Raw genomic sequence first — 72089 nt, 5'->3', positions numbered from 1 at the left:
AACTATAAAGTCTGGTAACTCTCCTTCCATTTCTAATGTACTTCTTGTAGAAGGATTAACACATAACCTCTTATCTATCAGTCAATTGAGTGACAATGGTTATGATATAATCTTTAATCAAGAGTCTTGCAAGGCTGTAAATCAGAAGGATGGCTCAATCCTATTTACAGGCAAGAGGAAGAACAACATTTATAAGACAGATCTGCAAGATCTTATGAGTCAGAAGGTGACTTGTCTTATGTCTGTTTCTGAAGAGCAGTGGGTCTGGCACAGAAGATTAGGTCATGCTAGTTTGAGAAAGATTTCTCAGATTAACAAACTGGATCTTGTCAGAGGACTCCCTAATTTGAAATTCAAATCAGATGCTCTTTGTGAAGCATGTCAGAAGGGCAAGTTCTCCAAACCTGCATTCAAGTCCAAGAATGTTGTTTCTACCTCAAGGCCATTAGAACTCTTGCACATTGATCTGTTTGGCCCTGTCAAAACAGCATCTGTCAGAGGGAAGAAATATGGATTAGTCATCGTAGATGATTATAGCCGCTGGACGTGGGTAAAATTCTTGAAACACAAGGATGAGACTCATTCAGTGTTCTTTGATTTCTGCATTCAGATTCAATCTAAAAAAGAGTGTAAAATCATAAAGGTCAGAAGTGATCATGGTGGTGAATTTGAGAACAAATCCTTTGAAGAATTCTTCAAAGAAAATGGTATTGCCCATGATTTCTCTTGTCCTAGAACTCCACAGCAAAATGGGGTTGTAGAACGAAAGAATAGGACTCTGCAAGAAATGGCCAGAACCATGATCAATGAAACCAATATGGCTAAGCATTTCTGGGCAGAAGCAATAAACACTGCATGCTATATTCAGAATAGAATCTCTATCAGACCTATTCTAAATAAGACTCCTTATGAATTGTGGAAGAATAGAAAGCCCAACATTTCATATTTCCATCCTTTTGGATGTGTATGCTTTATTCTGAACACTAAAGATCATCTTGGTAAGTTTGATTCCAAAGCACAAAAATGTTTCCTTCTTGGATATTCTGAACGCTCAAAAGGCTACAGAGTATACAATACTGAAACATTGATTGTAGAAGAATCAATCAATATCAGGTTTGATGATAAGCTTGGTTCTGAAAAACCAAAGCAGTTTGATAATTTTGCAGATTGTGATATTGATATATCAGAAGTTGTTGAGCCAAGAAGCAACGCATCAGAAGCAGAGCTTCTCAGAAGCAAAGAATCGGAAGATCAAGTATCAGCTTCTCTGGAGAATCTAAGCATTTCTGAAGAACCATCTGTCAGAAGATCATCCAGACTCATCTCTGGTCATTCAGAAGATGTCATTCTTGGAAAGAAGGATGATCCAATCAGAACAAGAGCATTCCTTAAGAACAATGCAGACTGTCAATTAGGTCTTGTATCTTTGATCGAGCCAACTTCTGTTGATCATGCTCTAGAAGATCCAGACTGGATAATTGCTATGCAAGAAGATCTGAATCAGTTTACAAGGAATGATGTTTGGGATCTTGTTCCTAGACCAGATGGATTCAATATAATTGGTACAAAATGGGTCTTCAGAAACAAGCTCAGTGAGAAAGGTGAAGTGATAAGGAACAAAGCCAGACTGGTGGCTCAGGGTTATAGTCAGCAAGAAGGGATTGACTATACAGAAACCTTTGCACCAGTGGCCAGGTTAGAATCTATTCGTTTATTAATTTCATTTGCCACTCAACATAACATCACTCTCTATCAGATGGATGTTAAGAGTGCCTTCTTAAATGGTTATATAGATGAAGAAGTTTATGTCCATCAACCTCCTGGTTTTGAAGACTCTATGTCTCCTAATCATGTTTTTAAACTAAGGAAATCGTTGTATGGATTGAAACAGGCTCCCAGAGCTTGGTATGAACGCTTAAGTTCTTTCCTTCTGGATAATGGTTTCACTAGAGGAAAAGTGGACACTACTCTCTTTTGTAAAACCTTTAAAAGGGATATTTTAATTTGTCAAATATATGTAGATGATATTATTTTTGGAACATCTAATGCTACACTTGGAAAGGAGTTTGCTAAGTCTATGCAGGCTGAGTTTGAAATGAGCATGATGGGAGAACTCAAGTATTTCCTTGGAATACAAATAAATCAAACATCAGAAGGAACATATGTTCACCAAACCAAGTATGTGAAGGAACTTCTGAAGAAGTTTAATCTTCTAGACTGCAAAGAAGCCAAAACTCCTATGCATCCAACATGCATCCTAGGTAAGGATGAGGTAAGTAAGAAGGTAGATCAGAAGTTATACAGAGGTATGATTGGATCTCTTCTATATTTGACTGCTTCTAGACCTGACATTCTGTTCAGTGTTTGTTTGTGTGCTAGATTCCAATCAGATCCTAGAGAATCTCATTTAACTGCTGTTAAGAGAATTCTAAGGTATCTGAAAGGTACTACTAATGTTGGCTTAGTTTACAGAAAATCTAAAGAATACAACTTAGTAGGATTCTGCGATGCTGACTATGCTGGAGACAGAATTGAAAGAAAGAGTACTTCAGGAAGTTGCCAATTTCTTGGAAGTCATTTGATCTCCTGGTATAGCAAGAAGCAAGCAACTATTGCTCTATCAACAACAGAAGCAGAATATGTCGCTGCTGCTGGTTGCAGTACACAGATGCTCTGGATGAAGAGTCAGTTAGAAGATTATCAGATATATGAGAGTAACATTCCTATATTCTGTGATAATACTTCTGCTATATGTTTATCTAAGAATCCCATTCTTCATTCAAAAGCTAAACATATTGAGATCAAACATCATTTCATAAGGGACTATGTTCAGAAGGGTGTTATATCTTTAAGCTTTGTTGATACAGACCATCAATGGGCTGATATCTTTACAAAACCCCTGGCTGAAGATAGGTTTAAGTTCATTCTGAAGAACATCAGTATGGATTTATGCCCAGAATGAGAAGATGAGAAGTTCTTACGTATGAGTATCTTCTGAAATGAATGATTTTTTTTAAATCAGAAGTTCTGATTGAAATCTTTTAGAAATTATGATTCGGTTATTACTAACGTTTCATTGTCTAAGTTGATTCAGAACCTCTTTTAAAGCAAAACAGCTGTAACGTTTTATCTCGGGATGGTAAACCTGTCATTACTATTCATGGATAAGCGCGCGTGCAGTTGAAGGGACGCCGACCATAGGTAACTGTGCTAGTCACCTCATTTGTCTTTATTATCTCTCCTCATGTCACGTAACATTAAATGCTATCCATCATTTGTTTCATTTTCTTTTCTTTTAAATACTCTTCAAACGCTTCTCCTTCCCTCTCATATTTTCTCTATTCACTCTATCTTTTTGCATTCATATCAAACCCTAGCTGTTCATTATCTGCAAATCCATCATGAACTCTTCATCAAGCCCAGGAAACCATGGAAAAGATCAAAACAAAAAGAGAAAAGCTGTTGAAACATCTTCGTCCAAACCCAAAAAGATAAAGATCACCTATGACCCTCTCAAGGTGAATCCATTCGAAGCAAAGTTGTCTGGAAACTATTCTAGACGTGTGTTTCAACCCCCTGGTGAAAGCCCTCCATCATCTCCATCTTCTTCCTCATCTTTTTACCTTCAAGACTCAACTTCCTCTTCATCTAACCTTTCCTCTCCCTCAACCCATTCCAAAGAAATCTCCTCATCTTCACCTGCTGAAAATGTTGTCTCTGATAAAGATTGTGGAAGATCTGCATCAGAACCAAGTCTCCCTGACCCCTCGCCTGGAAGCCCAAGAAGCAGTCAATGATGCGTTTCACTCCTTCATGGCATGCTGGCACAGACTTTGTCTTAGCTAGGGTCTTAGGCTTTGGTCTTAGTAGTTTTCTTTCCTTGTTGCATCTGCTTGTTAAACATCTTCTCATGTAATATCTTTTGATTATCAATAAAAAGTTTCCTTGTTTTACATTCCTTGTTTTGAAATATTCTTTTTGATGATATGACAAAAAGGGGGAGAAGATAAATGATAAATGATTTGATTAATCTATCAGTTGCTGGGTAAAGCTCCCACACATTTTCTAACAAGAACTGCAAGTTCTATATGGTTTAAGTGTTTTGCAGGTATAAAAAAAAGTGAAGAGAATCTTCAAAGCAAACACAAGAAGCAAAACCATAAGAAGTGTTATTCTGTAAAAAGAATAAGCTCATGGAAACTGAAGCAAGCTGAGTGCTGTCAAGCTTCAGAAATCAGAAGCAAGAAAGAAGAATGAATCAGAAGCACTGATAATAGAATTTGATCCATATTTGTCTATCTGCTCTGACAAAATTCTATTTGCTCTGATACATTATTTTAGCCTATATGGCTCTGATACATATCATGTGTTCGAATATACATTTTATGTTCTGACTCGTTCATGCTGACTTTTGTCGTTTAGTTTTTGTTCTGTAACATTTCAGGATGTAGAGATGCTCTGATGATGCTCTGGTACATTCAACAATGTTCTGATACAAATCTAGCATGAAGTGAGGTTGGTAGAAATTCAAGCTCTGAAGCTATCCGAGGGAAGCAGAAATCAGAAGCTGTGAATGTTCTAAAGATCCAGAAAACTCAAGTTCTGAAGTTGTCCTAAATGGAAGCAGAAATCAGAAGCTGTGAATGTTCTGAAGATCAAAGAAATTCAAGTTCTGAAGCTGTCCTAGATGGAAGCAGAAATCAGAAGCTGTGAATGTTCAGAAGATCAAAGAAATTCAAGTTCTGAAGCTGTCCTAGATGGAAGCAGGAATCAGAAGCTGTGAGTGTTCTAGGGATCTAAAGAAATTCTAGTTCTGAAGCTGTCCTATGGAAGCAGAAGTCAGAAGCTATGAATTCTCTAAAGACAAGAAGCTTATGTGATCGTCTCTACCGAAATAATCAGGGAAGTCTTTTATTAAAGTTCTTCGAGTATTTATTTCAGGGGGAGATTATTTATCTCAGGGGGAGATTGTTAATCTCAGGGGGAGACATATTCATATGCTTATGCTATAGCTGTGTAATTTGTCTTTTGCCGTCTGTTCTTTCTGATCGCAAATTCATATCATTTATATATGTTTTTGTCATCATCAAAAAGGGGGAGATTGTTAGAACAAGATTTGTTCTGATCAATTATCTTAGTTTTGATGATAACAATAATATGAATTTTGCTTAAGATAATATGGTACTCTAATCCAATGCAATTTCCTTTTCAGGAAATATATAAAGAGTACGCATAATTCAGCGCTCAGAAGCTTTGTCTCAAAGGGTTCAGCATGCAACATCAGAACATGGTCTGGCAAGACATCAGAAGATGGTCGAAGCAGAATCAGAACATGGGTCTATGGAAGCATCAGAAGAACATGAGATCAGAAGCACTGAAGTTCTGATGGTATCACGCTCAGAAGCACTTCAAGGTCAGAAGATCAGAAGATGCTCTGCACCAAGCTGTTTGACTCTGATGATATTCAAACGTTGTATTCACAAACATCAGATCAGAAGGAAGTACAAGTGGCAAGCTACGCTGACTGACAAAAGGAACGTTAAAAGCTATTATAGGCTACGTCAGTAGACACAGCGTGAACAAGGCTCGAGGTAGTTGACAAAAGCGTATAACATTAAATGCGATGCTGTACGGAACACGCAAAGCATTAAATGCACTCAACGGTCATCTTCTCCAACGCCTATAAATATGAAGTTCTGATGAGAAGCAAGGTTAACGATTCTGCACCAAAACAACTCATATTAAACTTGCTGAAACGCTGTTCAAATTCAAAGCTCAGAATCTTCATCTTCATCAAAGCTCACTACATTGCTGTTGTAATATATTAGTGAGATTAAGCTTAAACGTTAAGAGAAATATCACAGTTTGTGATTATAGCTTTTAAGAAGCAATTGTAATACTCTTAGAATTGATTACATTAAGTTGTAAGGAACTAGAGTGATCGTGTGGATCAGAATACTCTAGGAAGTCTTAGAGGTTATCTAAGCAGGTTGTAACTAGAGTGATCGTGTGGATCAGTATACTCTAGAAAAGTCTTAGAGGGTATCTAAGCAGTTGTTCCTGGAGTGATCAGTGTGTGATCAGAAGACTCTGGAAGACTTAGTTGCTGACTAAGTGGAGAACCATTGTAATCCGTGCGATTAGTGGATTAAATCCTCAGTTGAGGTAAATCATCTCTGCGGGGGTGGACTGGAGTAGTTTAGTTAACAACGAACCAGGATAAAAATAACTGTGCAATTTATTTTTATCTGTCAAGTTTTTAAAGCTACACTTATTCAAACCCCCCCTTTCTAAGTGTTTTTCTATCCTTCATGGTTATTTAAGGTTGTTGTATGAGAGAGTGTTGCGCGAGACTGCATTGTCAAACAGATTCAGTTTCGTGTCTTCCGCCCATTGCAGCGGAATGACAATTGCTTCGGAACCAGAATCAGTTAGACAGCGCTTAGTCGATAGATTCTTGTCCTCCGGCAATACAAAAAGTCTGATTCTTTGGGCGTATAATACCCGACCAGTAGGGTTAGTTTCTCATTCTTGATTCATCTAATCTTTGTTTCTTTTGCGTAGTAAAATTTTCATATAACCTATTATTTTAATTTATAGAGCACACTGGTTGTTGCTTGCTATCAACCCTATAAGAGATGTGGTATATTTTCTGAATTCGGTAGATGGTGAGTGGACCAATTATCTGGCTATGAAGTCAATGGTTGATACGTAAGTGGGATCGTTCTAAATATTCGTGTATATTTATATATTTAATTATTTGTGAGATTGATCTAAATAATTGATTTTATATTTTTGTTAGATCAATACAAGTGTTCCATAGTGAAAGGTGACAAATTTTTGTTTCCGGTAGATTTCGTTGTGATTGACATGGAAGAAAACAAGGAGTCACCTATCATTCTTGGAAGACCATTCATGAAAACAGCCCGAATGATGATCGATATTGATGATGGTATAATGAAGCTAAGAGTCCAAGATGAAGAGGTATGTTTTAACCTTTTCGATGCTATGAAACAACCCAAGGACAAGAATGATTGCTTTCGCATAGATGTTACTGAAAAGATTGTAGTAGAAGTGGCAAGCCAAATTCATCTTTCTAACCCTTTAGAGAGATCTCTGGTTGAGTCTTTTAATGTACTTACTTAAGAAGAAGAAAAAGAAATTGAGTTGTTTTTAAAGGAATTAGAGAAAGGTGGCAACACAACCACAAAGGAAGACAAGGTAGAAGATTTGGGGCTGAAAAAAGAGGTGAAAGAGTCAAAGATGGAATTAAAGCTTCTCCCAACTCATCTAAAATATGTCTTTTTAGATGAAGAGGGAAATAAATAGGTCGTTATTAGCTCTAAATTGAATACAACAGAAGAGGCAAGACTCATCCAAATTCTCCAAAAGAATAAAGCTGCAATTGGATGGGTATTGGCGGATCTAAAAGGTATAAGTCCTGCATACTGCATGCACAAGGTCATGTTGGAGGAGGAATTCAAACCGGTAGCTCAACCGCAAAGAAGACTAAATCCAACAATGAAAGAGGTAGTAAGAAAAGAGGTGATCAAACTCCTGGAAGCCGGTATGATTTACCCAATTTCTGATAGTGCATGGGTAAGTCCAGTACAAGTTGTGCCGAAGAAGGGAGGTATGATGGTAATCCAAAATGACAAGAATGAACTTATACCAACAAGAACTGTAACCGGGTGGAGGATGTGCATCGATTATCGTAGACTCAACAAAGCTACGAGAAAAGATCACTTCCCTCTACCATTCATGGATCAAATGCTTGAGAGGTTATCGGGGCAAAATTACTATTGCTTCTTGGATGGGTATTCCGGGTACAATCAGATTGTGGTAAACCCAGAAGATCATGAGAAGACAGCTTTTACATGTCCATTTGGAATTTTCGCATATAGAAGGATGCCATTTGGATTATGTAATGCTCCAGCTACTTTCCACCGATGTATGCAAGCCATATTCTCAGACCTCATTGAAAAAAGCATTTAAGTATTCATGGACGACTTCTCAGTGTTTGGAAAAAGTTTTGATACATGCTTGAATAATCTGGATGTGGCACTTGGAAGGTGTATTGAGACTAATTTGATTTTAAATTGGGAAAAGTGCCATTTCATGGTAACTGAAGGAATTGTACTCGGACACAAAGTATCTTCAAGAGGACTTGAAGTGGACCAAGCCAAGGTGGAGGTAATTTCAAAGCTTCCACCTCCAATAAATGTCAAAGGGGTAAGAAGTTTTTTTAGGTCATGCGGGATTCTATAGAAGGTTCGTAAAAGATTTTTCAAAGATTGCCAAGCCCTTGCGTAATTTACTCAACCAAGGTACATGTTTTAATTTTGATGAATCTTGTGTACAAGCTTTTAATGACCTAAAAGAACGGCTAGCCACCGCACCTATGATCGTAGCACCATATTGGAAAAACCATTTTGAACTTATGTGTGATGCTAGCGATTATGCCATAGGTGTGGTACTAGGCCAACGAAAAGGAAAAATATTTCATGTCATACACTATGCAAGCAAGGTGCTAAATGATGCTCAAGTCAATTATGCTACCATAGAAAAAGAATTGTTGGCCATAGTGTATGCACTTGAAAAATTTAGATCCTACCTCATTGGGTCAAAAGTGATGATTTACACAGACCATGCGACCATTAAATATCTGCTTACTAAACCGGATTCGAAGCAAAGACTCATTCGTTGGGTTCTTCTTTTGCAAGAATTTGACATAGAAATCCGGGATAAAAAGGGTTCAGAAAATGTGGTAGCAGATCATTTATCCCGTTTGGTCAATGTAAATATCACCAGCCAAGAAGCTGAAATAAATGACGAGTTTCCAGATGAACAACTTTTTCAAATCCAAATAAGACCTTGGTTCGCCGATCTTGCTAATCATAAAGCAACCGGTATGATACCGGAGGACTTTGACTGGAACAAAAAGAAAAAATTGTTAGCCGATGCAAAATACTATGTGTGGGATGACCCATATTTGTTCAAGATAGGTAAGGATGGAATTTTAAGAAGATGTGTTACTGAAGAAGAAGCCCAACAAATCTTGTGGCACTGTCATAATTCGCCTAGTGGTGGGCATTTTAATGGATGGAGGACGGTGTAACGCCCGTATAATTTTAATATTAATTTAATTTTAGGATTGAATTAATAATTAGAATTATTAAAGAAATTGTGGAAATAATGAATAAATAAGGTTTTTGGCTTTTGGGGCCATATGTGGAAATAGTAAAAGAAGGGGGGGGGGGGGGGCGATTCTGTAAACCTTTTACTAATTTTATTATTATTCCATAAACATTGGGAATTGGGAACAAAGAAAGAGCGTGAAAGAAAGAAGTCTGAGGAACGAGGAACGTGAAGGAGAACGGTAGAGGGAGAGACCAAGATTCAAGAATTGTCTAAGGTAAGGGGGGACTTGTCTGATTATCATCTATTATCGAGTTAGGGGTTGATAATGCTGAATAGATGTAGAATTCGGATCGATTGAGTCATATGATAGGTTTAGGGATTGAGTCAATTGTATGATGTATGATCTCTATGTGTGAATCTATGATGTCTGCGTTGTTATAGTCTTAATTGATGTGTAATTGGTGCATTATAAGACGTAATTTGTGTTGTTTGTGCATTCTTTTTCTCTATGTTCGTACTGGTATGTATTGGGGGTGTTTGGAATGCATAGAATGTTGTTTTCTACAGGTTGGGGTTTCTGAAATCGCCGGTTCGCGCCGCGTACATAGGGTTGGCGCCGCGAACATGTGGGCAGAATGCCAAGAAGTGGTGATACGCTCAGGTCGCGCCGCGTACTTGTGTTCGCGCCGCGAAGGCGTAACTTTTTCTCGTTTCGCGTCGCGTGTGGGTGTTTGCGCCGCGAACAGCTTGGCAGAGTGCCAAGGAATTTTGGGACGCTCAGTTCGCGCCGCGAGATGGTGATGGCGCCGCGTGCTGTTGGTGTTTTTGAGATATTTTCTAAAAAGTTCAAAGATGCATAACTTTTTAACCGTTTGTCCGTTTAATGTGCCGTTTTGAGCTAAACGAACCTTATAGGATAATCTATATGATGATGATTGATTAGTTTTAGAATGATGATAATACATGTATGCTATTTCTTATTGATGATGATGATTGGTGCAGATACATGTATGTTTTCTATATGATGATGATAGGATTGTGATTGAATGGTGTTAATATATATGAACATACTTGATGATGATGATGATATTGATGATAATGATGATGATGGTATAAGTATGTTATATATGTTGCATTCATTCACATTCATTGATGATACTGTATCCATAAGGGTGTGTTGGATCAGTGAAGGGCATGATTCCCATTGTGTGGAATCTGTGCTGGCAGGGCCGTATCTTGATGATGTTGGATCGGTCATGGGTTATTCCCATTGAATGATGTTGGTACCACATGCATAGTGTCAGTCCATTCATATGCATAATTTATGACATGATTGGAGGTATTCCAGTGTTGTAAATGTTGATGATGTGTTGGTTGTTATTTGATTTGTTTGATTGTCTGTTTATGAAACAATTGGGTGAATGATGCAACTGTGACGTGTTATTGCTTTATAACCTTATAACATTTGTTAATTATGACGAGACTCACCCTTACATGTTGTCATTTTCAGATTGAGGATAGCGGCTGTTCGACTCGGTGAGGATTAGCTCATGAGTCAGGGTTTTAGTTAGCGTCAGGTGTCATGCTCTGATAGTTGTAACACTGGGAACGCTTGTTTGTAGTTTTGATTGTAACTCTATATTTATTTGTTTTGGTTGAAGTCTGATACATTAGTGATAATGTTGACTTGATGAAGTTTTTCCGCTGCGTAGAACATGGTTTTGATTAATGGGTTATGATTTCAAGTGTTTTCAGTAATGTATGACTTATACTGACGTGTGTTTTCATTATTTATGAATTGTGATGCCTCTCTACATGTTACTCTGATTTAATAATTGTTTAATTGCCGCGGGTTATTAGAGGGGTGTTACAATAGTGGTATCAGAGCATAGTCGGTCGTTGTGACCAGAGTCTTAGTGTCAGTGTCAGTCTTTCTGTGTATACGACTAATACAAGTTATTTGTCGATACTTTTGTTCTGACTGGATTGTTGTATTTAAGCAGAACAAGTGGCTGGAAGAGGAGGAAGAAACGATGATGCTCCTGCTGAGGCTCTGGGCATGATTGCTGGTGTGCTTGGAGGAGGGACTGTTGGAGCAGGGATTGGTGCTGATAGGCAACTGGGGAATTTTCAGAGGAACAATCCTCCATTGTTCAAAGGCACGCACGATCCTGAGGGTGCTCAGAAATGGATCAAGGAGATCGAGAGGATTTTCCGGGTCATGGACTGTGCTGAGAATCTCAAGGTGAGGTTTGGCACTCACATGTTGTCTGAAGAGGCTGATGACTGGTGGTTGACAACCAAAGCTGAACTGGATACCGACGGTACAACGGTTACTTGGGCTATATTCAAATGTGAATTTTTGAGGAGGTATTTTCCTAAGGATGTCAGGGGCAGAAAAGAAGTGGAATTTTTGGAGTTGGTTCAAGGTAACATGACTGTACCAGAGTATGCTGCCAAGTTTGTGGAACTGGCAAAGTACTATGTGCACTACAACAACGACGAAGCCAGTGAATTCTCGAAATGTGTCAAGTTTGAGAATGGTCTTCGTGATGAGATCAAACAGGGTATCAGGTACCAGAGAATCCGGAGATTTGTTGACCTGGTGGATTGTAGCAGGATTTTTGAGGAAGATAGCATCAAGCTGAAGTCATCTCACTCTCGTGAGTTGGTTGACAGAAAGGGGAAGAAGCCTATGGACAGAGGTAAACCATATGGTAGAGGTAAACCTGTTGATTGGAAGAAACCCAGTGGGGGAGATTCCAGTGCTCGTATCAGATGCTACAATTGTGGTGAGATGGGACATCGTAGGAATGAGTGTAAGCTGAACCAGAAGAAGTGCTTCAAGTGTGAGGAAGTGGGTCATGTTGCGGCTGATTCTAAGAAGAGGGTTGTGACTTGTTACAACTGTGGTGAAGAGGGTCACATCAGTCCTAATTGTCCTAAGCCCAAGAAGAACCAATCGGGAGGAAAAGTTTTTGCTTTGACCGGGTCAGAGACTACTCCAGAGGACAGATTGATTAAAGGTACGTGTTTCATTCATGGCACACCTTTAGTTGCGATTATTGATACTGGAGCAACTCATTCTTTTATTTCTTTGGACTGTGCTACGAGGTTAAATCTTGAGATATCTGACATAAATGGAAGTATGATTATTGACACTCCTGCGTCGGGTTCAGTAACTACTTCGTCTGCATGCTTGAATTGTCCGGTTGACATTTTTGGTAGAGAATTCGGAATGGACTTAGTGTGCCTTCCGTTGAAACAAGTTGATGTAATCCTGGGAATGAACTGGTTGGAGTTCAACCGTGTTCATATCAACTGTTTTGAGAATACGGTAATTTTTCCTGAAGAGGTTAGTGCTGATAATCTGGAAATGACAGCTAGGCAGGTGAATGAGGCTATCGGAGATGGTGCAACAGTATTTATGTTGTTCGCATTGATGAATGTGAAAGAAAAGGTGGCGAGTAGCGAATTACCTGTGGTGTGTGAATTTCCAGAAGTTTTTCCCGAAGATGTGAATGAATTACCACCGGAAAGAGAAGTGGAGTTTTCTATTATTTAATTCCGGGAACTAGTCCAGTGTCGATGGCACCGTATCGTATGTCGCCATCTGAGTTGGCCGAACTGAAGAAGCAGTTAGAAGAATTGCTGGAGAAGAAATTCATTCGTCCTAGTGTTTCTCCGTGGGGTGCGCCTGTGTTACTAGTAAAAAAGAAAGAGGGCTCGATGAGGCTGTGCGTAGATTACAGACAATTGAACAAGGTTACTATCAAGAATCGGTATCCATTGCCGAGGATTGATGATTTGATGGATCAGTTGGTTGGAGCGCGGGTATTTAGTAAAACTGATCTGAGGTCTGAGTATCACCAGATACGTGTGAAAGATTATGACATTCAGAAGACTGCTTTTAGAACAAGGTATGGACATTATGAGTATTCTGTAATGCCGTTTGGAGTTACTAACGCACCTGGTGTTTTTATGGAGTATATGAACAGGATATTTCATCCTTATCTCGACAAGTTTGTGGTGGTATTTATAGATGATATCCTGATATATTCTAAGAATGAGGAAGAACATGCCGAACACCTCAGAACTGTGTTAGAACTGTTGAAAGAGAAGCAACTTTTTGCCAAACTGTCGAAGTGTGAGTTCTGGTTAGAAGAAATTAGTTTTCTTGGACATGTAATTTCTAAGAATGGTATTGTCGTTGACCCTACAAAGATAGAAGCCGTGTCTCAGTGGGAAGCTCCGAAGTCAGTATCAGAGGTTCGTAGTTTTCTTGGCCTTGCAGGTTATTACAGAAAGTTTATTGAAGGATTTGCAAAGTTAGCATTGCCATTAACTAAACTAACCAGGAAGGGACAAGCTTTTATTTGGGATGCAAAGTGTGAAGAAGGATTCCAAGAGCTGAAGAGAAGGTTAACTAGTGCTCCTATCTTGATTTTGCCGAATCCGACAGAATCATTTGTGATTTATTGTGATGCGTCACTAATGGGTTTAGGTGGTGTGTTAATGCAAAATCAACAAGTAGTTGCTTATGCGTCGAGACAACTTAAAGTACATGAAAGGAATTATCCGACTCATGATTTGGAGTTGGCAGCTGTAGTATTCGTTTTGAAGTTGTGGCGACACTATTTGTATGGTTCGAGATTTGAGGTATTCAGTGATCATAAGAGCCTGAAGTATCTCTTTGACCAGAAAGAGTTGAATATGAGGCAGAGAAGATGGTTAGAATTCCTGAAAGATTATGATTTTGGTTTGAACTACCATCCGGGTAAGGCAAACGTTGTTGCTGATGCATTAAGTAGGAAAACCTTGCATATGTCTATGCTAATGGTGAGGGAATTGTATTTGATTGAACAATTCAGAGACTTGAGTTTGGTATGTGAAGGTACTCCTACTAGTGTCAAATTGGGTATGTTGAAGCTGACTAGTGGCATTCTTGAAGAGATCAGAGAGGGTCAGAAAGATGATGTGGAGTTAATAGATAAGTTGACTTTGATTAATCAAGGCAAGGGTGGTGAATTCAGAATTGATGAAAATGGTATACTGAGGTTTGGTGATCGAGTTTGTGTCCCTGATATTACTGAACTCCAAAAACGCATTTTAGAGGAAGGACACCGTAGCGGATTGAGTATTCATCCTGGTGCTACCAAGATGTATCATGATTTGAAAAAGTTGTTTTGGTGGCCGAGAATGAAGAAAGAAATTGCCGAGTTTGTGTACTCTTGTTTAATTTGCCAGAAGTCAAAGATTGAGCATCAGAAACCGTCTGGGTTTATGCAACCGATGTTTATTCCTGAGTGGAAGTGGGATAGCATATCAATGGATTTTGTGTCGGGTTTGCCAAGGACTGTCAAGAATTGTGAAGCTATCTGGGTCGTAGTAGACAGGTTGACGAAGTTTGCACATTTTATACCGGTGAGAATGGATTATCCGATGGAGAAGCTAGCTCAGTTGTATATCGAGAAGATAGTTAGTCTTCATGGTATTCCTTCAAGTATCGTGTCAGACAGAGATCCGAGGTTTACGTCTAAGTTCTTGGAAGGTTTGCAGAAGGCTTTAGGTACTAAACTGAGGTTGAGTTCTGCTTATCATCCGCAGACGGATGGACAGACGGAGAGGACAATTCAGTCGTTAAAAGATTTGTTACGTGCTTGTGTGCTGGAAAAAGGAGGTACTTGGGATAGTTATCTGCCTTTGATCGAGTTTACTTACAACAATAGTTATCATTCGAGTATTGGTATGGCTCCGTTTGAGGCTTTGTATGGTAGGAGATGTAGGACGTCGTTGTGTTGGTATGAATCTGGTGAGAGTGCTGTGATTGGACCAGAAATTGTACAACAGACAACAGAGAAGATTAAGATGATTCAGGAGAAGATGAGAGCTTCTCAGAGTCATCAGAAGAGTTACTATGATAAAAGAAGGAAGACACTTGAGTTCCAAGAGGGAGACCATGTGTTTATGAGAGTTACTCCTATGACAGGAATTGGTCGGGCATTAAAGTCAAGGAAGTTGACTCCGCGTTTTATTGGACCGTTCCAAATTTCTGAAAAGGTGGGAGAATTGGCATATCGTGTCGCTTTGCCGCCGATGCTTGCAAACTTGCACGACATGTTTCATGTGTCTCAATTGAGGAAGTACATTTCAGATTCGTCCCATGTGATCCAAGTAGATGATGTACAGGTAAAAGACAACTTAACGGTTGAAACAGTGCCCGTGAGGATTGAAGATAGAAGACTGAAGCAATTGCGTGGCAAGGAAATAGCTTTAGTCAGAGTAGCTTGAGGAGGACCAGCTGAAGGAAATGTTACCTGGGAGCTAGAGAGCCAGATGAAAGATTCCTATCCGGAACTCTTTGCTTAAGGTATGTTTTCGAGGACGAAAACTCTTTTAGTGGGGGAGAGTTGTAACGCCCGTATAATTTTAATATTAATTTAATTTTAGTATTGAATTAATAATTAGAATTATTAAAGAAATTGTGGAAATAATGAATAAATAAGGTTTTTGGCTTTTGGGGCCATATGTGGAAATAGTAAAAGAAGGGGGGCGATTCTGTAAACCTTTTACTAATTTTATTATTATTCCATAAACATTGGGAATTGGGAACAAAGAAAGAGCGTGAAAGAAAGAAGTCTGAGGAACGAGGAACGTGAAGGAGAACGGTAGAGGGAGAGACCAAGAATCAAGAATTGTCTAAGGTAAGGGGGGACTTGTCTGATTATCATCTATTATCGGGTTAGGGGTTGATAATGCTGAATAGATGTAGAATTCGGATCGATTGAGTCATATGATAGGTTTAGGGATTGAGTCAATTGTATGATGTATGATCTCTATGTGTGAATCTATGATGTCTGCGTTGTTATAGTCTCAATTGATGTGTAATTGGTGCATTATAAGACGTAATTTGTGTTGTTTGTGCATTCTTTTTCTCTATGTTCGTACTGGTATGTATTGGGGGTGTTTAGAATGCATAGAATGCTGTTTTCTGCAGGTTGGGGTTTCTGAAATCGCCGGTTGGCGCCGCGTACATAGGGTTGGCGCCGCGAACACGTGGGCAGAATGCCAGGAAGTGGTGATACGCTCAGGTTGCGCCGCGTACTTGTGTTCGCGCCGCGAAGGCGTAACTTTTTCTCGTTTCGCGTCGCGTGTGGGTGTTTGCGCCGCGAACAGCTTGGCAGAGTGCCAAGGAATTTTGGGACGCTCAGTTCACGCCGCGAGATGGTGATGGCGCCGCGTGCTGTTGGTGTTTTTGAGATATTTTCTAAAAAGTTCAAAGATGCATAACTTTTTAACCGTTTGTCCGTTTAATGTGCCGTTTTGAGCTAAACGAACCTTATAGGATAATCTATATGATGATGATTGATTGGTTTTAGAATGATGATAATACATGTATGCTATTTCTTATTGATGATGATGATTGGTGCAGATACATGTATGTTTTCTATATGATGATGATAGGATTGTGATTGAATGGTGTTAATATATATGAACATACTTGATGATGATGATGATATTGATGATAATGATGATGATGGTATAATTATGTTATATATGTTGCATTCATTCACATTCATTGATGATACTGTATCCATAAGGGTGTGTTGGATCAGTGAAGGGCATGATTCCCATTGTGTGGAATCTGTGCTGGCAGGGCCGTATCTTGATGATGTTGGATCGGTCATGGGTTATTCCCATTGAATGATGTTGGTACCACATGCATAGTGTCAGTCCATTCATATGCATAATTTATGACATGATTGGAGGTATTCCAGTGTTGTAAATGTTGATGATGTGTTGGTTGTTATTTGATTTGTTTGATTGTCTGTTTATGAAACAATTGGGTGAATGATGCAAATGTGACGTGTTATTGCTTTATAACCTTATAACATTTGTTAATTATGACGAGACTCACCCTTACATGTTGTCATTTTCAGATTGAGGATAGCGGATGTTCGACTCGGTGAGGATTAGCTCATGAGTCAGGGTTTTAGTTAGCGTCAGGTGTCATGCTCTGATAGTTGTAACACTGGGAACGCTTGTTTGTAGTTTTGATTGTAACTCTATACTTATTTGTTTTGGTTGAAGTCTGATACATTAGTGATAATGTTGACTTGATGAAGTTTTTCCGCTGCGTAGAACATGGTTTTGATTAATGGGTTATGATTTCAAGTGTTTTCAGTAATGTATGACTTATACTGACGTGTGTTTTCATTATTTATGAATTGTGATGCCTCTCTACATGTTACTCTGATTTAATAATTGTTTAATTGCCGCGGGTTGTTAGAGGGGTGTTATAGACGGCAACAAAAGTTCTCAAATCCGGATTTTTCTGGCCAACTATTTTCAAAGAAGCCCACCACCATGCAAAGAATTGTGACAAATGTCAAAGAGTTGGGGGGATAAGTAAACGAGATGAGATGCCACTTCAAACTATTATTGAAGTAGAAGTTTTTGACTGCTGGGGCATCGATTTCATGGGGCCATTTCTTCCTTCTTTTGCTAATGAATATATTCTAGTTGTAGTGGATTATGTCTCCAAGTGGGTAAAAGCCATCGCCACACCAAAAGCGGATGCCAAAATAGTGCTAAAATTTTTAAACTGAAACATATTCACACGTTTTGGCATGCCTAGAGTGATTATAAGTGATGGTGGATCTCACTTTGTTAACGAGCAGGTAGCGAAAGTGCTGGACAAGTATCACATCAACCACAAGATAGCATCACCTTATCACCCCCAAACCAACGGCCATGCAGAGATCTCAAACAGAGCAATCAAGAATATTCTAGAGAAGACTGTGTCAGAATCCCGTAAAGACTGGTCGGTAAGGATTAATGATGCCTTGTGGGCATATAGAACATCATACAAAGCACTGACGGGTACATCTCCTTTTCAAATGGTTTATGGTAAGGAATGTCATCTCCCGGTAGAGGTGGAACACAAAGCATTATGGGCCTTACGATTCTTCAATAGAGATGATAGTTTGGCTTATAAGAAAAGGAAGAATCAACTTCATGAGCTTGAGGAATTCAGATACCTAGCATATGAGTCTAATAAAATGTACAAGGAAAATATGAAAAGGTACCATGATAAGAGAATCAAGAAGAAAGAGTTCAAGGTGGGAGACCATGTTCTACTATTCAATTCTAGACTAAAGCTCTTCCCAAGAAAACTAAAGTCTAAGTGGTCAGGACCGTTCATGGTTAAGGAAGTTAAACCATACGGTGCCATTACTATTGAAGATAGTAAGACTAAAGAAAGTTGGACCGTTAATGGAGAACGGTTGAAGAACTACCTTGGGGGAGAGTTTGACAGAGAAGTGTGAACAATCTCACTTTTGAGCACATAACAGAAGGATTTCGACCGTCGAGCCATGCGACGTTAAACGAAGCGCTTGTTGGGAGGCAACCCAATGGAGTAAGTTCTTTTGTTTTGTTTTTCTTTTATTATTTATTTTTATCATCAAATCAGTACAATGAGAGTAGGAAGGAGTATGAATCAAACATTAAGGGAGGAAGGTGTAACAATTTGTTAAAAACTGCAAATAGGCTGTAATTCGCAAAGCCGCGCCGCGAGTATAAAGGGCGCGCCGCGAGGCCAAAAAGAGACTTTGGCGCGGCGCCGCAGTACATGTGTGTGCCGCGGTAATGCGAAATTCAGCTTTTATTTGGAAACTGTACATTTCCCCCTCATTTTGTGTTTCAAAACTCCAACGCTCTTCAGAGCGAAAATCCTAGATTCACGGTTTTCATCAAAAAATCTCGTTCATTCGCACTAAATTCAGAATCAAGGTATGTATCTCTTCCGTTATGTTTGTGTTAAGTACCAAGTATGTCAATTTGCAATCCTAGGCTTTAGTTAGTAACAATATATGAAGGATTCATGGAAAAATTTTGAAACCCTAAGGTAGATGACAATGATCTGGTGTTTAATTGAGACTGTATGAGTGATTGAGGGTATTGGGAGCCTCAGAAATGGCCCATTGCAGTCAAACCCTAGCAGTTGCGCCGCAGCCGCTCCGCGGGTAACTGCAGTCTCGCCGCGACTGGGTGAGAAATTCCCACATTGTTCTATTTTTCTGATCCTAACATACTATCTGCTCTGTGTTGCTATTTTTTTGTGTTAATTGCAGATGTATCCTTCCAAAAGAGGACGCACCAAGACAACAAGTTCTGGTCCTAGGGGAGCACGTGCTTCAACCGGCTAGGCTGATCGATTTTTGAGTCGTGCTCAAGCGGACAAATTCAAAGATTTGGGTTCCCAAACCATCTTAACTGAGAAGTTGGTTACAACCTTAGGACAAGGAGGAGGTCCTTACGCTACTATGTGGGATTACCTTGAGCATAGAAACTGGCAGTGTGTGTTTGAACCACACACAATTATTGACTATGACATAGTAAAGGAATTTTATGCGAATGCTATCAAAACCACGGATGAGACAGTAGCATATTCATATCAGTCATTTGTGAGAGGAAAAACAGTGGCGTTTGATAGAGATTCAATTAATGAATTCTTGGGTGAACCACTTCAATTAGCAGAGGATGAGAAGTGTTTCTATAGGCAACATGTGCTTAATTGTGCTGACCTTGTAGAGCAGATCTCTAAAAACATATGCATTCCAGGACGAGGACCAGAACTTAGAAGGCAAGGAAATTCGACCAACTACAACAGGAAGGATCTGAACATCCATGATAGGGGAATTCTGTCTGTGGTTTTATACAATATCAGGCCGAGAATGCATGTGACCACGATTCCATTAGATGTGGCATTCCTGACGAGCGTCATCATGTCTGAGCATACCGTTGATGTCGCATTCATTCTTTTGAATGAATTGCGCCGAGCAGCACTAAGCGACATACAACATGGCATTAATGCCAAATGTGTGCTTCCCCTTCCCGGTCTTATTATGGGATTATGCAAAGAGGCGGGGGTAGAGTGCTCGGGACAAGGGCATCATGTGATTACCACTTTTATTGATGATGTTTTTATTAACAGGTTTTGTGCAAAGCCATTCTACAAGGACCAAAAGGCCGCAACCTCCGCTTCTCAGGATGGACCATCTGCATCTACAACACCACCTACTAGTAGTGCACCTACATTTGATCCTCTGGTGGCTCATCACTATTACTCAGCCATGTTTGAAGCCAACCAGAGGTCCCATATCTTCTTGCATAATGGTATGCAGCAGCAGTACAGAAACCTTTCTGCTGCCCCTGAGGAGAGAACTTTCCCGACCCGGGAAAGCTATTTCACATATTGTGGTTGGCCGGAGTCCAACCCTTTTCCTGTGGGGGGAGTGCAGATGTGGAGACTGACAACCAGGAGCAAGAGAATAGGGAGGAGGATGCAAATATTGATGCTGATATTGATTTGATGTGGTGATGGGAGAAAGGAGTGAGATTAGTTTGTTTATGATAACTGATGAGATGATAATTTCTGTTTATTGTTGATGTTTTAGTTGTTTGATTGATGACTAACCTGTACTCTGGTGAACCTTAGGGTCACTATGACTTGTTTTTTTGTGTGTTGGTATTGAAGTTTATGTTAAGTATTACAATTGTTTTGTTTCTGTGTTTGTCCCAATTTAGAGTGAGTAGTTCTGAAAACACAAAGAAAAGCTCAAGTGAAGAGTAATGAAAGTACCAACAATGGAGCAACATGTATGAAAGTGATAGTGAGTGAATGTTCAAAAAAAAATTATTTTGCTTGCACTTTCTTTTTCAATAAGTAACAAGTCAGGTATGAATTTTCAAACTCAAACTCCTAGTATGTGCATGAAACGTAGGTGATAGTAAATACTGACATAAGTTCTTTATGGTACACTATTTTTGTTGGATCAGCTTAGCCTTAACCATTGTGAGGAAAACTTTCCATTGTTTACTATATGCAGGAGACCATCGATTATTTTGACTTGTTTGTATCATGCTAAACCAGTTGTCGCGTCGTTTGTGGAAATCTGTGGAAGTGATTTAGGAACTTGTTTGAATCTGAGAGTTTCTTTGAGCCGATTCCATCTTAAAATTTCTCTCCCTCTGTGAGAGTGTGATCCTTTGATAACCATTCTTTGAGTCCGAGGTCAAGATAAATTTCATCATATGCACCAAGGAAATACCTGGTGAGTTTGATCTTAATAAAAAAGTTTTGTTTGGACCATCAACCATAAAATTTGGTGATGTGTTTTTCTTTTACCTTCATAGAAAGTAGTGGAGCATTCATAGAATCTGACTACAGGTTGATCTCCAAGTTGGGGAGAATCATAAAAAAAAAAAAGAGTAAGTCTATAGATGGTGATTTGCAAAGTACGAAAGAAATTCGTAGCTTGAAAAAAAAAGAAAAGAAACAAAAGGAAAACAATGTTTGGAAGTAAACAATTGTTGAAAAAAAAGAATAAGAAAACATCGAGCTACGAATAAAAAAGGGAAGAATGAGTGAGAAAGTTTGAGGTATAAAGGAAATAGGAAAGGAGTTATGATTCGGATGCTTCCCTATAATAGGAACAACCCTCGTTTATCTTCTTTTCTTTGAATCTAAAACCACATTACAACCCTGGAAAGACCTTCTGATTCTCGGATTCCACAGGACTTCATGCTAACAATATGGTGAATGTATGATATGGATTCTTGTTGATTTAATTGTTTGGATGAGTGTTTAACCCCTATATTATTCATCATACTTTTTGATGAGAGTGATTAGTGCTGATTCAAGTGCAATTGTGTAGTGTTTTGAACTTCTGGAGGTAATTTTCTTTCAAAATCTATTTCATATATGTGTTCTGAGTTGCAGGGAGATGAGGAGTATCTGATTTGGGCGCTGAATTGAACCACTTGAATTTTTTTTTTGAAAAAACTTGTGGCATGATTGTTGGTATGTTTCGTTGTATTCATTGAGGTAAGTAATTTTGTTTAGGGACAAACAAAACTCTAAGATGGGGAGAGTTTGTTAGGAGTGAATTAATGGTAAATTTATGTGTTAAAATAAGTAATTTCTTTTCTAAAGTAATGCAAATTGTGATAGATCCATAGGTTTTTAGTAAGAATTAAACTGAATAAGTTTAGTTCATGCTGTAAAGAAAATCGAATCACTTGTGGGTATTATTGATGCAGGTTTGGAGCTGAAAAAGAGTTTTATAAGAACATGAAGAGGAAAGAAAGCTGGAAGTCTCAAAGGCAAAGCAAAAAGAAGAAGTTTTAGCAAGGGCGCGCCGCGGGAGTCCAAGACAGCGTCGCGCCAAACTCACTGTTTTTGACCGCGCCACGGTAATCCGTTGCCGCGCCGCGGACGCGACGTTTCAGGCCCAAAAATTATAAATAAAAGCCCTAGTCTTCAAGTAAAGGGAAGGATTTGGTGAGCGAAGTTAGGAGAGCATTCTGATTCTGAAGCTGAGAACAACAATTGAAGGTGGATTCTTTACCAATTGAAGACATTCCTTTGATGAAGATGAATCCCTCCATTAAATCTTGTGTGTTCTTCATGTCTATGGAGAGCTAAATTCCTCTTGTTGAGTTTAAGGAAGTAGTTAGCCTATGAATATGCAATACCATTGATTAATTCCTATGAACAATTGTTTGAATTTATTATCAATAAGAAACCTTGTTTTTATATTAAATTATTGTGGAGTCTTTGATCGAAAGAAAAGATTCTAACTTTTGCCCTAGGTTACTATATTGATTCAGTCCCAATTTGCAGAGATGGAATTGTGATTGAGTTTTCATAATTATCGTTCTTTATTACTATTATCGATATTGATATTCTGAGAGATCGAATCTCATAACGGTAAAAGTTTATCTAATTTGATTTGCAGACATGGAATCATATTTGAGGATAAGTGAAGATAATAATTCAGATGATTGTTCAATTGTGATTTAATTAACAAATTGTATAGGAATAGGTTGATGAACCCTAAAGCTCAACATATCTCTTTAATCGTTAACAAACTTTCAGAATTTGCATTTAAATTATTGTTTAGATTTAATAGCATAGTTATAATCATAAAATAAATTCAACTACTTTTTCTCACTCAAAATAACCAACTATAGAACGGAAGTAATATTAAACCAATCCCTGTGGATACGATATATACCGAAAATATTTACCCACAAATACTTTCAACACTGGGATCTCGCTATTCCCACTATTTCCACTTTTGGGAGTCGGCCGCTCCGCTACGCTATCCGGGATCCCGCTATTCCCACTATTCCCACATTTGGGAGTCGGCCACTCCATTCCGCTATGTAGGATTAATAACTTTGGTAGCGTGGAGATTAAAGTACATAAATATATAACTTGTCTCTAATATGAAGTTATTCTTTGTACTTTAGTATTCAATAAGGATTTAAATTGCAGTTGTACATATCTCTAAAATGTTAGTATTTAAGATTGAAATTCTAATTATGATGTTAAGTTTGCTTATTGAATGATAGGAGGGCTTGTGTATACTACATATTTTATTAATATAGAAAGTTGATATATTTTATGTACTATCTATGCAGGGTTGATTGGCTGGTCCTTAGTACTTGAATATGTCAGACACTAAATACACCTTCTATTTAAAGTCTCATGTTATAATTCCTTAAAAAGTCCAGCAGTATGATTTAGAGTTATTATGTCACCCATCCAAATTTCTTTGAAAGTAAGGTTTCACAAGTGTAAGTGTAAGATACCTTTAGTCTATTGCTTTCCGTTTACAATTTTGTTTCCATTGGTTTAAAACTCTAGTAAATTGACTTGATTGAATTGAAAGTAAAGATTATCTGATGCAAAATGTTGATATGGGATAGACAGTTATATGATTAGGCTGCACTTATTGGTTGTGTTGACGACTTGCCAACATTTTTATCCTATCAACATATTTTAAGGACTGATATTGTTGTAGACCCACTTGCAGCAATTATGGTATTCATTGTTGTTTGGATCCTCAACTTATCTCTGTTTTTTTTAGTTCTGGTTGGTGTAATTAATTTGTTTCGATCTCAAGTTTTCTGCGCCACATTTTGGAGGTTTTGTAAGTCTCGAGTATTTTCTAAACTCGCGTGCTTACGGAAACATTATTCATGTTATATAAACTTGAAAACATTATTATTGTTTCCAAGTTTGAAAGAATGAGAGAATGAGAGAAAGTCATATCCAAACTTGAAATCCTCACGGTTACCAGAACATTATTATTGTTTCCAAGTTTGACAGAATAAGAGAAAGTCGTATTTCTTACTGTTTATAAAACATCTCCGACAGTGTACAAGATTTCCTTCTAACGATTTCAACCTCAATCAGTGTTTGTGTATTTAAATTGAAAAGTTAAGTATGTTTTTGGTCCCTATAAATATCTTAAATTTCATTTTTAGTCCCTATTAAAAAAAAATGGCATATTTTAGTCCCTATAAATTTTTTATGCATGTAGTTTTAATCACTGCTATTTTTAAAATTTTGAAAAACTGTTTAATTACCCTTAAACTTTTAAATTTTTGAATATTTTTTTTCATACGTGTTTAGAATGCTTTAAAATATTTATTTACCAAATTATATAATTTTTAAAAATATTTTTAATATTTTGAGTTTCTTTTTTTTCGAGGAACTTTTCCTAACGTTCTAAACATGTCTGTAAAATAATTATTCACAAATACACATCGATTTTATAGTAGAGATTAAAACTACGTGCATAATAATTTCGTGGGAATTAAAAAATGTCATTTTTTTAATAAGGACCAAAAACAAAATTTTATAATTTTATAAGAACCAAAAACATACTTAAATCATAGTTGTGTTTTTAATTTAATGCCTCCCTAAGTAACTGGACCATTTAGTGTTTGTGTATTTAAATTGAATTAGTAGTTCCCTCCCCAATGTAGTAATTAGTAATGATTTTGTTATATTAGAACTGAACTCTGCCGATTCAGTGGTGTAAAGATCTACCCCGGAAGAGGCATCATATTTATTCGTAGTGATTCACAGGTCATATGATTTTGATATGTATTGAGTTATGGGTTTACTCATTTATTTATTAAAATATATGTGTTGTGTTTGATAAGATTTGTTTAATCTTAGTTTTACTAATATATAAGCTCTTTGTTGATTTTGCAGGAATTTCTAATTGTGAACTCGAAATGTAAGAGGTATTTCCACAACCGTTTGAAGCCTTTGAAGCTCACATGGACTGCCATGTTCAGAAAGCAACACAAGAAGGTGATTGCTTAAGACTTACACTGATACGTTTTTAATTAGACAATATAAAAACTTAAGCTTCTAAACATAATATTTCAATCTACTTAAATAGTTACAAAGTGAAGAATTTTTAGTTTACTTGTGTTGAGTTTCACATGATGTTACCATGCACCAAGTTATTACCTTAGATCATCTTGTCCAATAGTACTACAACTTATTTCATGCTTCAATTTTATGAATGTGGTGTGCAAGACATTGCCCAAGAGGCTGTGAAGAAGAGGCACTACGCCACCAAGAAGTCATACTCTAGGTTCATTGTTGGTGCTACCTTGAAAGTCATTCAGAAGAAAAGATCTGAGAAGCGTAAAGTTCGAGATGCAGCCAGAGAAGCTGCTCTCCGTCGTGTTTCTTATATATGCATCTAGCTGTTTGAAAGCTTTTATTTTATTTTTACAAACATCTACTTTCCAACCTGTGTCATGTCTTTTATTTATGAAATATCATTCCGGTTTCAGAGTTTTATCTGCTCTTGTTTTTTCTCTTACAATTATTGATTACATATCTAATTATATGAGCTCTACCTGCAGTGAAATCAAATATATATTTTGTTGATAAAAATTATTACTTAATTATTGTATTTCTCATTGCCATTTTGAATTTGTCTAAAATTGTCTATATATTAAAGTGAATATATAATTAATAAATTATTAAATTTAAAATTATTTATATATTATGTGAATATATAATTAATAAAATATATATTTTGTTGATAAAAATTATTACTTAAGTATTGTAGGGTAAGTATGTTTTTAAGGGCAGATTCTGTATTGGCTTTGGAGGGTAAGTCTGTTTCTAAGAATGTTATGAAGGCGGCGGAAGCTAATGTGGAATTTAGGGGCAGGAATGGATTGGCGGGGCAGGAGGTTCAAGGTGCGGGCCGGGTGGAAGTGGCAAATGCTCTTGCTGCTGGATTCTCGGGTATTCCTAGGAGACGCAAAGCTGTTTCATTATCTCTTAAAACTAAAGTTAGGAGGAAGGGAAGGAAAAAGAAGGGCGGCAATGTTGTGGAGGGAGGTAAGCAGGTGCTGTGTTCTTCTTCTTTTCTTTCTGGCCCTGTGCAGCAGATTGGTAGAGTAGTGGATGACACTGTGGTGAGCAGTTCGGCTGGTCCAGTGTCAGCTAGTGGTGCGGTTGGTTGCAATGATCTTTGCGCGGCTGATTCAGACATTGTTCGGTGCAACCAACGAATTCTTTGTAATTTTGGTCTGAAATCGGGGGAAAAATTATGGAAGGCTATCTCTAATTTAGGAGTGGTTCCGGTAGACACTGTTGGTAGTTCCCAAGATACAATTGAGGAGTTTAAACTTAATGAAGCGATATGTTCTCTTGGAGGGAAGGAAAAATTTAAGCCTTTATTATGATTATAGGATCTTTAAATATTAGGGGGGAGGAAGTTGGATCAAGAGGAAACGTATCAGTTGTATCATTCAAAGAGGCAAAGCGGATGTGTTTTTTATTCAAGAATCTAAATTGAGGTCAGTGTCGGATATTGTGGCTAGGAGTTTCTGGGGAAATTCGGATGTTGATTTCTCTTTCTCGGAATCTGAGGGAAGGTCGGGAGGCATCATTATTTTATGGAAAGCTAGTACTATTTCGGTTGTTTTCAGTTTTCGTGGGACGAGCTTCATGGGTATTAAGGTTAGTTGGAAGAATAAATTTTATTATTTGGTCAATGTTTATGCGGCTTGTTCTTTGTCTACTAAGCGTAATATGTGGAAAGAATTGGTGGACTTAAAACAGAAATTTAGGGATGGTGATTGGTTGATTGGAGGCGATTTCAACGCTATTAAAAAAAGAAGTGAAAGAGTTGGTAGTTCTTTGTATCTTCATAGATCGGAATGGGGTGAGTTTTCTAACTTTATCGATAGTTGTGGTTTGATTGATGTTCCTTGCAAAGGAAAAAAATTCTCTTGGTTTAGAGGGGATGGAGAAACGAAAAGTAGGTTGGATCGCTTTCTTGTTGATAGTAACATTGTTTCTAATTGGGGAGTGGTGGGGCAGCTAATTGGGCAAAGGGACGTCTCGGATCATTGTCCGGTGTGGTTGGTTATTGATAAGGAGAATTGGGGTCCTAAGCCTTTCAAGTTTAATAATGAATGGTTTAATAATAAAGATTTTTTGCTTTTCGTGGAGTTTGAATGGAAGGCTATCATAATTAGTGGTAGAGGAGATTTTGTCCTAAAGGAGAAATTTCGTATTATTAAGGAGAGGCTTAAATGGTGGAATATTACCGTTTTTGGCAAGTTCGATTTGGAAGTGGAGGAAGGGGTGCGAGAGTTGAATGAGGCGGATGATTGTGATGTTTTTGATGATGAGATTCAAGCCTTAAAAAGAATTGCTAGTAGTAGACTTTGGTTGAATCTTAGAATCAAAGAGAACATGCTTATACAAAAATCGAGATTAAAGTGGCTTAATGATGGAGACTCTAATAGTAAATATTTTCATAGTGTTATGAAAGAGAGAAGGAGGAGGAATCATATTGGTTCTATTACCACTCCAAGCGGAATCATTGATGAAGTGGGGGAGGTTAAGGAAGAAGTGTGGCGGCATTTTGATAGTAAGTTCAAGGAAGCTAATTTTAGTAGACCGGTTCTTGATAATGTGGAGTTTAACTCTTTGTCTTCGGAGGAAAGCGCTTCCCTTGAGATTCCTTTCTCCGAGGAGGAAGTTAAGGAGGCGGTGTGGAGTTGTGAAGGATCGAAAAGCCCGGGGCCGGATGGTTTCTCTCTTCTTTTTGTGAAGAATTGTTGGTTTTTTTTTAAAGGATGACTTTATGAATTGTTTTAAGGATCTTTTCTTGGGTGGTGCTTTTTCGAGGACGATTACTTCTTCGTTCTTATCTTTGATTCCAAAGTCTTCTAACCCGTTGGGGTTGGACGACTATAGACCTATTTGTTTGGTTGGGTGCATATACAAAATTATTTCTAAGGTGTTGGCCGGTAGGATTAAAAGGGTGTTGCATTCCATGGTTTCAACTAGTCAAAGTGCTTTTGTTCCGGGGCGCCAATTACTTGATGGAGTTCTAGTTGCGAATGAATTGGTGGATTTATCCTCGAAGGAAGGTAGAAGTTGTCTTCTTTTCAAGGTGGATTTCGAAAAGGCGTACGATAAGGTTAGTTGGAATTTCCTTAGATTTATGTTAAAAAGGATGGGTTTTGGGGAGATATGGATGAAGTGGATGGAAGTTTTAATTTTCTCTAGAAAGATGTCCGTTCTTGTTAACGGTAGTCCTACTAAAGAATTTGTGGTTGAAAGGGGGTTTCGACAAGGTGATCCATTATCTCCTTTCCTTTTTGTTTTAGTTGTCGAAGGTCTCAAAATCTTAGTTGATAAGGCGGTGCTTAACGGGGATTTTGTTGGTTGTAATGTTAATGGTAAGTGTTTCGTGGACATCCTTCAATTTGCGGATGACACTCTTTTGGTAGGAGATGGTAGTTGGAAGCATTTGTGGGCCATTAAAGCGGTGTTGAGAGGTTTTGAGATGGTGTCGGGTCTCGGTATCAACTTCAACAAAAGTAAGCTCATTGGAATAAATATTAATTCTCGTTTTTTAGATGTGGCTACATCTTTTCTTTCTTGCAAAAGGGAAGAAAAAGTGTTTTCTTTCCTAGGGATTCGGATTGGTTCTAATCCTAGGAGGGTTGATTTTTGGAGTCCTTTGGTAGATAATATTAGGAGGCGGTTGAACTCTTGGAAGGGGAGATGGCTTAGTTTTGGGGGTAGATTAACTCTTTTGAAATCGGTGCTTGGAAGTTTACCTATTTTTACTCTCTCTTTCTACTTGGCTCCCAAAAAGGTCATTCGGGTGATTAATAGAATTCAAAGCAATTTCTTGTGGGGGGGTACGGAGGAGAAGCGAAGAGTTCATTGGGTGGGTTGGGATGATGTTTGTGCTCCGATGGAAAAAGGTGGGTTAGGTATAAAAAGACTAGAAGAATTTAATTTGGCACTTCTTTCTAAATGGAAGTGGAGAATTTTGGAGGATTCTAATTCCATTTGGTATCGGATGCTTAAAGCCCGATATGGGGACATCAAGATTAGGATGGTTATTGAAGGAGGTAAGAATGATAGTTATAATTCGAAATCGGTGTGGTGGTCGGATATTTTGTCTTTGGAGAAAAAAATGCCGGGTGGTCTTTTTGTGGATGGTGTTTCTTTTCGGATTGGTGATGGCTATTCTACACCTTTTTGGGATTCCCTTTGGTTGGAGGAGGGTATTTTAAAGTTGTTATTTCCGTCTTTATTTGCCTTTTCTTTATTACAGGATGTATCCGTTGCTTGTATGGGAGCTTGGAGAGGCGATGTGTGGGAATGGAATGATTTGGGGATCCCTTTAGTTCCTTCGGATTTGGAGGGAGATGTGATTTCCTTGAGATCTTTGTTGGATCTTTATCGTCCGGTTGCGGTGGATCCGAGGTCGGGGGTTGGTGTGAAGGACCGTGTGGTGTGGCGTCCGTCGGTTGATGGATCTTTCACCGTTTCTTCATGCTACAGCATTATGGAGAAAGAGTTTTTGATGTATGGTCCACCTAATCGTTATGATTTTGTGGCTTCTTTCGTTTGGAAGGGTGACATTCCGCTAAAAGTCAAAGCTTTTGGTTGGAAATGTTTCAAGAATAGGATTCCTACAAAGGCCTTGTTAAAGATTCGAGGTATTTTACCTTCTAACTCTAATCTTAGTTGTGCTTTATGTGATGATGATTTAGAGTCTCCTGTCCATCTTTTCTTCTTATGTCGGAAGGCGGATGATGTTTGGAAGGAAATGGCTTCTTGGATTGGTTTGTCTAATTATAAAGAGGTGGATTTTAAAGAGAGTTTTTGGAAATGGAGATCTTTTTGTAAATCCAAGAAAGTTAGTAAACGAAAGGTGGGTTGTGTTTGGTTGGCTATTATATGGAGTATATGGCTTTGTAGGAATGATATGATTTTTAAGAACTTAGTATGGAATTCTCGGGATGTGGTGTGGAGTTGTAAAGCTCTCATTTGGAGATGGTCTTTTATTGGGAATATTCCCCATACCAATTGTAATTTCTATGAGTTTGACAAAAACCCTTTGTTTTACTTAAGCTAGGTTTCAATTGGTGGGTAATTTTCCCACGGGGCTTTTGTTCCCCCTCATTGTAATCTTGTTCTGTGAACTTTTGTTCTCTTCAATATAACTTGCTTACAAAAAAAAATATTGTATTTCTCATTGCCATTTTGAATTTGTCTAAAATTGTCTATATATTAAAGTGAATATATAATTAATAAATTATTACGTAATTTTGATATGAATTTCTTATGTTAATCTCAATTAATTATAGAAAGAAGCTACAATCACTAAAAAATACTCTCTCCATTCTTTATTATAAGCAAAATTTCACATTTTAGATACATTAAATAATTAATGTATCTAAACTACATATAATCCTAATACATTAATGATTCAATGTATTTAAAAAGTGGAATTTTGCTTATAATAAGAAATGGATGGAGTATGCAATAAGTAAATATATATCAGCAAATAATATTTGTATATATGAGCAAATAAATATTTGTAGTTATTATTGATATTGAAAAATATTTGTAGTTATTACTTATGGGTCATGTTAAATGTGTCTTAAGGGCACATATTAATGATATTATAATTAGAAAAATTTAAGTTTAATAAAGTCATGTTTAAAATTTTAAGAAATTAAATGCATGTATTCTAAGAGAATATTTCTAATTATAGTATCATTAAATGCATGTATTATAGGTAAATATTTGTAGTTGTTAATCATATTTGATTTTTCATATATATGTTACATATTTATCTTTAAATATTTATAATTACTAATAATTTTATAAAAACAATTACTATGTCATTAATAACCAAGCTTTATGAAATAATTTAAAATGTGAATAAATTTATTCGTGCGGATGCATACAATGTATTTAGCTTTTCAATTTAACAAATACTAGTTTGTCATTTATTTTACCCAAACTCATTCTACTTTAATTTTTTTGTTTGTTTTTAAATGCTTTTTAAGTAATTTATTTTGCTTGAGGTGTGTGAAGTTTGCGGCTATTGAGTGATAGAACTGTTAAATTCATTGATATAATTTTGTGAAATGCTAACCAATGCCCTCAGAGCAATGGTTAAGCATATCAAAATAGTAAATTTATCTCGGTAATCATCATATTTAACGTATTGAAAATTAAAATATTAAACTTTCTATAAAATATTTTCTTTTTTTAAAATGCTTAACCAATGCCCTCCCAATTAACTTTAGTTATATGTTAATATAAAATATAATAATAAAAACATACTAATAGTGATAGCGAAAATAATTTATCATTTACACAAATTCATTCTAAAAAAAATATTTATTTTCAACATGTTTAATATTCAATAGTTATGACTAATTTATTTTCATTTTACAGGTACGAATGATAATGATCTTATCCGTGCGGACGCACGGGTTTTACTAGTTATAAGTCAAAACTTAAAGAAATGAAGACAGCTTGCACAGAGCATGAAACCTAGAATTGCAATGTATTTGTATAGAGCAAATGAAAGAAACAGGGGTTCATGCTCAAATAGGGGTAGATTTCTAAACCTCGTCAAGTAAGATTTCACAAAAGTTATCTTCAATCATTAGACCCATTTACAAGACATGAAACAGAGACTGAAACTGAAAACATAAACTCATAACAGAATGTCAAAAGACATGCATACAGAGAAAGAATGAAACAAACCACCCACTAATGTACTAGTAAAAGATATAAAGATTGCAGGAAAACATGTACTAAGAATTGGTTCTACATGACATTTTACAAGTTTAGCCAAAAACCACAAAAAGAGATTCCTGAAAGTAAAAAATCACTCTGCATTTCTCTGAAGAAGTCAATCCATATCACTAACAGAAACAGAACATCATAAACAAAAGTCTATATTGTGCAAATTCATAAATAAAGCAAATCACTTTTAGCTTGAGATTTTGTTAGCTTAAAAACTAATTGTCAACTGATTTTCTAAACTGAAAAATAGACGTCATAAAAACTCATCCTAGCAATTCAATAAATTCGGTATCAAGATGTCAAGAAAAAAAAAGAGTAAAATAATGAAAAATAGACGTCATAAAAACTCATCTAGCAATTCAATAGTAATCTTATTAAGTTTGACCGGTGCCGGGGAATGAAAACAAAGACTCTGTATACACGACCAATGCGTATCCGTCAAAAAGCAGAGACTCTAGTAGCTGTCCTTTATCATTCAACTTCACCAATCCATCTACATCATTTATTCCAACAATATCACCGCACTTTGTTAAGCATGCTATGTATAAATCTTTGTGCAAAACAGGATCGAGAGAAAATTGAATAATCTTAGTCCAAGATGAGTGAACTCCATATTTTTGCATCACCCATATCTTTACTGTATTCAGGTCCTTCACCCATGCACTGATAAGTCCTCTAACTTCCAACAATTCATAATATATAGAATAATTATGACTATAACTGAAAATAAAATCATCTGGCAGAGCTATCTTTGATATCGTCATTTCCTTTAAATCAAAGGCAATAATAACATTCTTTGAGGTCTCATAATTATGAACCATCCAATGGATAGATCCATTCAAGAACAACCCGCATTTAGGGGTACATTCCGCTACAGAAGTCTCCCTATAAGGCAAATGAGAAGCAACCTCAATTGGTTTCCACTTATTAGCTCTCAATGAGAAAATCATCAATTTAATTGGACTAGTTACCGGTGCATCATCATCTTCGCTGAACCCAGAAACTATCAAGTAATCATCAGTGGGCTGGTAATATGCAAAACCAGAAAGAAGTTCGTAACGATGATTAAGTATTGTAGGAGAATCCGGTATTTGTTTGATCAAACCGGTGGATGGATTCAATAGATAGATGTGTGTGCCATTGTAGAAACACAGAAACCCTCTACAACAACCTCTAACTTCAACACAACGTTGGGAACGGATAAAATCAAGATCTATAGATAAAGGTTGAAGAGCAGAACGTTTTATGAGGAGACGTCTGTGTGTGGCAGCATGTTCAAAATGTGAAGTAGCAAAATTATTACTAGAAATAAGAGAAAGCCATGATTTGCAGACACATCTGAAACGCAATAGAGGCTTCACCGGTAACCTCAACAGAATTTCGATAATCAATTCAAAAGGCAGAAACACGCTGTTCTCCATCTTGCCGACCATATCAAAGTAATATCAAGTACATCATATATAGTGCATTTTTAGGGTTTAGTATTTCTAATTCATTCAACTAGTATACTAACATACTAAAATTTTATTTGGTTTAAAAAAAATTTAACTAGGAATATACCCGTGCGTCCGCACGGGTAAAAATTATTTAGTAGTGTAAAATTATACTGTAAATTTAAAGTTATTTTTATGTATGTTTATTGCTTGAATTTAATTGGTTATCTTTCATGACACTTAAAAAAATATTTAGTTTACATTTTCAACATTAAAGACAATTGCAAATGAGTGATAACTCAACACCTACTAAATAATAAATTATCTTGAGAGTAAGAAAGACTTGGTTCTTCAATCATATCAGAATAAAAAGATTAGAATACATATTAATATTTAAAATATTTCATCATTTAAAGGGTCAATTTATGTATTTTTTTTATCTAGATCTAACCGATTGTATCCAGTGTTACTTTATCAAGTGCAAATTAATATTTATACAAGTTTTATTGTATAGATCTAATTTGTTGTGTCCTATAATATTAAAGACAAGTGCAAAGTTATAATGAGTAAGTTGCAATATGATTTTGAGATACATATTGTAAAAATCATAACCAAAACTAAATAATAATCTTATGTAGCAATAAATATATATATATATATATATATATATATATATATATATATATATATATATATATATATATATATATATATATATATAACGTGTTAATAGTGTCCCCGTAATAAAACTAAAAATTTTGACATTTGAAAATAAAAATTGTGTCTCAAATAAATACAATGGTTAATTAAAATAAAATAGGTGTTTTGTTGATAATGTCCCGTGGAAAAAAAATTAAAATTTTGACATTTGAAAATAAGAACTTTGTGTCTCAAATAAAGACAATTGTTAATTAAAATAAAAAAAAAAGTATTTTGTTGATAGTGGCCCGTCAGTAAATAGACATTTGAAAATAACTTTTTTAATAATTATAAATATTTTTTTTAATAATCATAAAATAATTATGCTTTTGGTTGAGTAAATTTTTGCGTGTTCCTCTTTGTTCTATTAAAAAAGATTCAATTTATTAATTTATTTATGGTTAGAAAAATAAAAAAGTAAATTGAGGAAGAAAAAAATTAAAATGAAAATCATGAAGTGTGTAGAGTGTTTAATGGAGAGAGTGAAAGATATAATTAATTTAATTTGAAAAAGGTGGGAAAATATAATTTGAAATGAGAAAGTGGTTTTATAATGCCAAGTGTCAACACTTTATTAAATAGAGAATGTGATTATATTGATCTTTATGTAAATACTCTTATACTCTTTTTGCTTTCTAAATTTTAAAAGAGTGGAAGGCATTTTGGGTAGAATGGTGGCATTTTCCATTAATAGTTAGATAGTTGATTCTAATCAAATGAATTAGATTAAAGAGTGCCATAAATAAATAGAAAAAAAGATTTTAATTTGGTTTCAATTTAATTAATTTCAATTTATTTGTTAGTAGCTTTTTTAGTAGCACATCATGATTTAGAATTAAAAAATAAATAATTTTTTAGTTAGTTCATTATGATTGAATGCTTTCAATCAAATCAAATAAATTAATTAGAATTAAAGAGTGTGGTAAATAAAAAGTTTTAAATAATTGAATAAAAGAAAGAAAAAAATTTGGACACATGATGTAATCTAAAATAATTTTTTTTTTCTAGTAAGAGATTAAAAATAATATTTTGCATCTATATACCTTCAAAGTTTTATGATAAATTTATTTTCAATTTATATAATTTCAATTTTAACAAATTCAATCATTTGGACCCTTTTTTTAAAACAATCAACTAATTTTTGTTATTTTATTTAAGGGTTAAATAAATTTTTACAGTCCATGTAAATATGACATTTTTTAAATTTAGTCCCTACAAAAAATTTCTTCGAACTTTAGTCCCTGTAAAATATTTTGTCACCATGGTTGGTCCCTCCCGTTAGATTCCAGGTGATGTGTACCACAGACGTGGAGATTTTTTTTGTCTGATTCGCCAGCGTGGATATGTGATAAGGGTAATCTTAAGACTTACAGGATTTCACCCTCCAATACTTCCATTGTGCTTTCGTTATCACTCTCTCTCCTTCCTTTGAAACACAAACCCTATAATCTCTTCCCCAACATCATGGTCCCAACATCCCAAAAGCAAAGCTTTTACTTTGTGGTCCAAAAACGAAGTGTAACGTCCTGAATTTAATTAATTGGTTAATTAAATTATTAAAGGATTTAAATATTGGATTTAGTCGAATTTGGATGGTCGGTATTATTTTAAGAGGTGTATTTGGATTTATTAAGTTAAAGTCGGATTTTAGTCGGATAGTCGGAAGAATAATATTAAGAATTATATTATTTATTTATTGAGATGTTTATTGAAATTTTCACATTTTGGGACGATTTAGTCGGTATTAGTTCGGGATAGCGGATCGATATTTAATCGAAGATTTTAATATTTTTAGTATTAAAAATATTAATGAGCTAATATTTAGCGTTTTGGGAATTTTTCGAGTAATTAAGATTATACCGGAAATATGAGGCATTAAGTAATAAGTCGGTATATTAAAATAATTGGATTTTATTTTAATGATATATAAGTGAAAGTATTATTTTTTTATATTAAGTGTGGAAATAATATTGGGCTTAGTTGTGGTATCATTAGTTGGAAAATTATACCCCGTACCCCTACATTTATCCCAATACCCCTACAATTTTAAAAAAAATCCAAATTTTGTCCTTATTAAATTTTTAACTTTTCTTTTTTATTTTTTATTTTTACATTTTTACTGTATGTACGGACGAACTGGTGAGTAAAATCCAAAACCGGACAACCCAGGGGTGGGTGTTCCGGTTCCTTTTTTTGTTAATTTTACTGAACCGGATATCCCCTATGTGGGTATTCCGGTTCCTTATTTTTTTAATTTTTTTTTAATTTTTTTTATTTTTTTTTACATTTTTTTTACGGAGGAATGCTACAGAGTAGGAAGGACTTGGTAATGGTTATATTGTTTGTGTTTTTGTGGTCAAATGTCTACGTAAGGAAGAAGAAAGCAAAACAGTGTTGTGGAAGCTTTCTAGAAACCTAACCAAGTAATGCGGTGTTAAGTGATATGGATGCACACAGTAGGATAAGGGCTTCCTTTGTCTCTTATGTAATATCTTGTTATCCTAAAGTTTCCCATTCTCTTGGTATTCTCTCTGGTTGAAAATTGTTGTGTGTTTCCTTTTAGAGCTAAGTGATATACTTTTGTTGCCTCACGTCAATGCTCTTTGTAAAATTGAAAAAAAAGAACCGGAACACCCACATAGGGATATCCGGTTAGTAAAAATTAACAAACCGGAACACCCAATTCTGGGATATCCGGTTCAGTAAAATTGAAAAAAAAAAGGAACCGGAACACCCACCCCTGGGTTGTCCGGTTTTGGATTTTACTCACCAGTTCGGCCGTACATACAGTAAAAATGTAAAAATAAAAAATAAAAAAGAAAAGTTAAAAATTTAATAAGGACAAAATTGGGATTTTTTTTAAAATTGTAGGGGTATTGGGATAAATGTAGGGGTACGGGGTATAATTTTCCATTAGTTGTTATGAGTGTATTTTTATTAGGCCCATTATTATGTGGTGTTGACTAAGTAGTTGTATAGTTTTTGTCATTTTGGAAAAGAGAGAGATGGGGAGTAACCGTGAAAGGAAAAGAAGAGAAAAAGGAGAGAGGGGTTAGGGTTGTGAAGAGGAGAAGAAGGAGACCTAAAGTATTGCTCTAAAGTGTCATTTTTCTCTAATTTTTCATTGAATCTTCTTAAAGCTGCACTCAATCCAAGGTAACGGGGAATTCTTTCTACCTAAATGGAAATATGATAGATTGTATGTCGGTTTAGGGTATATATTAGTCATGGTGTTCTATTAATTTTGTTTTCTATTAATGTTTGAAAACTGCTATTGATTTTTGTTAAAGTTGCTGTTGGTGGAAATTAGAAATAATTGTTTGAATTTGAGAAAGAATTCCAAGTAGGTATGATGTCCTATACTAGCATTTCGTTACCATTTCCTTGTGCACTGTATTTGGTTTTTGTTCTGTTTCACACATGGCCCTTCTGTTTTCATATTCCATGCTACCTCTAAAGAAATATATATAATAGAAACATATATAATGGTTATATAATATGAATATATAATATGAATATATAATAGAGATACATGGAAATGAAACAATAGTGAATAAATGGTTAAACAGTGCGAATTATAGAACAAAATGTAATTCTAAATATTCTTGTTTGATCGAAATAGCCAAATTAAGCGGTATAATTAGTTGTTTGAAATTTGATGAAAATTTACGTGGTAACTAAGTTTAATTAGTAGGTTAATATGGTAGTGATATTTTGTTAAAATTGTGCTATTTTAGGAACCTACCGAAATTGTGTGGATTTTGAGTATCCTTTATATTAAAGGTTAGTTTTGGAATAGAGAATGAAATAGTAAATTGGAAAATGAATTAAAAATAGAATATTGAATTGAACTAATATAATATGATTTTTAATTGGTTGATTTAATTAAATAGTAGAATTAATTTCAATAATTCTAATTAATTGGAATATACTTAGACTTGAATAAATTATTCGGTTTATCGGTAAATTACGGTATCTTGAGAATTTGACCGTAATCGTGATTTGGTTGAATATTTATGTTGAGAATAATATACTGTTATGTCAATGATGTTGTCTTGATAAATAATATTATGTCTAATTGAATTATTTGATAATTGGAAGTTGATTCGGTTTACTTGATAAATTAGCATGTTGAGATTATCTTACGAATTGATCAAAAATTGTGGTTTTGATTTGGATGACTTTGTTAATATGTGAAATTGAGTAATTGTGCCGATGTGCCAAAACGTGATGATAATTGTAATAATCTTGATGATATGCGAATTGTATATTTGTAACGATTTTGTTAATACACGAAGTTGTATGTTTGTTGTGATATGCTGAAGCATGAGGATATATATGTAATGACTTGATGAAAGTCGAATTGTATATTTGTGACGGTTTTGTTAATACACGAAGTTGTATGTTTGTTGTGATATGCCGAAGCATGAGGATATATATGTAATGACTTGTTTATATGCGAAGTTGTATAATTGTGATGATGTGTCGAAACATGACGATGTTTTGTGATGATTTGTAATACGTGATGTTGTATATATTTGTGATGATGATTTTTTAACTAAGTGAAGATGAAATATTATGGTAACGTGAATTACCTCGTATATATGGTAATTGATTGTGATATAGGCTTATGCCTCGTGACGATATGTGATTGTGATAAGTATGATGTATTGTCTTGTTTGTCGAGTCACATTTCATATGCATACTCTGTGACGGCCTAGATTGGCAAACTAGTGACGAAGGCTTATGCCTTGTGCCTCTGAATTGGGCAATTGGTGACGGGGGCTGAAGCTCCTATTTGTACCACGTGCATATACATGAGTCATGTGACTATATAGTGATTGTATTTTTGTGACTTATTAAATGATGGAATTATGTGAAGATGTGAATTTGTGATTTAATGAATAGAATGATGATATTAATACTTGTGAATGCGATTAACCGAATATGCCTGATTTCTGATATATAATAAATATGCCTATGTGTTGACTTGTTGATGATGCTTATATGATGACATGTTGAATATGTTTATATGTTGATATCATGACTATTCATTGATGATGTCCTTTGTGCTGTTTATGTTGATGTTGTGTGAGGTGGTGATTCATTTATATTCTTTACCTAATATATGATTTAACATGATCCTATTTATATAGTTTGATATCTCACCATTTCTGCTGATATTCCTGTACCATGGGAAATAGGCAGGTACTCAAGTATAGCTGTGGAAGTTTGTTGCTTCATCGAGTCCAAATGATGTGTCGCTCTGATACGTAGTACTCGGGGGTTGCTTATATAGTTATTTCTAGGTTGTTGATGTTTTAGTTGTTGTTATTATAACCGTTGATTCAAAGTTGAATAATATGAAGTACTTATTATACTTCCAAGTTGTTTGAGTTGAGATAAGCTTATAGTTGACTGTTAATTCGAATGCTATGTATCATTGTTGAGTGAAATACAAGTTGAATTTTTTTAGTTGATATGTGATACTCCAATTTGTTGTTTGAAATTTTAAATACTCTGATATTTTCTGCATTATAATTTCGGGTAGAATTTTGGGTGTTACACGAAGCATCGTGTGGTCTCTGTTTTTACCTTCATCTTTGCATGGACCCAAGTATGAGCTACAATCCTTGTGTTTCTCAATTTTTTCATTTTCTGGCTATATTCTAATGATAGTGGTGGTTAAACAAATATTTACTACTATAGGACAAAGATTTTGATATTTATACCGTATCTGTTGAGTATATAATTTGTATTTTCTACCGAATTGTGTTGCCCTAACTTGAAATTGTATTAAGTTTGGGTCTGTTAACTGTACAGGAAATGTCTAAGTCTAAAGTAGTTTTCTACACAAGGGGCACGTTTGTAAAAGACCCTGAACTGAAATACGATGGTGAGGAAGTGTATGCTTTTAGTAGTCAAGACTATGACTATTGGTCTTTCTTTGAAGCGTGTGATTTAGTGAAAAGTATTGACCTAGAGTTTGATTTTAAAACGGTTAAGATGTGGTGGAAACATGAAGAAGGTTCACTTGAAGCAGATTTAAAACCATTTAGAGATGATGGAGATTCGTCTGAGTTGGCTGCTTATGCTGTTGCAAATAAAAGTGAAGTTGAGATATATTGTGAGCCAAAACCAGATGAAGGAGACCTCACTTTTATGGACAATGTTAGACAAAAAGGCAAGGGTAAGTCTTGTGCATTAGAGAAAGAACCATTAGGTGATTGCAGTGGAGAGTCAAGTGATGAGTCTGTTAGGAATGTACACTTTGATGACACTGAGGAAGAAAGGATGAATGGATTTGAAGATGGCTTTGAGGAAGTAGTTGGTTTAGGCGTTACTAGTGAAATTAGGGGTCCACCTGTTGCAAACAATGATGCCCCTAATGAACCAGACAAGAACATGTTTTGGGAGTTGGTAAAGAATGATCTTGTTAAGTTTGTTAAGGACTTCTAAGATAAGGCTAAGCTAATGAAAGGTTGCACTTTGACCTTTATTGCTCTTATCCTAAAAGTTAAGAATCCTCAATCCTTATCCGAATTTAGACCAAGCTGTCTCGTGGGTTGTATGTACAAGATCTTATCAAAACTATTGGCGGGAAGATTACAAAGTGTTTTAGGTAAGTTGGTTTCGGCCAATCAGACGGCTTTTCGGCCAGGGAGACGCATCGCGGACGGAGTTTTGGTTGTAAATGAGGCTTTAGATTTTGCTAAAAGGAAAAAGAGGAGTTGTGTTGTTCTAAAGGTCGATTTTGAGAAGGCTTATGATCGTCTAAGTTGGAATTTTTTGAGGTATGTTCTAGCTAAAGTGGGCTACGGTCCAAATTGGCTAAGATGGATGGACGACTGTATTTTTACTAGTAGTATGTCTGTTTTAATCAACGGTAGCGCTGCAAGGGATTTTATGGTTGAGAAAGACCTTCGCCAAGGAGATCCTTTGTCTCCTTTTTTGTTTGTCTTGGCTACGGAGGTGTTAACGGTGTTGATGAGAAAGGTTATTAATATCGGGGAGTTTCAGGGGTTTAAGATCAACGATAATGAGAAAGTGAATATGCTTTAATTTGCGGACGATAATATTATTTTAGCGGAATGAGATATCGCAAATTTGTGGTGTATGAAATCAATTCTAAGGGGCTTTGAGTTGATGTCGGGATTGAGGTTTAATTTCAATAAAAGCAATATTTATGGTATTAATGGAAGCGATTGGTATCTCGAAGCGGCTTCCTTCTTTCTCTCTTGCAAAGTTGAAAGACTTCCTTTTAAATTCCTTGGTGTTAGAGTGGGTGATAGTCCGAGGAAACTTTCGATGTGGAAAGATTTAATCTCTTATTTGAAGAGGAGATTAGCCGTTTGGAAGGGTATGCATCTCAAAATAGCGGGTCATGTGTGTTTTATTAATTCCGTGTTAAATGCCATTCCCATCTATTCTTTATCTTTCTACAAAGCGCCTTCCAAGATCCTCAACGAGATTCGAACTATCCAAAGTAATTTTTTGTGGAACGGGAATGACTCGAATAGGCCTATTCAGTGAGTTTGTTGTGATACCGTTTGCAAAACGCATGAAAAAGGTGGTTTAGGTGTTAGGAATATGGGGATCATGAATGCCGCTTTGATGAGTAAGTGGAAGTGGAGGATCCTAGCGGATGAAGAGGCGGTGTGGCGTGGCATTCTTATCTCTCGTTACGGGAATGTAAAGAGGAAAGTCCTCATCGGTGATAATTCTGTGGTGGAGAAAATTGACTCAATTTGATGGAGGGACATGCTTTTAACTGACAATTACGTTTCTTTGTTGAATAATAATTTTACAGGGGCTATTTCTTGTTCAGTCGGTAATGGTACTGACGTTCCGTTTTGGTTCAGTCTGTGGGCCGGTGCTCAGCCGCTATCTCACGCATACCCGGAACTGTTCGCCATTGCCAACGATCAATGCATTCCAGTGGCTGGGACTGGGTTTCAAACAGCAGCAGGATAGTCTTGGAGTGCATCAGCGCTGTTATCGGACAGCAGCGATGAAACAACTTTTCTTTGGAGTGAGTTACTTGACAGCATCCGACATATTCTTCCTAAAGAGTTTATCAAGGATACCTTTGCGTGGCGCAAGAATTTGGATGGAGTATTCACCGTTAAGTCTTGCTACGATATGTTCAAAGCGAAGATGTCCAGGCCTCATCTCGATCCAATTATAGTCAAAGCTGCAAACCATCTTTGGAAGGTAAAAGCTCCTCCAAAAATTCTTTTTTTGGGCTGGCGAATCATTCACAATAGAATAGCTACAAAGGACCAATTGTTTAAGAGTGGAATTTTGTTGGATAGTAATGATTTGGTTTGTACTTTTTGTTCTATGGAGGAGGAAAGCCTTTCTCATTTATTAGGGGGGTGTTGAATGATTATTGTACAAACATGTTTAGAACGTTATAAAAAGTTCCTCCAAAAAAAAAAGAAACTCAAAATTTGTTTTTCCGAATGTATGTCGGAGGTAACTTTTAATGATTGGAATTGGATTTTATCTAGTTATAAGTTAGCGGAGAATTGTAACTTTCACGTGGGGAATATTCTACCGCTCATTTGTTTTGAGTAGTAGAAGCTTTCTGTTTTTGTAAGAGGTTGGAGTATCCCTTATACTCCGGTTTTAATTCCATTGCCTATTGAAAAAAAACTTTTAAATTTTTGATTAATTTTTTTCGTACATGTTTAGAATGCTTAAAATATTTATTTACCGAATTATATAATTTTTTTAAATAAGAAGAAATAAATATGAATTTTTCAAATTTCAAAAGATAATGATAAAATTTATACAAATTTCGACTTAGAAATTAAATTTTAAGTTGCTTTTTTTTCGAGGAAATTTTCCTAACATTCTAAATTTGTCTGTAAAATAATTATTCACAAATACACATAGATTTAATAGTAGAGACTAAAACTACGTGCATAATAATTTCTTGGGGATTAAAATATGTCTTTTTTTTAATAGAGATCGAAAACAAAATTTTATAATTTTATGAGGACCAAAAACATACTTAACCTGTAGTTGGGTTTTTAATTTAATGCCTCCCCAATGTGACTGAGCCATTTAGTGTTTGTGTATTTAAATTGAATTAGTAGTTGTCTCTTCAGTGTAATAATTAGTAATGATTTTGAAGGGGCAAGCGGGTACAGTGGTTGAGAAAGTTATGCTTAACTTTCAAACAGATAGCGATTTAAGAAGAAGATTCGAAAAAGCTTATGTTGGTAAAGTTTGTATTCCGGGTTCTTCTTTCAATGTACAGACTCATATGGAGATGGAGGGTGTTTTCGCGATCAAAGTCACTCCTCTAGGCGGAAATAGTTGCTTACTTGAAGAAAGAGAGGAAGGTGCATCAAGGAGGGCAAAACGTGGTGGAAGTCTTGGTTTACGCATATTGAGAAGTGGGAGGCAAGTATGATTGACTCGCCAAGGGACGCGTGGTTCAGGATTTACGGTATACCGGCCCATGCTTGGTGCTCTAATTTTTTCGTGGCTTTGGCTCAGTCTTGGGGAAGATTCATTTGTGTAGACCAAAATACTGCTAAAGGGGAGGCGTTGGATGTTGCAAGGATCATGGTGAATATCCCTTTATCGATGTCTATTCTCGAGTGCGTTTCAGTTATTATCGATGGATCTTTTTGGAAGCTGTTGTCATACCCCAAAATTTGCCCATATCATTTCATCTTCGAGGGCTCAAGGCTCAAGAGTTCCTCTCAAGCAACAGTCTCCTAATCGAGGATCTCAAGATCAGGGTTTGCAGTTTATCAATGGATTTGGAATCTTTGAGGCCTCAAATGGATCTCAAGGTGTCACATGTGTATCAAAGCATATCCAGGTCAAAAGTCAAGCTCCAATTCCAAGGATCGCTCATTCAATGGTTCAGATGATCAATAATCGACTATGCTGACCTAAAAGTCAACTGTAGTCAAAATACAGTCAAGCTTCAAAAAAAATTTGGTTAACATCAAGTATGTGAAGTTATTTCCATCATTTGATCAAAGGTTGGTCATGATCCACTAATAAAAAAACTCAGAAATGAACAAATGCAAAGATTCAAATTAGGGTTTTTATAGGAGAAAGTGAACTCAACTTTGACAGGTCATAACTTTCACATGGCGAATCAAAAATTTCCCAACCAAAGCCTATTTTGAAGAAAATTTGATTCTCTACAACTTTGTCTCTCACAAGCCAAGGCCAAAAATAATTCATTTGGAAGATATGGTGCAATATATTGCAGGTCCTCAAAAAAGGTCAACAAAAACATCTTTTAGGTCAAAGCTCATAACTCGGGTATGGAAGCTTCAATTGGGATGAAATCAAAGAGGTCATTTAGAGGACTCTTTGAGCTTTCTAAAAATCCCTAGAACATGGTCATATGGCAAGAATTGAAGGAGATATAAGGTTAAGAAGTTGGTCGACTTTGGTGAAATACATAAGAGGCAAGATGGAGAATTTTGAGTTTTAAACCAAATGGGCCAAAGTTTATTGATACTAAACATATCCATGAAGCATCCAAGAGCCCACCATGCCATTTTTACTAGAAACATTATTTTTTTTTTTTTTTTTTTGTTTTTATTCAAGATTTAACAAAAAAAAATAATAATAATAATAATAATAAATATAAAAGATAGGAAATTTCTCAATGAAATATTATGTGAATATAGACCTATATATCATGAGAGATTAATAAAAATTAATTAAGAAATATTCAAGTAAAAAATAGTAAGTTTCCATTCAAAAAAACAAACTTGAATCAAATCTCTCACACAAGCCCATGATTGATTCCCATTATTTACCTTTTCTTCTTCTTATAAAAGGGAAAAGAGAATAGGGTTGGGGGGACGAAATTTTGGCAAATAGGGCTAGGGTTTAAAAGTCAAAAGATACAAGGAAAGTGGGGGATTCGTATTCATTCATACAACCATTATCAGGGATAAAGTTTCGTTCCATCCATCTCCAAGAGCATTAAAAGGTGGTATTGAATCATAAGCTATGCCTTTGAGCGTATGAAACGAGTGCCCCATGTTTATCACTTTTGTTTCATACTTTAATTTCTGAACCTCAATTTTCTCTATGTTTTAATCTCCTATAACGATGCATTTGAGTTTCTGACACAGTTTAGTGAAGGTTTGTTCCATTAGATCGGAGTTTTAACGTACAGAACTCGAGGCACCATTGTTAGGGTAAGAGTCCTCTCTTCCATCGTGTTCATGCTTACAGGTGTTTTTTGACCAAACCAAAGGTGTATTCTGAACCAGGGGGCAAGTTTAAGAAGATCTGGGCGGTTTGTGTGCGTGTTACGGTCGTTTTGCAGGAGTTCCATGATGGCTCGAGGTGGCTGCGTGCGCGTGAAGAATCCGCAGGAAAATGCATAGAGGAATCCGCAAGTAATTCCGCATGGTTGAAGGATGAAGATGATGACCAAGAACGTTGAAAGTCTGACCATTACGTGTGCGTGTGTGACTGGCAGATTCGCGAGCCCCCTCTCTCTCCAAGACGCATGCAAGTGGTCGATTGGACAGTCAATATTTGCAATCCTCTCTCTCTTTCCCATTGGTTCTAACGTTCACGCTGGGTCCCACCTGTTGACTGCGCTGGTTTTTCTTTCAAATTAATTAATGCTTTATATTTAATTTTTATAGGTTATTACTTTGACAACAAAAGAGCTTAGAACAAATGGCAAACGAAAATGCTTGGGGACCCTCACCACGCTGGTTCGATCCCTAGCCAGGGGTTATTTAATTTTTATTTCGTTTGTAATGTCAGTTTCTTGAGGTTCCAGTGTGTGCGTCGTAGCTTGGCTTACCACGCGCCCACGGTTCTCCGCCATAAGATCTCCAATGATCCAGATCTAACGTACAGGGGCTGAAGGCATACCATGGGTACTTAGAACGCCATAGGATCTCCAATGATCCAGATCTAACGTACAGGGGCTGAAGGCATACCATGGGTACTTAGAAGCCATTCACATAGGATTGAAGTCAAGTTCTTCTATTTTATTTTTATATTTAGATTAAATATTTTATATTTAGATTAAATATTAAATGCTAGTTTTTAGCTAATTTGTTTAAATTAGGATTAGAATAAATTAGTATTAGGCTAGTATTTAGGATTATCCCGATTATCTTTCCGGTTATTTCCTCGATTAATTTGAGTTAATTAATTTTAATCAACTGTAATTATAAAACACGAAACCCTAGGAAGATTACCCATGCATTAGGGTTTGCCCGATCCCATTTCCCATTCGGCAACAAAGAAAACAGTCTAAATTAATTCTCTCCTCGACCCGACTAAAGCTATTAGTCGCATTAGACGAGAGATAAAAAAAATATAAAATTAAAATACATCTTAATTTGCTGCCCGCGACGATCAATCTATCGATCTGAGTAACCAGCAATGCCCCTTAACCCGTTAGCTATACTGACCAAATCTATTGGTCACCGCATCTAACGGTGCTATATCAAATCAGGGTTGTATGCCAAACCTCTAAAACACACTAAACCACGATACTACGGATTTACATCCTTTTTCAATCAGGCAACTCAAAAAGCCTTTCAAATCACAACTTTCAAAACTACGATAGGCCATTCAAAAAGCCTTCAAACACATCCATAATCAATTCTAAGGCGTACAACCCTGTGCCCGAACTATGTAGACTCTGATCCTCCATAAGGAGGTACGTAGGCACTTGGATAACCAAGGCGAGTCCCCTTCCCTAAAATCTCAATTTTTCCCCTATTCACTTCTTTAGCTATTAAACCTTAATAAATTTAGCCATAAAACTGTTACCTTAGATTCAAAGCCATAGGAAAGGGTTGAGGGTGCCTAACATCTTCCCTCGACCTGATTATAATAATCTTACCCCAAATCTCTTAACTGCGTAAGGTTTCCTATTCGCCTTGGTAGAATAGGTGGCGACTCTAAGTCTTAATTTTTATGGCAGGTTGCTACAAATGTACATTAGGGAAGATGCAGCAGGTTGGTACTGTAAATAAGTTGTTAAACGGGATGTCCAATCTTCAGACGGTGAATCCTCGGATTCTGACTTTGCTTGGCATGATGGATTTTCCGTCCCCGACTCAGCAGCAGGCGCAGAGGAGTCATCAGACAGTATTCATCCGTTTACGGCCAATGAAGATTCTATTTTGAAGGGAGTTCTCAGCGTAGGGGTGAAGCCTGATGCAGCCGAAGGGGTGTCTGATTCTCGGTTCACAAAGGTTGAGGGAGGAATGTTCGACAGTTCTATTTCCAATATCCACAAAGCTAAGGAAGGGAACAATTTGGGTAACTCTAATGTGGGCAAACCGTGTGAGAACAGTGGAGATAATTATGTTGGAGATTCAGATGCTGTTAATCTGGCTGGGCACCATCCGAATATGGCTATGTCTTGTCCTTCGATGGCGCAGTGTCCCTTGGATGGGAAATTTGAGATAGGTGGAGGGAAAAAGATTAAATCAATTTTTTTAAATGGTGTAGAATAAGGAAATAACAAGTTGGGAGGGTTAAAAACAATAAGCTTGTTTTAAAAGGTGGGAGGTACTTAAAGGGGAATATCAAGGGAAAGAGGAAAGAGATGGTGGTTGAGAAAAAGGAGAATAATCTTAGTTCTCTTAATGGAATTTTTTCGAGGTGCTATGGGAATCAATCTGAATATTCGGACATTCGTCAAAACAATGGAAGGCAATGGGAGTTTTTAAAAAGGGATGTGGAAGATAGATTGTGGGCGGCAATCGTTGTTATGGGAGTGGTGGATGTCAGGGGGAGGAATAGTGGGGGTAGGAACGTAGAAGGCAATCAAGGAGTAGACATAGAAGGGGAAGGAAGGATGGAGCTATTAAATATTGTGCAATGATTATTAGATCATTAAATATTAGATGGGGAGCAAGCGCGCTCAAAAGGAGGAGATTGAGTTCTATTATTAATAAAGGTAATGCGGATATTTTTCTTATTCAAGAAACGAAGTTGTCAAACATGAGTGAGGCGGTGGCTTATAGTTTTTGGTGTTATCCGGAGATTGGTTTTTCTTCCACAAATTCGTTGGGAAGATCGGGGGGTTAATCACTTTGTGGAAAAAAGATAATATGGAGGTCTTAGTGAGCTTTAGAGGTGAAGGTTTTTTGGGGATTAAGGTGAGGTGGAAAGATAATTATTACTATGTGGTGAATATTTATTCGTCTTGCGATATAGCGAAGAAGAAGAAGATTATATGGGCCGAGTTGCTTGATTTGAAGAAGAAATATAATGATGGGGAGTGGATTATGGGAGGAGATTTCAACGCGATAAAGAATAGTAGGGAGAGAAAAGGTAGGGCGGTTAGGGCCATTAGCAAAGAAGATGAGTTGTTTGCGGAATTCATCCTTTTGAGCGACTTGATGGATGTTCCGTGTAAGGGTAAAAAGTTTTTGTGGTTTAGCGGTGATGGTAGATCGAAGAGTTGGATTGATCGATTCCTTTTATCTAGCACGGTGGTGAATAGGTGGGATGTTGTCGGTCAAATGATTGGTGATAGGGATATTTTGGATCATTGCCCAGTTTGGATTATGACGGATAATCATAATTGGGGGCCTAAACCGTTTAAATTCAACAATGAATGGTTCTCCAATGATACTTTCGTGCCTTTTTGTGGAAAAGGAGTGGAAACACTTGGTGGTCCATGGTAGAGGCGATTTTATCTTGAAGGAGAAGCTTAGACTTCTTAAAGACAAAATCAAGATTTGGAATAAGGATGTTTTCGGGAAGAGTGACCTAGAGATTGAAGAAGGAGTTCGTAGCATTAACACCGTGGATGAAAGGTTATATTTCAATCCTTTATCTCCTTCCTCCTTTGATGATGGCCATGTTCTTAGAAAGGAGGCGACGGGTAGATTTTGGAGGAATTTAAGGATTAAAGAGAATATGCTTTTGCAAAGATCTAGACTTATGTGGCTTAAGGAGGGTGATTCGAATAGTGGCTTTTTTCATAAAGTGATGAAACAAAGAAGAAGACAAAATCATATAGGTCCTATTAATTCTTCGAGAGGTTTGGTGGAATCGGTGGAAGAGATTAGGGAGGAGGTGTTTTCTCATTTTGAGAATAAGTTTTCCGAATCGGAGCCGTTCCGACCTACTTTGGACGGTGTCCCCTTTAAGTCCATTAGTAGGTAAGAGGCGGAGGACATTGAGAAACCATTCCTTGAATTTGAGATTAAAAAGGCGGTTTGGGAGTGTGGAGGGGCGAAGAGTCCGGGTCCCGACGGATTCTCATTATTTTTTTTAAAGAAATGTTGGAACTTTATTAAAGAGGGTGTTATCAATTTTTGCAATTTCTTTTTCCAAGGTGGACCAATTTCTAGAGGGATTACATCTTCTTTCTTGACTTTAATTCCGAAGGCTAAGAACCCGGTGGGTTTGGATGATTATAGACCCATTTGCTTGGTGGGATGTTTGTATAAGGCGGTATCCAAACTTTTGGTGGGAAGATTAAAAGTCGTGCTTAATTCTATTATTTCTCCTTCGCAAAATGCTTTTGTACCCGGTAGGCAATTATTGGATGGTGTAATCATGGCGAACGAAGTGGTGGATCATGCGAGGAAAGAAGGGCGAAATTGTGTTCTTTTCACTGTGGACTTTGAAAAAGCGTATGATAACGTAGGATGGAATTTTTTGAGGTACATGCTTAATAGGATGGGGTTTGGGGATAAGTGGAAGAAGTGGATGGAGATGTTGGTGTTTTCTAGTAACATGTCGGTTTTAGTCAACGGAAGTCCAACTAAGTTGTTCAAGGTTCATAAAGGCTTACGGCAAGGTGATCCTCTTTCACCTTTTTTATTTGTTCTAGAGGTGGAAGGTCTTACATGTCTTGTGAAGAAATCCATTCAATTGGGAGAATTTCAAAATTATTCCTTCAATGATAATTGCAAAGTGGAGATATTCTTCAATTTGCGGATGACACGTTAATTGTGGGGGAAGGAAGTTGGAAACATTTGTGGGCAGTCCGAGCGGTGCTTCGGGCTTTCGAAATGGTGTCGGGCCTCGATATTAATTGTCATAAAAGTAAGTTGATTGGTATTAATACTAATGTGCACTTTTTGGAGGCGGCTTCCAATTTTCTTTCTTGTAAGGTGGAGGAGAGTAACTTTTATTTTTTGGGCATCCCTATTGGATTTAATCCAAGGAAGGAAGCCACTTGGAAACCTCTTTTGTTAAAATGAGGAATCACTTGGAAGGATGGACTAATCGGTTTTTGAATTTGGGAGGTAGAATTACTCTTCTTAAATCGGTGCTTAGCTCGTTATGCATATTTACTATGTCGTTTTACAAGATGCCGAAGAAAGTGGTGAAATTGTTCACTAGTGTGCAAACTAGATTTTTATGGGGTGGAATGGAATATAAAAGATGCATTCATTGGATAAAGTGGGGGGACGTCACTTTACCGAGGAAATATGGTGGTTTAGGGGTGAATAATATGGCATTATTTAATTTGGCACTTCTTAATAAATGGAGGTGGCGGATTCTTCAAGGTCATAACTCTTTGTGGTACAACATTTTGAAAGCTCGGTACGGAGATTTTTCTTCTATGGCGCTCGGAACGGATAGTAAGGTATTCTTATCGCCTCTATCTTCTTTTTGGTGGAAAGACATTTTAAAAATTAATTCTTCTTCATATTATTCTTCCCTTGGTATGAATGATCCTTTTGTTGGTAATTGTAGCTTTATTATCCGCGGTGGTTATAACACTCCCTTTTGGTATTCTAAGTGGTTGGACGATATGGCTTTGAAAGAGGCTTATCCGGATTTGTATTTTGTCTTTCGTCTTAAAAACGTTTCGGTGGTGGCCATGGGAGGGTGGTCGGAGGAGGAATGGGGGTGGGGGGATCTAGGTCTACCCGGTTACGTGGTGGATGATCCGGTCCTTAGGGGTCATTGGTTGTCTTTAAATATCCGTTTGGAGAATTTAAATGGTTGGTCGGTAGGTAAGGATACCGTGGTTTGGAATGAAAATTCGGAGAGGGAATTCCTGGTAGCTTTTTGTTATGAGCTCTATGAAAAGTCTCATATTTCTTATGGTCCCCATATTAAGCATGCGGAAGCTTTTGGTCTTTTGTGGGTTATGGAAGTTCCTTTTAAAATAAAGGCTTTTGGTTGGAGGTTATTTCACAATAGGCTCCCACGAAGGAGCTCTTGGAGTTTCGAGGTATGTCTTTTTCTTCGAAAGATTTAAAGTGTATTTTTTGTGGCATTAGTAAGGAGACAAGGGATCATTTCTTTTTTGGTTGTTTGGTGGTGAAAAATATTTGGAATGAAATAGCTTTTCGGGTGGGTAAAGGGGTTTTTTCCGAAGAAGAATGTTTATCAAATTTTATGGATTGACACTTCTTCTTTCATAGTAAATTGGTGTTGGATAGAAGTTGGATATAACTTGGTTTGCAACAACTTGGTGCCTTTGGTTGGTTAGAAATTGTGTTTTTTTTTGTAAAGAGGCTTGGAGTGCTAACAACGTCGTTTGGAACAGTAAGTTGTTGGCTTGGAGATGGTCGTTTTGTGGAAAAATTACTCATTCCAATTATTCCTTTTACGATTTTTGTAAGGAACCGTTGTACTATCTCTCGTAATGTAATTGGTTAGTAATTTTTCTTTGGCGGGATTTTCCCGTTTCATCTCTTGTAATCGGGTTGGAGAACCCTTAGTTCTCCCTTTTAATGTTATCTTGATTTCTAAAAAAATAAAAACAAAATAAAAAAACTGAACTCTGCCGATTCAGTGGTGCAAAGATCTACCCCGGAAGAGGCATCATATTTATTTGTAGTGATTCACAAATCATATGATTTTGATATGTATTAAGTTTTTGGTTTACTCATTTATTTAATAAAATATATGTGTTGTGTTTGATAAGATTTGTCTAATCTTAGTTTAACTAATATATAAGCTCTTTGATGATTTTGCAGGAATTTCTATTTGTGAACTCGAAATGTAAGAGGTATTTCCACAACCGTTTGAAGCCTTTGAAGCTCACATTGTCTGCCATGTACAGAAAGCAACACAAGAAGGTGATTGCTTAACACTTACACTGATACATTTTTAATCAATCAGACAATATAAAAACTTAAGCTTCTAAACATAATATTTCAATCAACCTACATAGTTACAAAGTGAAGAATTTTTAATTTACCTGTGTTGAGTTTCACATGATTTTACCATGCACCAAGTTAATACCTTAGATCATCTTGTCCAATAGTACTACAACTTATTTCATGCTTCAATTTTATGAATGTGGTGTGCAAGACATTGCCCAAGAGGTTATGAAGAAGAGGCACTACGCCACTAAGAAGCCACACTCTAGGTTCATTGTTGGTGCTACCTTGAAAGTCATTCAGAAGAAAAGATCTGAGAAGCCTAAAGTTCGAGATGCAGCCAGAGAAGTTGCTCTCCGGTGTGTTTGAAAGCTTTTATTTTATTTTTACAAACATCTGTTTTCCAACATGTTTCATGTCTTTTATTTATCAAATATCATCCCGGTTTCAGAGTTTTATCTGCTCTTATTTTTTTCTCTTACAATTATGGATTACATATCTAACTATCTGAGCTCTACCTGTAGTGAAACAAAGGATTTGAAGGTGGCTGCAGATCTAAGGGCATCAATCTAGAAATAAATGTCTGATGTTGGGATCAAGTATATTCCAAGCAACACTTTCTCTTACTATGAACAGGTACTGTTAGAAAATCAATTTAAACCGAATGGAATCGGGGCTAGAATCGTGAACGGAATCACTTTCCTTATAAGTATTTCAAGCACTCTCAATATGTCTTAGAGTTGGAACGCAGGAATACCCAGGATAATTCAGCCTTTTATTGAGTTTGCGTAAGACCGAAGAAAACTCAGATGTAGCGAAGAGTGTCTGGAATTTTAGTGAAGATGATAGGCTTATCAAATGTACATTTTTTTGATATTGATTTCTGAATCAAGAATGAGGTTTTATAGGCCACTTTAGTATTGTTTCATAAGGTAGCGACCCTTCGTGAAACAGTTCCTTTTCCAAAAGTTACAATGCTTGGCCTATTGCAACATTTACCAAGAGTTGCATGTTTTCATTCTGCAACACTTCACGAAGTGTTACATATTTATGATTCAAACTACAAACAGCCTATTGCAACACTTCACGAAGTGTTACCTATTTTTATATTCAAAATACAAACTTCACATAGATATTTTCTTGTCATTTTGGAACACACCCATGGTGATTAACTATTATTAAGTATTAATAATTTCCAACAATCCCCCACTTGTTCTAATAATGACAAGATAAATTATAGAAAAAGGGAAACAAGGAATGTTAATACAATTAAGTATCTTTCGATTTTAAACTTAATCTTAGTAAGGATAACGCAAAGTCTAATCGGAATATTAGGTAGCAATGCTTTTAAACCATTAATCCATATGATTATACCGGCGTTACGTTACACACATTCTTTAAGGGTTCTTCGCCTACATTTCTCGCCTAGCACTTATTTATGGCCATGTGCTATCCTGTTTCATGAATTTTTCATGAGAGAAACTCCAACTCTCACTTTGAGACGGCACCATCTCGAAATTCACATAGGTGAAGTTCATATTGTGTCTTTTTCCATAAGACACGTACCCTCGGTATTGAACTTCATTAAGAGTTTGAAATAAAACTCAACCCTCGTTTTAAGGTCAACATTACCACGAAATGTTTGACAATTATCCAAATCAACGACTTGTTGTTACCCATTGAAAATCTTGAGGTTAATGTTCTGTTAACGTAAGATTGGGTTGCCGCCATTGTCGGAACTCTTACTCAAGGAGTTTCAACCTCCTACATCTTGAGGTTGTTTTTACTAAGTCTCTGGCCAGTGGCTTAGTAAATGAATTTCCCAAATTATAGATCGATCGTATATATGCGAGTAAATGATTACATCTTTAATCAATTTTCTCACGAATGTCTAAGGCCTCAATGCCCAGACTTTCCATTTCACACTTATCTGAATTCTCTTGCTAAATTGGCTTGACTAACACATTGTGTTAACACCTTTGAAACACTGTATTTAGCCAATGGAACTTTCGACAGAAGGTCCCTCAACCATTTAACTTCTTTTATTAGTGGAAGCGAGATCCACACATCATGGTTCCATGGTCAAGAGAGTGATGCATGTTTGTTTCTTGCTCTTCAAAGAAATCTCACCTATAACTAGTGTAAATATCCACTCATTTGTAATTTTATGATCTCCAACACTCGATATCCAACTCATATTGGTATATCCTTCTAATATGATAGGAAACCTACCATGACGGAGGTCAAGATTTTGATTTCTTTAAAAGATAATCGAAAATCCTTGTGATGGACTTCCAATGCTCACTATTTGGATTTCTAGTAAATCTACTCATTTACTAATTGCAACTGCTATATTGCATATAGTATATTGCATTAGAAAACCAATTTCACTTGGGTATTCTAATATATCCATAACACTTTCATTATCATTTTAGCACTAAGATCAAATTGAATATTCACATTTTGAAACGTGACAGTTTGAACTTATCAAGAACTTTCTCAACAAAGTGTATTTGACAAAGTTCATAACCCCCACTATTTTCGCATTACGTTGATCCCCAAAAAAGTGTCAACTAGTCCAAGATCTTTCATCTTGAATGTGGAAGTTTTCTCAATATAGTGTATTTGACTATGTTTTAAACCCCCACTCTTTCACTTTACTTTGATCGAAAGGAGTGTCCACTATTTCAAGATTTTTGATCTTGAATGTGGAAGCTAGAAACCTCTTTGTTTCTAAGATTCAATTCATCTCATTGTTAATGATCAACATGTAATCAACATAGAGACAGAGAAATATCACAATATTCTTACTCAACTTTGTGTACAAACACTTATCCCAAGAATTAAATGAAGAAGGTTTTTAGATAATCATGCATGATGATGCAAGAAGGTTTTTAGATGAAGTGAGAGATAAAATCATGAGCAATTTTAAAAAATAGTATGAATTTCAATGAGTACCTTAGTTATGTTCACTTCTCTCAAATCTTCTCTTGAACTTCTATGTTCAACCTTCTTGATCAACTACATCATTTATGTGCATGACACTTTTGATCCCTTTTCTTCTTTGACAACTTTTGTCTTCATCAAAACTAAATGTAAAATATATTCTTCATAATCTCCCCCTTTTTGATGATGACAAACTGTTTGAATTCATGTTTTGATAAGATTCAAAAGTCTCCCCCTATATTGTGTGTCTCCCCTTTTATTTTATTTTATTTTTAATCTTGCACTGACAAAGTCAAACCTTTTGAAGTTATTGTTCCAATACTTGTTTTAACCCATATAAGGATTTGATAAGCTTCCACACCTTTTGCTCATTACCAGAAAACTCATAACCTTATAATTGCTCCATGTAAATCTCCTCATCGAGATCTCTATTTAGGAATATCATTTTGACATCCATTTGATGAACTATAAGGTTATGAAAAGAAATTAACGCAAACGAAAGTACAATTTTCGTTGTGCTTGCTACTAGTGCATATGTGTTGAAACAATCAACACATTTATTTGGTCTAAAATCCTTTGTTACTAATTTATCCTTCTAGATGTTTAGTGTACCATCACTATGATACTTCCTTTTAAACATCCATTTGCATCCAATGGATATTGATCTTTTAAGTAGATCGACAAGTTCTCAAATATGGTTTGACATTGTTGAATCCATTTCGTCTTGGATATCATCCTTCCAAAAGAAGTACATTGAAGTTACTTCTTCATTGTAATTCTTAGGATCATCTTTCACTTGAAGAGTAATAGGAATATTACGAACAAATTTCTCACTATTTTCTTCTACTAGATAAAAGAAATATGTCAACAATCAATTTTTGTTCGGTCCTAGATCCTTACCCTTTCAAACTTTCTGCTTATTTTAAGTTCGATTTTGTTTTTCAACAATCATTAACAAACTTTAGATTTTTGTTTTCAACAACCCTTGGAGAAGCCTCCTCACAAGGTTCCTTATTTGTGTGAATATCAAATTCCTTATCCTCCGCGATAAGATTCTCAAAATTCAAAAAATTTATATAAGTCATTATCCATTTTCGGATGATCTTTATATGCCTTATCATAATAAGCCTCGTAAAGAAATATTAGTACATTTCTCTATCAAAATTGTAGCCCCAAATTAATCACAAACAATCATAATTTAAAATTATATGAATTTAATTGTGTACTCTTTTGTATTAAATTCTGCACTAGATAATGAAAGTTTATATCTCTTCAATTTTTTTTATTTATAATAACTTACGCACCACGCACTATAAAATAATTGATATTTGAGGCTATGCATTTTCATCCGTCATGTGGAGAAATACCATTGACATGATTTGATTAATTAGAATTAAAACAAAACAAATTTATATAAAAGTTCATAAACTAAATAATTGAGTTTTTTGAACCTGTCATTCTATCTACTAAATATATAATGTCTAAAACAAATTAAATTTGTTCACTTTAACTCAATCGTTGTGTTTTTTCCATTTTGAATCGCAATTGTACTTTTCTACAACCACTAGGATCCAACCGTTACAATACAACCGTAACAACTTGTCGAAGAAATAATTATGGATATGTAACTTTCCACTTACATTTGAAATAATTCTAACGTTAGAAGTTAAAAATTACATAATTAGTGTGATACACACTTGATTTCATTTGTGAAATGATACAATATATTTATGTACAGTGGCAAGTTAGGTTCTACATGCATATATATCTTCAACCATTAAATATATAATTTTATGAAATAAAATAGTCATGCTATAAATACATAGCGGCAGCATATTAATGCACTATGGTGACTGAGATATTCATTCACATTTACATTCTCAAGATTGCATTATATTCATATATATTTAAATGCTATGCTTACATTTTTCTGGAATTGAATATTCACATTTTGAAACGTGACAAATTGAACTTATCAAGATCAATCCCCCACTGTTTGTAGTTTGAATCATATTAACATTCCTTGTTTCCTTTTTTCTGGAATTGATCATATTGGTATATCCTTCTAATATGATAGGAAACCTATCATGATGGAGGTCAAGATTTTGGTTTCTTTAAAAGATAATCTGAAAATCCTTGTGATGAACTTTCAATGCTCACTATTTGGATTTCTAGTAAATCTACTCATTTACTAATTGCAACTGCTATATTGCATATAGTATATTGCATTAGAAAACCAATTTCACTTGTGTATTCTAATATATCCATAACACTTTCATTATCATTTTAGCACTAAGATTAAATTGAATATTCACATTTTGAAACGTGACAGTTTGAACTTATCAAGAACTTTCAACCTACAAACAGTGGGGGGTTGAACTTATCAGATTCAAACTACATTTTTCTGTATTAACATTCCTTGTTTCTCTTTTTCTGGAATTGATCTTGTCATTAGTAGAACAAGTGGGGGATTATTGGAAATTATTAGTACTTAATAATATTTAATCACCATGGGTGTGTTCCAAAATGACAAGAAAATATCTATGTGAAGTTTGTATTTTGAATATGAAAATAGGCAACACTTCGTGAAGTGTTGCAATTGGCTGTTTGTAGTTTGAATCATAAATATGTAACACTTCGTGAAGTGTTGCAGAATGAAAACATGCAACTCTTGGTAAATGTTGCAATAGGCCAAGCATTGTAACTTTTGGAAAAGGAACTGTTTCACGAAGGGTCGCTACCTTATGAAACAATACTAAAGTGGCCTATAAAAACCTCATTCTTGATTCAGAAATCAATAACAAAAAAATGTACATTTGATAAGCCTATCATCTTCACTAAAATTCCAGACACTCTTCGCTACATCTGAGTTTTCGTCGGTCTTATAAGGAAACTGATTCCGTTCACGATTCTAGTCCTGATTCCACTCAGTTTAAATTGATTTTCTAACAGGTACTTGATGCCACGGCTACCGTCGGTGCCGTTCCTGAAGGTACGGTTGAACCGGTGGGGAGATTTATCAAAATATGTATTCTTATGCTTGGCTAGTGTTACTTATCAAGGAAAAGGAAAATTATTTCTCAAGAGAATTTATTTTCAATTTTCTCTATAATATAAAGTGTCTATACTTACCGTGTGACTCTATGATTTGATTATAGTGATGTTATCTTTGCTCTTGAAATCTCAACAATTGTGAAACAATTTCTGTCATTCTAACTTTTTGTTCACAAAGGTTGTTTTCTTTCTTTCAGATTGAAGATATGTTCAATGACTAAATGCTCCAATTTGTCAATATTGATCTGCAGGAGGTCAAGGTATTTGAATAATATCCTATGGTCTTCTTTATTCTTCTGTCAGTTAGCTTCATTAATAAAAGATATAAGTTTGTATATCTCTAAAGTAGTACCATAGCATTTATTTTATATTAGATTTTATAAAAAAAAATTGTAGGTGTGATTCGTGGTAACATTTTAAGATTTTTAGTTTATACATATTAATATATATTTTATACATTTTTCGTTTGCCACTGATCATGCAAGCTAAGAAGAATATTTAAGCAGTTTCTGTTGGAGAAGAGAAAAAAGAAGAGAGTGGTGGTTCCAATATCATATTTACATCAACCTGCTTTTCAACAATTTCTTTGTAAAGCTTAAGAAGAATTTCGACTGTACCCAAGAGGCCAAGAAATCTATGACAGTTAATGGTAATCAAGAAAAGACATGTCAGGGCTTTACACAACAAAAAAAAACATATAACAAAATATTGTGGTAGCTGCCAGTTCAGGATTCGGCTAGAATCAGTTTTAGAAAACAAAAGTCTATATTTGTACAAACCTAACAAATTCATAAATAAAGCAAATCACTTTTAGCTTGTGATTTCTGAGCTTAAAAATCAATGTCATAAAAATTCATCCTAGCAATTCAGTAGATTCTGTATCAAGATGTCAAGTAAAAAAAAACAGTAAAATAATGAAAGAAAACAAATTGCTAATGTTGATACGGCAGTAACACATAAAATTCTGTAAATTTTAAAATATAATGATAAAGTAAGATAAAGATTATGAAATTCTGTGCTGTCTAATAGCAGTTTCATTATTCTACCTATCACGATTCACTTCTCATGTTTCATGATACAAGATAAATATAAAAGAAAATTGTTATCAATAGTAATCTTCCTAAGTTTGACCAGTGCCAGGGAGTGAAAATCACTTTTAGCTTGTGATTTTGTGAGCTTAAAAACTAATTGTCAACTGATTTTCTAAACTGAAAAATAGACGTCATAAAAACTCATCCTAACAATTCAATAAATTCGGTATCAAGATGTCAAGAAAAAAAAAAAAGAGTAAAATAATGAAGAATACAAATAGCTAATGGTGACACGACAATAACACATCAAATTATAATGATAAAATAAGATAAAGATGATGAAATTCTGTTCTGTCTAATAGCAGTTTCATTATTATGCTCTGCCTATCACTTCTCACAGAATTTTACCATAATACAAGATAAATATAAAAGAAAATTGTTATTGTTATCTATAGTAATCTTTCTAAGTTTGACCAGTGCCGGGGAGTGAAAACAGAGACTCTGTATATACGGCCAATGCGTCTAAAAGCAGAGACTCTAGTAGCTGTCCTTTATCATTCAACTTCACCAATCCAAGTTTATTATTTCTTCCAACAATATTACCGCACTTTGTTAAGCATACTATGTTTAAACTATCGTGAAAAACAGGATCAAGAGAAAATTGAATAATCTTAGTCCAAGATGAGTGAACTCCATATTTTTGCATCACCCATATCTTCGTTGTATTCAGGTCCTTCACCCATGCACCGATAAGTCCTCCAACTTCCAACAAAGCATAATATATAGAATAATTATTACTATAACTGAAAATAAAATCATCTGGCAGAGCTATCTCTGATATCGTCATTTCCTTTAAATCAAAGGCAATAATAACATTCTTTGATTTCTCATAATTATGAACCATCCAATGGATAGATCCATTCAAGAACAACCCACATTTAGGGGTAAATTCCGCTATAGAAGTCTCCCTATAAGGCAAATGAGAAGCAACCTCAATTGGTTTCCACTTATTAGCTCTCAATGAGAAAATCATCAATTTCATTGGACTAGTTACCAGCGCATCAACATATTCGCAGAACCCGGAAACTATCAAGTAATCATCAGTTGGCTGGTAATATACAAAACCAGAAAGAAGTTCGTAACCATCATTAAGTATTATAGGAAAGTCGGGTATTTGTTTGAACACACCGGTGGATGGATTCAATAGATAGATGTGTGTGTCATTGTTGAAATACAGAAACCCTCTAAAACAACCTCTAATTTCAATACAACGTTGGGAACGAATAAAATCAAGGCTTAATGTAGCAGATGCAGAAGCATCGTGGAGCGATGAATCAACATCTATAGATAAAGGTTGAAGAGCAGAACGTGTTATGAAGAAACGTCTGTGTGTGGCAGCATGTTCAAAATGTGAAGTAGCAAAAGTGTTACTAGAAATAAGAGAAAGCCATGATTTGCAGACACATCTGAAACGCAATAGAGGCTTCACCGGTAACCTCAACAGAATTTCGATAATCAATTCAAAAGGCAGAAACACGTTGTTCTCCATCTTGCCGACCATATCAAAGTAATTTAGGGTTTAGTATTTCTAATTCATTCAACTACTAAGACTATTTTATAGTAACGTACTAAAATTTTATTTGGTTTCAATTTTTTTAATTATAATCAAATGAATTAGATTAAAGAGTGCCATAAATAAATAGAAAAAAAAAATTTATTTGGTTTCAATCTAATTAATTTCAATTTATTTGTTAGTAGCTTTTTTAGTAGCACGTCATGATTTAGAATTAAAAAATAAATAATTTTTTAGTTAGTACATTATGATTTTATGCTTTCAATCAAATCTAATAAATCAATTAGAGTTAAAGAGTGTGGTAAATAAAAAGTAAAATAATTGATTAAAAGAAAGAAAAAAATTTGGACACATGATGTAATCTAAAGTAATTTTTCTCTTTTATAATAAGAGATTAAAAATAATATTTTGCATCTATATACCTTCAAAGTTTTATGATAAATTTATTTTCAATTTGTAGTGAAGATCCATTTTAGTCCCTCACAAAAATTACACAATCCAAATTAATCCCTCACAATAAAAAGAACCCGATTTAATCCCTTACAAAATTTAACCAGACCACATTAGTCCTTCTATTAATACTTCTTTAAATCGGTTTTTTTCCTACTTTTAAACCGTGACTAGAATGCCAAGATGTATTTTATTTTTTAAATACTAAATTAATTTTTATTTTTAATTTCATTTTTAAATAATTTTGATTTAATAAATTTAATTTAATTTTTAAACAATTCTGATTTAAGAATATCCAAAAAGCCAAAATTAATTCTTAGAAAGAATAGAACCCAAGAGTTTTAAACAATATCTTAAGTCTTTGCCACTAATAATATTAAATAATTTTGAATTTAAAACAAAAATTAAAAAATTTATACCAATGAGGTCTCAAATCTAAGTCCGATAAATGATAATCACTTTCAAACTATATTGATATTTATTTGTTTGTTATTTAAAATAAGTAAATGTTTGTTCTAAATTATTAACTTAAGTTTTCATTATTAACAATAGAAATTGATTTGTCTAGTTGTAAAGTGACTATCAAACTTGAAAGGATTTGGGTTTAAGATCACATTCGTACAACTTTTAACTTTTTTGTTTTAAATTCAGAATCATTAATATTACTAAAAGCTATATGAGGAATTATTTGTCATGAATGTACATTGGACCAGTGGTAAAGACTTAAGATATTTGTTAAACGTTCTGGGTTAAATTCCATATAAAAAATAATTTTGGCTTTTTTGATATTATTAATTCATAATTGTTTAAAAATAAAATTATAACTAAAAATTAATTTAGTATTTAAAAAATAAAAAATAAAAAATAAAAGTCAACGTGGCAGTCCAATCACGGTTTAAAAGTATGAAAAACAACCGGTTTGAAAAAATATTATCATAAGGACTAATATGGTCCGGTTAAATTTTCACTACAACACGGAAGGGCTTCTAAAGCGCTTATTTTGGGCTTTAAAAGCGCTTTAAAGCGCTGTCAAAGCTAGCGCTGGCGTAGGTAACAAAAGCGCTTCTGAAAGCGCTCTGGTAGACCCCCCCTATAAGAGCGCTTTTTCCATAAAAGCGCTCTTGTAGACCCCCCTATAAGAGCGCTTTTCTGGAAAAAGCGCTCTGGTAGCTCCCCCTATAAGAGCGCTTTTTCCAGAAAAGCGCTCTGGTATACCCCCCTATGAGAGCGCTTTTTCTGGAAAAAGCGCTCTGATAGCCCCCCTATAAGAGCGCTTTTCTAAAAGCGCTTTCGTAGGTTGCATATTTTTTATTTTTTATGCCTTTTTTTTAATCTTTAGCAGCGCTTTTTGTAACAAAGCGCTTTCGTATGTGGCCCTTTTAGAGCGCTTTTTAAAAGCGCCGTCGTTGCTAAATGAGGTATTTTAAAGTGCAGCCTGTAATTTGAGCCTCCCAGTTCGACCTGTAATATTTTCGACCTGTAATATATTTTCAACCTGTAATATTTTCGACCTGTAATATATTTTCGACGATATATTTTCAACCATCGGTAGGACAATATATATATATATATATATATATATATATATATATATATATATATATATATATATATACTAATATAATACCATTATAATTAATATCCAAAATTATATATATACATCATTATAATTCCTGTCAAACAAACTAAATCTGTAACATCAACAAGATTATACTTCAAATATTGGCAACAGTATGAACAAAGTTAGTAACCATATATCCTAGAGTACTATAATTTGATACTTCAAATCGACACAAATCCTACACGAAAAACTGATGAATATAAAATTGACACAAATCCTCTTTGATTTCTTCCAACTTAAGTCTCGTGTAAGAAGCAACGCGGAATTCGTCAAAGTACTACAGAACAAAAACATAATATGAATGATTTAGTTAAATTAATGTAATAAAATATAAGAAATTAAGTTCACTAAGTTATAAATTCATACCCTGATTGGAATTTCTAATTGATTCGTTTGAATGATTTCTTTCATAAACCTCAAAACATAGTATCCGCAGTCTAAACTGTTTCGTTGTATCGGACACTACATAGAAAAACAAATAACATTTTATAGTTGTACGTCTTGTTTTATCAAGTAGCATAAATATTATAAGCAAAATTGTGAAAAATAATGTACCTGCACTTTGATCCAAGTAATGTTGTTTGATTTTGTCCGGGATACCTGTGCGTCTCGTTGACTTCGGAACACTTGTATTGATCTAACAAAAATATAAAAGCATATATTTAGATCAATCTCACAAATAATTAAATATATAAATATACAAGAATATTTAGAACGATCCCACTTACAAATCAGTCATTTCCTTCATAGCCAGATAATTGCTCCACTCACCATCTACCGAATTCAGAAAATATACCACTTCTCTTATCGGGTTGATAGCAAGCAACAACCAGTGTGCTCTATAAATTAAAACAATAGGTTATATGAAAATTTTGCTACGCAAAAGAAACAAAGATTTGATGAACCAAGAATGAGAAACTAACCCTACTGGTCGGGTATTATACGCCCAAAGAATCAGACTTTCTGTATTGCCGGATGACATGAATCTATCGACTAAGCGCTGTCTAACTAATTCCGGTTCCGAAGCAATTGTCATTTCGCTGCAATGGGCGGAAGACACGAAACGGAATTTGTTTGACAATGCAGTCCCGCGCAACACTCTGTCATACAACAACCTTAAATAACCACACATAATAAACATTAGATTATTTTCATTGAAGTGTGTAAATTAATTGTTCGACTAATTAAAGAATATATCGGATGAGTGAATATTACCGGATGTATGAGTGCATATTAGCAACGCCTAGTTGTTCATGCGTAAAAATCTCTTCCAAGTCATCTATTGCAATATTTGACATGAATTCAACACCAAAGATACCTTCATCCATATTGATATTACGGAGAGCACCATCCTTCAAATCGGACATATCAACAAGTGTTCCGAGTGTCGTCCGGTATCGAGGCACAAAAGCACCATCCTTATAATATTGCTCTTTTGATATTATTTTTTGCACATGATCCAGCTCAGTTATGTATAGGTTTCATGCCTTAGTACTAGGGATGCTGATTTTAACTGGTTTGATGCTTTACCTATAACCTTATTTGGTATTGAAAACCCGGTGAGTTTTAATTTGGGTTTTAGTCCAAAATCTTGACCCAACCAAACCCAAACCTACCTGTTTGTGGTGTATTTCAATTTTCAACCAGAGATTTGTGATTTTCTATTATCTTTCAATCTCAGTTGATTCACAACCATTTTCTACCTTCCCTTTGAAGGAATGACATAATCGCTAATCATGATTTGCAAATGCAAAGCTTTATGAAAAATTATCTAATCATGATTTTGACTATAGTTTGAGTTATTATGAAAGAAACTGCATATAACTGTTATGAAGATTATTATGCCTGTAAATTTTTTCACTAAGAGTTCCGTCATCTTATTCTACATGATAGGATTTATATGCAGTTCCGTCATTTTCAACACAGGACACATGAATTTTATGGCTTCTGCAAATTACTAATACTAGGATTCAATAATACAGAAAACCCATTCATTAAAACCTAACACAAAACCCTAAAACTACTACAGACCCTAAAACTACAACAGTGAATTTCGCTAACCTTCACAAAGTGAAACTGCTCAGCTAGAACGTCGGCGGCGGCGAGAAGATGTTGAGTGGTGGTCGGTGTTGTGGAGGTTGGCAGCGGCGACAGACGTTGAGTGGTGGTCGGCTGTAGCTTTTGTTAAGGATGAACGATGAAGAAGAGAACAGTGAGGGAAGTGAAGAACAATGAGAACGATGAAATAATGAAAGACAAAACGCTTCTGTTTTAATTTGTTTTAAAAAATTTAATTTTAAAATGACCTACGTCAGCGCTTTTCAAAAGCGCTTTCATAGGTAACCCTATACCAGCGCTTTTTCACTAAAAGCGCTTTCGTACCCTATACCTATACCAGCGCTTTCATATCTACCCCCTATATCAGTGCTTTTACAAAGCGCTTTCGTAAGGTGGCCTATACCAGCGCTTTTGTAGACATACCCTATACCAGCGCTTTTTTAATGTTTTTTTAGCGTGTTTTTTAATTTTGTTTTTAGTGAAGCCTATGCCAGCGCTTTTTTCAAAAGCGCTTTCATAGGGGTGCTACTAAAAGACAAATTTGGCATAGTGTTTGTAAGGGATTAAATTAGGTCCTTTTTTCGTGAGGGACTAATTTGGGTTGTCTAATTTTTGTGAGGGACCAAAATGGGTCTTCACTCTTTCTTTAATTTCAATTTTAACAAATCAACCATTTGGACCGTTTTTTAAAACAATCAACTAATTTTTGTTATTTTATTTAAGGGTTAAATAAATTTTTAGTCCTTGTAAATATGACACTTTTTTAACTTAGTCCCTACAAAAAATTTCTTCGAACTTTAGTCCTTGTAAAATATTTCGTCACCATGGTTGGTCCCTCCCGTTAGATTCCACTAACGGAGGGTGACGTGTACCACAGGCGTGGAGATTTTTTTTGTCTGATTCGTCAGCGTGGATATGTGATAAGGGTAATCTTTAGACTTACAGGATTTCACCCTCCAATAATTCCATTGTGCTTTCGTTATCACTCTCTCTCTCTCTCTCTCTCTCTCTCTCTCTCTCCCCTTTGAAACACAAACCCTATAATCTCTTCCCCAACATCCCAACAGCAAAGCTTTTACTTTGTGGTCCCAAAACGAAGCATCACGTGGTCTCTGTTTTTTACCTTCATCTTTGCGTGGACCCAGGTATGAGCTACAATCCTTGTGTTTCTCAATTTTTGTTTTCTGGCTATATTCTAATGATAGTGGCGGTTAAACAAACATTAACTACTATAGGACAAAGATTTTGATACTTACACCGTATCTGTTGAGTATATAATTTGTATTTTCTATCGTATTATGTTGGCCTAATTTGAAATTGTATTAAGTTTGGGTTTGTTAACTGTACAGGAAATGTCTAAATTTAAAGTAGTTTTCTACACAAGGGGCAAGTTTGTAAAAGACCCTGAACTGAAATACGATGGTTGGGAAGTTTATGCTTTTAGTAGTCAAGACTATGACTATTGGTCTTTCTTTGAAGCGTGTGATTTAATGAAAAGTATTGACCCTGAATTTGATTTTAAGACGGCTAAGATGTGGTGGAAACATGAAGAAGATTCACTTGAAGCTGATTTAAAACCATTCAGAGATGATGGAGATTCGTCTGAGTTAGCTGCTTATGTTGTTGTAAAGAAAAGTGAAGTTGAGATATATTGTGAGCCAAAACCAGATGAAGGAGACCTCACTTTTATGTACAATGTTAGACAAAAAGGGAAGAAGGGTAAGTCTTGTGCATTAGAGAAACAACCATTAGGTGATTGCAATGGAGAGTCAAGTGATGACACTATCAGGGATGTACAATTTGATGACAGTGAGGAAGAAATGATGAATAGGTTTGGGTATGGCTTTGAGGAAGTAGTTGGTGTAGGTGTTACTAGTGAAATTAGGAGTCCACCTGTTGCAAACAATGATGCCCCTAATGAACCAGACAAGAACATGTTTTGGGAGTTCGTAAAGAATGATGTTGTTAAGTCTGTTAAGGACTTCCAAGATAAGGCTAAGCTAATGAAAGATTGCACTTCAACCTTTATTGCTCTTATCCCAAAAAGTAAGAATCCTCAATTCTTATCCGAATTTAGACTGATTTGTCTCGTGGGTTGTATGTACAAGATCTTATCAAAACTATTGGCCGGAAGATCAAAGTGTTTTAGGTCAGTTGGTTTCGACCAATCAAACGGCTTTTCTGCCGAGGAGACACATCGCAGACAAAGTTTTGGTTGTAAATGAGGCTTTAGATTTTGCTAAAAGGAAAAAAGAGGAGTTGTGTTGTTCTAAAGGTCGATTTTGAGAAGGCTTATGATCGTCTAAGTTGGAATTTTTAGAGGTTTGGCTAAGATGGATGGACGGGTGTATTTTTACTAGTAGTATGTCTATTTTAATCAACGGTAGTGCTACAAGGGATTTTATGGTTGAGAAAGGCCTTCGCCAAGGAGATCCTTTGTCTCCTTATTTATTTGTCTTGGCTACAGAGGTGTTAACGGCGTTGATGAGAAAGGCTATTGATATCGGGGAGTTTCGGGGGTTTAAGATCAACGATTATGAGGAAGTGAATATGCTTCAATTTGCGGACGATAATATTATTTTAGCGGAAGGATATACCGTAAATTTGTGGTGTATGAAATCAATTCTAAGGGCTTTGAGTTAATGTCAGGATTGAGGGTTAATTTCAATAAAAACAATATTTATGGTATTAATGTAAGCGATTGGTATCTCGGAGCAGCTTCCTCCTTTCTCTCTTGCAAAGTTAAAAGACTTCCTTTTAAATTTCTTGGTGTTAGAGTGGGTGATATTCCGAGGAAACTTTCGATGTGGAAAGATTTTATCTCTTATTTGAAGAGGAGATTAGCTGTTTGGAAGGGTATGCATCTCAACATAGCGGGTCGTGTGTGTTTGATTAATTCTGTGTTAAATGCCATTCCCATCTATTCTTTAACTTTCTACAAAACGCTTTCCAAGATCCTCAACGAGATTCGAACTATCCAAAGTAATTTTTTGTGGAACGGGAATGACTCGAATAGGCCTATTCCTTGAGTTTGTTGGGATACCGTTTGTAAAACTCATGAAAAAGGTGGTTTAGGTGTTAGGAATGTGGAGGTCATGAATGCTGATTTGATGAGTAAGTGGAAGTGGAGAATCCTAGCGGATGAAGTGGCGGTGTGGCATGGCATTCTTATCTCTCATTACGGGAATGTAAAAAGGAAAGTCCTTATCGGTGATAATTTTGTGGTGGAGAAAAGTGATTTAATTTGGTGGAGGGACATGCTTTTAACTGAAAATTATGTTTCTATGTTGAAAAATAATTTTACAAGGGCTATTTCTTATTCAGTCGGTAAGGGTACTGACGTTCCGTTTTGGTTCAGTCTGTGGGTCGGTGCTCAGACGCTATCTCACGCATACCCGGAATTGTTCGCCATTGCCAACGATCAATGCATTCCAATGGCTGGGACTGGTTTTCAAACAGTAGCCGGCTGGTCTTGGAGTGCAGCAGCGCTGTTATTGGACAGCAGCGACATAACAACTTTTCTTTGGAGTTACTTGACAGCATCCGACATATTCTTCCTAAAGAGACTATCAAGGATACATTTGTGTGGCGCCAGAATTTGGATGGAGTTTTCACAGTTAAGTCTTGCTACGATATGTTCAAAGTGAAGATGTCCAAGCCTCTTCTCGATCCAGTTATAGTCAAAGCTGCAAACCATCTTTGGAAGGTAAAAGATCCTCCAAAAGTTCTTTTTTTTTTTTGCTGTCGAATCATTCACAATAGAATAGCTACAAAAGACCAATTGTTTAAGAGAGTAATTTTGTTGGATAGTCATGATTTGGTTTGTACTTTTTGTTTTATGGAGGAGGAAAGCCTTTCTCATTTGTTAGGGGGTGTTGTGTAGTGGCGGGTATTTGGAGAAAGGTTTTTGATTGGATTGGTCTCGTCGATGGCATATCTTTGGAGGAGTTCGAGGGGTTTGTTTTGGTGGTGGAGAATGTGAAGAGTTTACCCAAAAGGTCTCTAGTTGCGGTTATTTGGTTAGCAACGGTGTAGAGCATTTGGAACAGGCGAAATGCTATTATTTTTAGGGTTAAGTATGTTTTTGGTCCCTATAAATATCTCAAATTTCATTTTTAGTCCCTATTAAAAAAATCACATATTTTGATCCCCATAAAATTATTATGCACGTAGTTTTAGTCCCTACTGTTAAATTGATGTATATTTTTGAATGATTATTGTACAAACATGTTTAGAATGTTATAAAAAGTTCCTCGAAAAAAAAGAAACTCAAAATTTGTTTTTTCGAATGTATATCGGAAGTAACTTTTAATGATTGGATTTGGCTTTTATCTAGTTATAAGTTAGCGGAGAATTGTAACTTTCACGTGTGGAATATTCTACCGCTCATTTGTTTTGAGTAGTAGAAGCTTTCCGTTTTTGTAAGAGGTTGGAGTATCCCTTATACTCCGATTTTAATTCCATTGCCAATTGAAAAAAAATATTTTAAATTTTTGAATAATTTTTTTCGTACGTGTTTAGAATGATTTAAAATATTTATTTACCGAATTATAGAATTTTTTAAAATAAGAAGAATTAAATATGAATTTTTCAAATTTCAAAAGATAATGATAAAAGTAATGCAAATTTCAACTTAGAAATTAAATTTTAAGTTGCTTTTTTTCGAGGAACTTTTCCTAACGTTCTAAACATGTCTGTAAAATAATTATTCACAAATACACATCGATTTAATAGTAGAGACTAAAACTACGTGCATAATAATTTTGTGGGGATTAAAATATGTCATTTTTTAATAGAGATCAAAAACAAAATTTGATAATTTTAGAAGGACCAAAAACATACTTAACCTGTAGTTGTGTTTTTAATTTAATGCCTCCCTAATGTAACTTGACCATTCAGTGTTTGTGTATTTAAATTGAATTAATAGCTGCCTCCCCCAATGTAATAATTAGTAATGATTTTTCTATATCATAATTGAACTCAGCCAATTCAGTGGTGCAAAGATCTACCCAGGAAGAGGCATCATATTTATTCAAAATGATTCACAGGTCATATAATTTTGATATGAGAAAAAGGGATATGCACTGACAGTGTACAATATTTTTATACTGTCAACCAATCACAACCATGTATCCATTTTTTTTCTTTTCAATAAGCCATTTGATATAAGTAATCGCACTAGGGGTGCAACCCTTACAACACATAAGAGTTACAAAGACTTAAAACAACCCAAAGGTTTTTTGAACCAATCATAAAAACCATGAAAATTCGCCAGATTACAACTAACCAACCAACTCCATGAAAAGAACATAACATTTGAGCAAACCACATCGAAGCTATAAGAAGCTCTCTCGAATATCATAGCATTCCTCATCATCCATAAACTCCATGTTTTCTGCATCCAAATAGTATTAATCTTGATTTTCGCATTTGTATTTTTCACCTTCTCTTGGATAGTGGTAAAATCCAAATTCTCCTCAAAATTAAGCGGGAGATCTTCCCCCATCCACAAAAAAATCCTACCCCAAACATGCCTCGACACTTCACAATAGAAGAACAAATGAGTCGAATTCTCCGGTTGATTCCCACAAAACTCACAAAGAAGATTTTGAGATTCTATAGCAATACCTCTCGTGATCAACATATCTTTAGTTGGTAATCTGAAAATGAGCAATCTCCAAATGAAAATCTTTATACTTCTCGGGGCTATTTTCTTCCACAAAGCGTTCAGATTTAGAATCGTCAAAGGTGATCACGCTATATCTTTGAAATATGACACCATGGCTGAGATGCTTGCGACCGAAAAATCACCGTCAAGATTGGGCCTTCACACGCTATATCCAATTAAAACGCAATTTTAATTTAAAAAAGCTAATATGACATGGAAATTGTGAGGATTTTGATTGGTTGTATGTGTAAAGTTAGTTTACACTGTCAGTGCACTACCTTTAAATTGTTTCGATGTGTATTGAGTTTTAGGTTTACTCATTTATTTATTAAACTATATGTGTTGCATTTGATAAGATTTGTTTAATCTTAGTTTTACTAATATATAAGCTCTTTGTTGATTTTGCAGGAATTTCTATTTGTAAACTCGAAATGTAAGAGGTATTTCCACAACTGTTTGAAGCCTTTGAAGCTCACATGGACTGCCATGTACAGAAAGCAACACAAGAAGGTGATTTCTTAACACTTACATTGATACAGTTTTAATTAGATTGAGCAAAAACAATATATAAACACCGAATCCTAACATTAAGACTCCTATTTAATCTAACTCGACCCCAACGGTCTTTCTCTAGGAACATGCCACGTTCGATGTTTGCATGATTCTTTCAAATAATAGATCTCCATGTGTCTCTACAGATAAAATACTTCAATTCGAATTCAAATTCTTCCTTGTTTTCAGGAGTTAAGTCTTTGATGTATTGCATCCAAATGATTTCAAATTTAAATCCATCAACGAACACAACTTAATTCGACCCTTCTGTCCTTAATAAAAATTGGGCTTTTGTCTAAACTTGTCCAATTGAGGCCCCTAAAAAATGTGTATTTCCTTATGGAAAGAAATATTCATTTTTGAATATCACATGGAATTTCGACAGACCAATATTCATTATAATAATCATTTACTATTATGACATCACAAGTAATGATCACTTCTTTTCCCAAACGTCTATTCAGACGTCCGTGCAACCGTTATATCATTACCACCTAGCAATCAGTTTCCAAGAAACCATAGAGTAACTTCTTTCTCCACTTATGGGAAAGCGACACGCATCCCACCAACTTTTAATGTGAAACTTCTCAACTGTCATGGCCTTCCTATAAGTATTCATCTTCTTTATTTCCACAATTTCGTTTCTACAAATTTTAAATCCTCGGAAAAGTTTTAGAGCACATATATTTCCTTCTCTTATCAATTTCAATCAAACAATCTAATTTCTCAACAATGTCACCTTCCAAGAAGAACTAGAAGTCTAAAAACATCATGAAACCGGGCACTTCAAAGGATTCTGCTCTTCAAACTGATCTGGTTAGCAAGA

General features: G+C 35.5%; 4 protein-coding genes across 4 annotated transcripts; 2 read left to right on the top strand and 2 right to left on the bottom strand.

The window, feature by feature from the left end:
* Nucleotides 1–16524: 16524 nt before the first annotated feature.
* LOC131614423 (large ribosomal subunit protein eL24-like) lies at nt 16525–32028 on the top strand. The gene is made up of 6 exons (XM_058886005.1): nt 16525–16567; nt 18537–18549; nt 25015–25090; nt 25220–25319; nt 25550–25702; nt 31997–32028. Exons 1-6 carry the CDS (start codon nt 16525–16527, stop codon nt 32026–32028), a joined length of 417 nt encoding a protein of 138 aa, XP_058741988.1.
* A 468-nt stretch (nt 32029–32496) lies between these two features.
* On the bottom strand, nt 32497–33543 carry LOC131614422 (F-box/kelch-repeat protein At3g06240-like). Its single transcript, XM_058886004.1, has one exon. The coding sequence runs from the start codon at nt 33541–33543 to the stop codon at nt 32497–32499; it is 1047 nt and encodes a 348-aa protein (XP_058741987.1).
* Nucleotides 33544–48341: 14798 nt separating this feature from the next.
* LOC131614421 (uncharacterized) lies at nt 48342–49404 on the top strand. Its single transcript, XM_058886003.1, has 2 exons — nt 48342–48791; nt 48892–49404. Exons 1-2 carry the CDS (start codon nt 48342–48344, stop codon nt 49402–49404), a joined length of 963 nt encoding a protein of 320 aa, XP_058741986.1.
* Nucleotides 49405–59804: 10400 nt separating this feature from the next.
* On the bottom strand, nt 59805–60890 carry LOC131614419 (F-box/kelch-repeat protein At3g06240-like). The gene has a single exon (XM_058886002.1). It carries the CDS (start codon nt 60888–60890, stop codon nt 59805–59807), a length of 1086 nt encoding a protein of 361 aa, XP_058741985.1.
* Nucleotides 60891–72089: the final 11199 nt, after the last annotated feature.

This window comes from Vicia villosa, linkage group LG6, assembly GCF_029867415.1.
Source record: "Vicia villosa cultivar HV-30 ecotype Madison, WI linkage group LG6, Vvil1.0, whole genome shotgun sequence".
NCBI classification, from domain to species: domain Eukaryota; kingdom Viridiplantae; phylum Streptophyta; class Magnoliopsida; order Fabales; family Fabaceae; genus Vicia; species Vicia villosa.
This window is presented reverse-complemented; position numbering and strand designations above follow the sequence as displayed.

Coding starts and splice junctions, on each gene's coding strand:
- LOC131614423 (XM_058886005.1), top strand. CDS start 16,525: ATGATAATACATGTATGCTATTTCTTATTGATGATGATGATTG. Junction 25,320..25,549: donor GTTCAGAAAGCAACACAAGA/AGGTGATTGCTT, acceptor AATGTGGTGTGC/AAGACATTGCCCAAGAGGCT. Junction 25,703..31,996: donor CAGAGAAGCTGCTCTCCGTC/GTGTTTCTTATA, acceptor CCCATTTACAAG/ACATGAAACAGAGACTGAAA.
- LOC131614422 (XM_058886004.1), bottom strand. CDS start 33,543: ATGGAGAACAGCGTGTTTCTGCCTTTTGAATTGATTATCGAAATTCTG.
- LOC131614421 (XM_058886003.1), top strand. CDS start 48,342: ATGGAGGTCTTAGTGAGCTTTAGAGGTGAAGGTTTTTTGGGGATTAAG. Junction 48,792..48,891: donor ATATTTTGGATCATTGCCCA/GTTTGGATTATG, acceptor TTTGTGGAAAAG/GAGTGGAAACACTTGGTGGT.
- LOC131614419 (XM_058886002.1), bottom strand. CDS start 60,890: ATGGAGAACAACGTGTTTCTGCCTTTTGAATTGATTATCGAAATTCTG.